A 72,089-nucleotide genomic window follows, 5' to 3' on the forward strand; every position below is an offset into this window, starting at 1 on the left:
TTCCACAATCAACGCCCATGGAAGCAGCAGTCAAGAAATCAAACGATATTATTGCATTAGACAGATCTACTGCAAAAGACCTCTTTAAAGGGTTAAAAAGTGAAGATGTCATTTTGAGGACTAAAGTGTGCCAAGTCATGCATGGTATTTTCAACTGCCTCATATGCATGTGAAAGCTGGACAACAAATAAGGAAGACTGAAGAAGAATTGATGCATTTGAATCATGGTATTGGCACAGAATATTGAATATATTGTGGACTACCAGAAGAACGAACAAATATGTTTTGGAGGAAATACAGCCAGAATGCTCCTTATAAGTGAGGATGGCAAGACTTCATCTCACATACTTGGGACATGTTATCAGAGGGATCAGTCCCTGGAGAAGGACATCAAGCTTGGTAAAGTACAGGGTTATCAAAAGAGAGGAAGGCCCTCAACGAGAAGGATTGGCACGGTGGCTTCAATGATGGGCTCATGCATAGCAACAATTGTGAGGATTGTGAGGAGCGGGCAGTGTTTCGTTTTGTTGTACATAGGATTGCTATGAGTTGGAACCTAACAACAACAACGTTTCATAACGAGGGCTGATCTTGTTAACAGAAACGTCCTTTTGTGTGCTAAGGAACTTAATGTGTTTCTGGGCAAAGTTGTGATGATTTGAAAATACCTAAACTATTGAACATGATAGACAAACACACACACACACCCAAGGAAAAGAAAAATGGATATAAATTAAATGGAGAGAAACATTTATAGTAATGAAATTGTAGTGGAGAATGTGAGCTGTGTGCAATAGACAGAAACTCTTGGTGGCAAATGAATGAAAGTAATTTATGAACAGTTTATAATATATTATTTAATTTTCTTCTTTGCCAGAAGCAGTATGATGACTCCTTCTGGCCTCAAAATGATGTGTACCTTATTTCACAGACACTCATTTTTGTTATTTGTTGTATGGTTGTTTTGTCCTTCTTCTCCCCTCCCTCCCTTCCTCCTTCCCTCTCTCTCTCTCTTTTTTTCTCTTTTAGAATCATGAAGCAAGAATATATCTCCTGTTTTTTGACACATGACCCGGATAAATGAATGCCACCGAATGCAGAAAAATCTAGACAGCAGAAGAGAATATAAAAATATAATCTCACTAATACTCTTCTTGCTTTAAGATCCAAGATATCTTAGAAGCTGATTTGATAGCCACAGAAAAACTTAACATTGTCTCCAAAAGTATAGAGGCCTTAGGAACATCTAAGTTAAGCAATTATGGAATCGTACAGATGAATGTTAATTTAATCATGGTGTCGTCTACTCTCCATCAAAGAAGAGGGGATTGCTAGGCTCTGAGAAAGCGGTTCCTCTTTGCCATAAAATCAAAAAGTAATGAAAGAGTTAAGGCCAGAACATGTTTCCTTGACTCTAATACCTGTAGCTAGTTAATAATTTCGTGTTAAATCTCTTTGGGATAAAAATTCGGAGTTTTCTTTTATTGAAAATGTAAAGCTTAAGACAAATTCTAAACACCGTGGAGTAATTTTACTGAGTTTACTTCTTAAAGCAGCAGAAAACTCATGAAGCTCTGCCAAAGTCTGTCCATGTATGTAAATATTTCATAATAATTTAAAGAATGGATTTCTGATGTGATCATTAAAAAAAAATAATGGGAAGAAACAACAGTACTCTTTCTGTGATGTCACTTCCTGTCATATATTTCTATTCTTTCAAAATTTTCAATTATTTTCATTGGTTAAGTGGATTAAAAAATGTTTTAGAAAATACTTTTAAGATACAAAGAAAAATGATTTAAAAGAAGCCTACTTGCGTGTAGACAGAACAATAAAACAATGGCCCCCACAAAATGCCTACCACCATATTCTTGGAACCTGTATGTTACTTTACATGGTAGAAGGAACTTCGCAGTTTTGAGTAAATTGGGAATTTTGAGATGAGAAAATTATCCTTGATTTTCCAGGTGGGCTTAATGTAGTAATCACACAGTTTCTTATGAAAGGAAGGAAGCAAAGTCAAAGTGAGGAGAAGGCAATGTAACCATAGAAGTGGAGATTGGAGTGATGTGGCCATGAGCCAAGGAACGCCAGCAGGCTGTAGAAGCTGAAAGAGGCAAGGAACAAATTCTTCTCTGGAACCTCCAAAAGGAATCAGTAGTGTCTCTACCTTCATTCTAACCTTGTAAAACTAATTTCAGACTTCTGGCTTTCATAACTGTAAGAGAATACATTTTTGTTCCTTTACCCATTAAGTTTATGGTAATTGATTACAGCAATCAATTACAAGAAAATACAATGGTTGAATGTTCAAACTCAAGCCACAAATTTTGGCCAATTTCCCAGGAACCTTGGATATTTTCCTAGGGCTATTGTTTAGACTGCATAAAGTGTATGCCAGGTGTCCTGAGTAATGTCAGACCTGCTGTCATGGGTAAGGTCAGACCTGTCAAGAGATAACACACCCACAGACTTCGGAATGTACTAACTGGGACAGAAGAACCTGGTTTATATCAATATGACAATTAAAAGTCCTTCTGACCCTGTCAACCAAAGCCAAACAATCATAAAGAAACTAATATCCCATAGTAACCAATGAATTATCTTTCCCTACTTTTATAATCCCTCTCCAAAACTGTAGACATGTTGCTTAACCGATTACTCAGGGCTTCTTTGTTTTTTTTTTTCACAGTCTTTAAAACCATTTCCTTCCCTTTCCAAAAATGTGCTCTGTGCTGATTAGGTCTGAATGCTCTTCACCCAGTAGATTATTCACTCAATAAACCTTGCTTAAAGAACTTTGTCTTTGTTTTCTCTATTTGGCACAACTTACATGCATATTACCATTGCCTTTGATATTTTCCGTATGTCCCTGTCTTATATATACTCTTGTTTGGGAGAATTGTGTTTCTCCTCTTGTTTTGTTATTATTTTCTTTGCGCCTGTTATATCAACAACTGATGTTATTTAACTTATTCCATTTTCCCTTTAATTCATACATCATATAGATGGAATCATATCTCATGCAAGCACTTCTGAATTATCATTTTTGCTCATGTTTCTGGAATACATACAATATATTTTCTGTCACTGTAATTCTGTAGTATGCTGATTTGTATTCCATTTTTTTTTTATTCCATAGTAAAAATATACCATAGTTTATGTATCCATTCAACTAATGATGAACATTGGAATTGTATTTGGGTTTTGTTTCTTATAAATGATGCATAAATACAAGGAATTTACTAGAACTGTAATTCTTAGTTTATAGAGAATGAGCGTCTTTACACTAGATAATATAAAATTGGCTTCTCTGATAGTTGTAACAGCTCCTGTGTATAAGTCAGTTGCTTGATTTCCTTACCAACACGTGTAGTAAGACTTCCATATTTCACTAGTTCAACACATGTGAAGTGATAGTTCCTTGTGATTTTATTTTGCATTTCCCTCATTGAAGATTAGATTAAGCCTTTTTTTTTTTTTTTAGCATTTATTGATATTTTTATTTATTGGCCATTCAGATTTTCTTCTTTTGTAGAAATACTGGCTCTAGTCTTTGCCACTTTTCCACTGGGTATCTTATTGATTAATGTGATTATGTGTTTACATGTGTGTGTTCATTCTAAATACTAAGTAGCTATTATGTGTTACAAATAAATAATTATTTTCAGTTTTTGGCTTGTATTTTCACTTTCCTGTGATATCTTTTGATGAACAAGAACTTTTTGCCTTTTATATGTTTACTTTCAGTCCATATAGAACTGAATTGTGTATTCATAAAATATTCCATGCTTATTAATTTAATATTTCAAGCTATGTCATAAATCAAATTTTTATATGTGCATATGACTTTGTTTCTTGGATCTTTTTTGTCCCTTTCTCTGCTGTACTAATATATTGTTGTTGTTGTTGTTAGGTGCCAGTGAATTGGCTCCAACTCACAGCGACCCCAGGTATAAGAGAATGAACATTGCCCAGTTGTATGCCACCCCCACGATTGTTGTCGTGTTTGAACCCATTGATGCATCCACTTTGTCAATCCATCTCATTGAAGGTTTCTATTTTTTTTTTTTTTAACTGACCCCCTACTTTACCAAGCATGATGTCCTTTTCCAGTGATTGGTCTCTCCTGATGACATGTCTAAAGTAAGTGAGATAAAGTCTCACCATCCTTGCTTCTAAAGGGCATCCTAGCTATACCAAGAGAAAAACACATGAATACAGAGTGGAGAAAATGCGTAAAACAGAAAATACTCAATAGAGAATTCATAAACAGAGTTATTAGGTATGAATTTTAAATTACTGTATAAAATTTATTCAACGTATCAGGTAAAAAGAAAAAGAACTTTAGTGGAGAACTTGACATTTTAAAAATGAAATAGGAAATTTAGAATTCAAACATATAGTAAATCAAATAAGGAATTTAATAGATGGGTCTAAAGTCATATTAAGGAGCCCTGGTAGTGCAGTATTTAAGCACTTGGCTGTTAACCAAAAGGTTGGTGTCTTTGGAGGAAGATCTGACAATCTCTTCCTGTAACGATGAAAACTCATTGCTATTGAGTTGATTCTGACTCATGGTAACCCTATAGGACAGGGTAGAACAGCCCCATGGAGTTTCCAAGCTAGAGTCTTTATGGAAGCAAAATGACTCATCTTTCTCCTGCGGAGTGGCTGGTAGGCTCGGATGGCCAACTTTTTGGTTAGCAGCCGAGCAGTAACAGGACTTCTTCCCATAAAGGTTACAGTCTAGAAAACCGTATGGGGACAGTTCTACTCTGTCACATGTGGTTGCTATGAGTCAAAAATTCATTCGAGGGCACCTAATAACAACAATGAAGGCATATTAGAAAGAGCTGAAGAGAGAATTAGCACATAGTACAGTAAATTTTTTTTTAAAAACTTGAAGAAGTAGCACAGAATGAAAAGGAAGAAGTACACAAAAAGGAGTGTAAGACACACATGGTAAATAGCGGAAAAAATATAACACAGGCATATTTGGAGATTCAAGAAAAATAAAAGTCACTACTGAGAAGAACAGACTACATGGTGATGTTTCAGATGGAGAAATTTCTAGGATAATAATATCTATTTGTTGATACATAGGTGTATTGTACTTCTGGCATTTCTTCATGTTCTTCCTTTATGTTTGTATGCTTTTCTGTATGTATGTGTTAATTCAGTTAAAATATTTATTAAAACAAAACAAAAAATTCCCCAGTTCTTCCAATCAGATTTCCAATGTAATCTATATCTTTACTGTTGCTAAAATGCTCTATAAGTTCTGTGCCCTTTCAATCTCTTCGAACTCATCTCCTACTGCTCTTTCCTGTCTATTATATTCTAGCCACACTTAAAAAAAAAATTCTAAACTTCCTGATAGCAATGGAAGATTGTGAATTCTTTCAGAATAACTACAAAAACAAAAGGGAAAAACCTTATGAGCAGTCTGTTTTAGCTGCCAATGTTCTATGTTATAATAGTTTGCATTATTGCTTGTTTGTATTTGTGGTAGTTTTCATATTTACTCCCTGGCCCTTTATCAGTAATGGATGTCTCTTAACACAAATCTTTACATGTGTAGGGTCTAGGTTAAACTTTCATACAAAACAAATAGAATAACATTTCAATCCAATCGTACTTTTAAGCAGCTGTGGCACAGTGCTTAAGAGCTTAGCGCTTAAGAGCTTAGCTGCTAACAAAAGATCAGCAGTTTGAATCCACCAGCTGCTCCTTGGAAACCCTATGGGGCAGTTTTGCTCTGTCCTATGGGGTTGCCATAAGTCAGAACCGACTTGACACCAACCGGTATTTGTTCTTCAGGTAACGTACTGATGGTGATTAGGAACAGGGGACGTTATTTATTTTGCAGTGGTTGATACCATTAGGTTGAATGCTCATACATTTGGAGAAACCGAAAAAAAAAGTCCCTTCCCCTTAAACATCTCTTTAATCATGTGAACAGCAAGCTCTAAAAAACCCAAGATATAATCTTTATGCTTCACTAATACCTGCTTTAGGAAAAAGATAGGAATTGACATTTTTCTCCCACATACATGCTATTTTTACATAGTTATGCCTGTTGGATAGCTAGATACCATGGTGACAGGTACCATGGAAATATATAGAAGCATAAAAACTCAGTGGTAACAAATGCCTGCAATAAAAACAATTATATAGACTTAAAGGGCAAGCCAATTAACTTCACTTTAGCAAGCAATAAATGAAACCAATTCTAAATTATCTTTAATTCCAAGCTGTATTTTTTACCTATAAGAAAAGTGAGATTTTGTGAAATTATTTGATATGGCTAAGGTAATGGTACAAGACAGCAACATAGTTGGAAATAAAATTTATTCTTTCTGACCCACTAAGTAAATAATGGTTGCACGTTAGGTTCTATGCATCTTTATTTCAGAGACACAAACTTAAGCATCAGAATTTGGTTTTAGGACGTATGATTAATACATGAACGAGATATAAATTTTGCTTCAGTGGATAACATACAATATATTTTGTTTTACCAAATGTATTGAAAATCATGCAAGTGGCTATGCTGCATGATGTTAACACTTCAATATCCAGGTGATGACCCTTTCCATGAAGACTGATCTTGAACGCCCAGTCCCCAATCCCTTTACTTTATGAATTATTTTCAGCATCCCATCCCCAATGGTCCACCCAGGAGATCATAATTAGATGAACAAAATTTTTTTCTAAAATTCCTATCTCAAACATCCCATTATTAACTATATACTGTGTTCTTTTGATCCTTTTCTCTAGCAATCTCATTGATATAATTCTTTGATATTGTTAAAAATTTTAATCCATTGATGTTACTATTTTCTGTTTATTCACTAGCCTGTGTTTAATTACCTCTATAAACAAAGTATGTCCAATCATCCAAACATAAACCACTCTCTTGCGTATAATCTTAACATATTTGTTCTTTGATTCTCGCTCAGTCATAATTGCCTTCAATAGTCTGGGGTGAATGCAAATATCCACTGTCTCCCTCTTGGCAGAGGGAGTGCTAAAATGGTCCTGTAGAAACATCACAGAACTCAGCTAACTGGCTTTACTTTAAATTATAATCACTGTATGTATTAGCCCTGGAGGTACAATGGTTAAGAGCTTGGCTGCTAACCAAAGAGTCAGCAGTTCAAATCCACCAACCACTCCACTACCGTGTCCTACAAGATTGCTATGAGTCAGAATCTTGACTCAATGGGTTTGATTTGGTTTTTGGTAATTTTCTTGCAGCTGCTGTAACACATTACCACAAACGGGGTGCTGTAAAACAGGAACAATTTATTCTCTCACTGTTCTGGAGGCTAGAAATATGAAATCTAGCATGGCTGTGCTAACCCAGGAAGCTCTAGGGAGGAATCCACATTCTAATAGCTGTCAGCGTTCCTTGACTTGTAGCCACATCACTTCATTCTCTGCCTCCATGGTCACATTGCCTCTTTCACTCTTAGCTGCCTCAAATCTTTATTCCTTTCTCTTATAACAACACTTGTCATTGGATTTAGGGTCCACCAGAATAATCCAGGAGGCTTGCCTCATCTCAGATGCTTAATTACATCTGCAAAGGCCCTTCTTTCTATGGTAACATTTACAGGTTCCAGGGTTGAAGACATGGTCAGATTTTGGGGAGCCACCATTCAACACACTATAATCATTAGTCTCAAATTAATACTCATCTTCTCTGGTGGCCCCACTATCTTTTCCTAGAATATTCACTTTACCATTCTCTGAGATCTGATTTCATACTTTCTCCTATCTCTTTATATCTATCAAATTATAGCTCCCCTCAGATTAAAGGTCTCTAAAATTTCTACCATGATATCTAAAATCATTCCTTTACCTACACTTACCATCTTTATTCTTCCTCTTACACTGAAAGGAACATGCTCACTCTAATTGTACTTTGGAGGTCAAAAGATGGTGGGATAATATCTTTCAAGTGATAAGAAAAAATATCGGTATCAATTTGTGTACCCAGTAAAACTGTATTCCAAGAACAAGAGCAAAACAAAGATATTTTCAGAAAAAACAACACAAGAATCAACAAAACAGTTAATCACCTATTGACTTTCACCAAAGAAATTAGCAAAGCTTCCCCTCACTCAAATATATCTCCAAAAGGACTGTTTCAGATGGAGAAAAAGTTATAAAGAGGTAAATCTGTGTACATGTTAGTAAGCTAAATATTGATATGATTCAGTGATAATATTCTCCATATTATCAGGTGGGACCAGTCCCTGGAGAAGGACATCATGCTTGGTAAAGTAGAAGGTCAGTGAAAAAGAGGAAGACTCTCAATGAGATGGATTGACACAGTAGGTACAACAATGGGCTCAAGCATAACAACAACTGTGAGAATGGCACAGGATCAGGCAATGTTTCATTCTGTTGTGCATAGGGTAGCTGTGAGTTGGAACCAACTCAACTGCATCTAACAACAACAGTGTCTTGCAGAAGACCTAGGTTTGACTCCCAGTCAATGCACCTTATGGGTAGCCACCACCTGTCAGTGGAGATTTGATTTTACCTATGGTGTTGAATGGATTTCAGCTAAGCTTCCAGAATAAGATGGACTAGGAGGAAAGGCCTGGGAATCTACTTTTCAAAAATTTGTCAGTGAAAACTCTGTGGAACGTAATGGTCTGATTTGAAACCAATCATAGGGGCGGTGCAGTACTGTGTAGTATTTTATTCCATTGTGCATGGGGTTACCATGAGTCAGGGCAGGCTCAATGGCAACCAACAACAACATGCAAAAATATTCCATATGGTAAATTAAAGATACACCTAAAACGCTAGATTAAATGGAATGAAAGTAACAACTGTACAGAATTAACGTGGTCAAGGGCATTTTACAGTTTGTCAGAGAGTTGACTGCTGAGAATACACAATAACCTTTATGAACTATAAACCAATAAAATATGAGAGAAAAAATTAAACACATAATAAAAACAATCAAAGCCCATAGTGATAGGGAGAAAAAAAAGAAAAAAGTAAACATAAGAACTGAAATGAATTGAGAGGAAAAAAGGAAAACAATCATCACCTAATGGGGTCTGAGTACAAACTTACAAACTCACATTTTCAGCAAAGTGGATTAAAAAATCAAGCATAAAGAATATTAGATATCAATCACAAATACGGAGGCCCTGAGCGGTGCAAACGGTTAACGTGCTTGGTTGCTAACTGAAAGTTCAGAAGTTCGAATCCTTCCAGAGGCACCTCAGGAGAAAGACCTGGCAATCTACTAAAAAATTAAGCATTGAAAACCTTGTGAGGCACAGTTCTCTGACTCACACAAGGTCCCTAGGAGTCAGAGCTGACTCAATGGCAACTGCTTTTCATCACCAATATGATTCTTAATTATCAGGAAATGCTTATGATATATTTGTGTATATAAAAAAAAATATATATATATATATGTATATGCCTTTATTGTTGCCATGGTGCCCTGGATTCCAATAACTCTAATGTTAAAAAAAAAAAAAAATGTTAGATTTCTTAATTAATTTCCATATTTCTTTTTGGGCGTATTCAATTTTCTTTGTTCCTTTCTCTTGTTTTTCTTGAGACTTCATAATTTCAGTTATTTTGTTTTTTTCTAGCTCATTTATTCTATCTTCTGTCTGTTTGATTCTGTTGTTGAATATTTGTCTCGTTTTTTCTAATTCTGTTGCTTTATTAAGTTTCAGAATTTCTCTTTGTTTGGATTTTTTTTTTTATGTTTTCGATTTTCTTGAGTCTCTCAGTTTGTTCCTCCATTTGTTTCCTGATCTCTGCAAGTTCGTTTTATGTGTGCTTTTTGCTTTCTTTAAACATATTTAGCACCACAGTCTGAAAATTATCATTTCTTTACATTAGTCTGGCTGCTATAGGAGAAATTTCCCTTTCTTAATATTTGCTTTTGATTTGTCCTTCTTCTCTTGTGTTTTTGTATATTTTATTATTTTTTTGTTAAACTTGAGCCACTTTGTTATCTTTTTTTCTTTAACGTTTTTATTCTGTTTCATGGGGGAAACTTTTCTGACTGGGGACCCTGGCGGTGCAACAACCAAGGGCCTGGCTGCCAATCAAAAGAACTGCTCCCATCTGCAGCTCTGCAGGAGAAAGATTCAGTAGCCTGCCTCCACAAAGGCTCACAGTTCTGGAAACCCCACGGGGCAGCTCCACTCTACTCCACAGGGTTATTGTGAGTCAGAATTGACCCAGCAACAGTTGGCTTGGTATCTTCTCCTGAGAGCTACTAGAAGGCACACTTATCCACGGGCTTTTTAAGTGCTAATTCAATTCCGGATGCTTGATCTCTGGAATTCAATATGCGTGAATAGGAGGGAGGATTTAGTTGTTTATAAACTCTGATGTAAGCAGCATGACTTGACTTCCTTGTGGTGAAGGTGAGGGACTCTCTCTGTCTATCCCTCTCAGGTGCCCCTTCACAGGCTCTTTCATGATGTCCCACTGTGGGCAGGGAGCTAGTCATTTCCCTCTGTGTTGCTGTCTGCCAGAGGTATTCTCCTGGCTGTGCTGCTCTTGCAGTTCCTACTGGTCCTAGTGCTTGTCCATCCTGGGCCTCAACGAGATTCAACAGCACTGTCTCACAGTGTCACAGTCTCCCTTTGCCCCTTCCCAATTGTGCGGCCCATGAACTCCCAAGGCCAATCAGTTCCAACTTAAAAAATTGGGCTAAAGCTTCCTCAGATTATCTCCCTTTTCTATGTTCCCTGTTTGGAGTGTTTCTCATCCCTGTCCCAAAATGGCTGCAATGAGTGAGCATTCCCAATGTTAGTAGGCAGGTACTTCCAGTTTCTGTGCCACCTGTGCTCCTTTTCTTTCCGCCTCTGTCTTCTGGACTCACTCTGACTCTCCAGCACCTCAACTGTCATTTAGAGTTCTGAGATCTCAGTCTGTGTTTGTTTTTATTCATTGTTCAGTGAATCAGTTGCTGGAGGAGTAAATGGGATTGTCCACTCACTTTGCCTTCTTGCTCTGCCCCCCGCCCCAATATTTCTTGATCTTCCTGGGCTTATAGACAGATCCTTTCATGGTAGCTCCCTCTGTGTGTGTCCCTATGTCTGTTCTCTGCTTTTTATAAGACATCACTTAGAACAGATTAGGACCCACCCTACCCCAGCTTAATCTCACTAACTTCACTTACATAAAAGAAAAGCCTTATTTCTAAACAAGGTCACATTCATCTGGACAGGGATTAGAACTTCAACATATCTTTTTAGGGAGCCAACTCAATCCATATCATTTCCTAAACATGACTCAGTTGGAGGGATGAGAACCTTCTGGAGCTGAACAATATGCAGCTAAAAACTAAACATATAGAATAAGGGACATCTAAACTCAAGGATGAGAACATTTTATTGTAAGATAAGAATAGCCTATTGTGGCATTCTTTCTACCATAAATTCCTAGGATATTAAAACAAAGAAGGGATATTTCTTGTGACCTAGATACATAGGAAACACACATCAAAGAGAAGAAAAAGAATTAGCAACAATAACAAAATAAGTCCTCTATAATATTTGGACAGATAGAATAAAAATGTTTCAGGAACCATTTTTCTAGAATGTAAATTCCAAGAGAGCAGTGATTTCTGAATAGTTGAAAGAGTACTTCAGAAATACTGTGATTAAAGCATTGTAAATGATACTTAACTACTCAGACATATTGAATAGTCCCATGGCTTGTATTTTTCCTATTAAATTACAGTATAGATTTTTGAATAATAAGCTCATTTAAAACAACTCTTAACATGACATTACTAGTTTTTGATAAATTCTATGAGAAAAATTGAACTTTGCTCACAATGATACCTTTTTTAATATTGCATTTTTATTGATACATTATTGAGCAATTAGGTTGTTTAGGTGGCTGATAATATTATAATGATTACTATCTGAAGCTAATTAGTGTTCATTTCTCAATTAAGAATGTGTGAGGACATAAAATTAGGATAAGCTTGGGCAAGGGGCTTATAGACATGGTTCTTTAAATGAGTTCTTTGTACAATTACGTTCAAAGGTTACTTAGTCTCTTCCTGAGTTATTAAGTCAACATGTTAACTAAACACATGGGGACTTGTTTTGACCACTTTTCCTTTGCTTCATATCCTTTGTTGGCTGATTGTTTTGCTCACACTGAGGTTAAAATCCAGAAGACTGTCTTTGTAGGTGGAGTGAATCAAAGGAATATTGAAAACTTTATTAAAGAATTAAAGTACTTAGTGTCTGTAATCTTTGACATCGTTCACCCCTAAGGAAACTAACTTGGTCAGTTGGTAGCTGATAAAAGAAATTTAGAAGTTTATCTTTTCTAACAATTATGTATTTTAATTTGCATAAAACTGTGTGTGTAGCATTTGCTGCTACCAATATTATGTTTAATGTTCAAAGATGACTCAATAGTACCTTCTTTATAGTTAGAGATACATAGTTGCCATTGAGTCAACTCTGATTCATGGTGGCCTTCTGAACAACAGAACAAAATATTGCCCAGTCCTACTTCATCCTCCTGATCACCAACATATTTGAGTCCATCATTGTGGCTATTGTGCCAATCCATCCCATCAAGGGTCTCCTTTCGTGGTCTTCTACTTCTCCAAACATAATGTCATCCTCTAGTGATTGATTTGCTTTGATGAGATGTCTAAAGCAAGAGAGTCAGATGATGTTCTGTTGTGTTCCATAAAGTTTTCACTGGCTAATTTCCAGAAGTAGACTGCCAGGTCTTTCTTCCTAGCCTGTCCTAGCCTGGAAGATTTGCTGAAACTTTCCACCATGGATGGACCTGCTGGTATTTGAAATACCAGTGGCATACCTTCCAGAATCATAACAGGGTGCAAACCACCGCAGTATGCAAAGTGACAGACATACGGTGAATCTTCTTTAAAACTCAGAAAAACTCATTGCCATTGAGTTGATTACAACTCATAGTGACCCTGAGCCATGTGTACATATGATCTCAACACAAAAGAGAGGACCATCCCCTTATTCAACATGTACTGTGTTGAATATTCCACTCCTACATTCCCCCCAAAACACATTTAAACTCTGATTGCCATGGTTTAACTTGGCTCTTTAATTTACATTGCTTTTTAAGTAATTTGTTGAAATAAAATCTCAGTGAGGCCTTAATACATTTCTTTATTTTCATTATGGGAGATAATACATGAGAAAATTCTATGTAAATTCATTTGCAAATGGTAGGTAACATCATCACAATAAGAATATTATTTTATTTATCCTAAAAGCACAGGTAGTTCGGGGATAGAATTTTTGCCTTCTATGCAGGAGACCTGGGTTAGATTCCTGGCATTTTCATCACATACACAACTATCACCCATCTAACAGAAGAGGCTTGCTTGTTGCTCTGATGCTGAAGAGGTTTCAGTGTAGCTTCTAGACTAAAACAGGGAAGGAAGAAAAGCCTGGCAATCTACTTCCAAAAATGAGCCAGTGAAAATTCTATGGAGCACAAGGGTCTAGCCCACAACCAGTCATGAGGTTGGTGCAGGACCAGGCAGTATTTCGTTCTCTTGTACATGGGATCACCACGAGTCAGGAGCCAATTTGATGACAGGTAACAGCAATAAATTTACTGTGCTGATAATTGTCTATTTAATACAAATATCAGACAAAGTGCTCCTATTGTAAGATGTTCTGTCAGAAGACATTGGCATCTCACAGAATGCCAATATTCATCAAGCTGCCTAAATATGATATTAAAATGATCTCATGAAAGTGCTGCTCAACTGTGTCAACATTGGAGTCTAATAACTTTAGTTGTTTAATAAAGAGTGGTTACAAATATCATACTGATAATGACATTCTCATTTCAAATGTTTTTTATCAGACTTTTAGTCTCAAAAGTAATCTTGTACATCACGCATCTGTAGGCATTTTAACCTAACTATGCGTTGTTGAATTTTAATTTTTTTGGATCTATAAGCAGTAGATTTGGTTTGTTAAACTGAAACTACATATATATATATATATATAAAGAATAAATCATCTTTGGCTATAACTTCACCTAAAGAAGGGCAAAACTGGTCAAAAAAATGTTTTATGGATTACTAAAACTCATCTCTAACCTAATTATAACTTAATTACAGACTATGGCGAGGTTAAAATGTCACAGGAGTTGCTCTCCTGTCAATTCACACTCATGGTGACCCCAAGTGTGTCAGAGTAGTACTGTGCTCCATAATAAGGTTTTCAATGGCTGATTTTTTTGAGGCACCCCTGGGTAGACTCAAAATCCAACCTTTCAGTTAGCAGCCAATAGCGTTAACCATTTTGACCACCCAGGGACTCATAAAAGAGAGAACATAAGCATTAAAAAAAAAAAAAAAAGCATTAGGTGATTCTTATTAAGTAACAGAAAAGGAAAACTCTGAGGTAAGGGACTAAATAGTATTAGCTCTATTGCTGTTGTTAGGTGCTGTCGAGTTGGTCCTGACTCGTAGAGAACCCGACAGAATGAACTGCTCAGTTCTGCACCATTCTCACAATCATTCCTGTGTGTGAGCCCATGGTTGCAGCTATTGTGTCAATCCAACTCGTTGAGGGTCTCCTTCTTTTTGGTTGACCCTGTACTTTACCAGGCATGATGCCCTCCAGAGACTGATCCCTCCAGATAACATGTACAAAGTAGGTAAGAAAACATCTCACCACCCTCAGTTCTAAAAAGCATTCTGGCTGTACTTCTTCAGAGGCAGATTTGTTCATTCTTCTAGCAGTCCAGGTATAGTCGATATTCTTTGACATCATAATTCAAAAGCATCAATTTTCCTTTGGTTTCTCTTATTCATTGTCCAGCTTTCACATACATACGAAGCCGTTGAAAATAACGTAGCTTGGTTCAGGCACTCCTTAGTCCTCAAAGTGGCATCTTTTTTTTTTTTGACACTTTAAAGAGATCTTTTGCACCAGATTTGCTCAATGCAATATGTTGTTTGGTTTCTTGACTGCTTCTTCCATGGGCGTTGATTGTGTATCCAAGTAAAACAAAATCCTTGACAACTTCAATCTTTTCTCTGTTTATTGTGATGTTGCTTATTGGTCCAGTTGTGAAGATTTTTGTTTTCTTTATGTTGAGGTGTAATCCATACTGAAGGCTGTGGTCTTTGATCTTTATCAGTGCTTCAAGTCCTCTTTACTTTCAGCAAACAAAGTTTTCTCATCTGCATATCTCAGGTTGTTAATGAGTCTCCAATCCTGATGATGCATTCTTCTTCATAGAGTCCAGCTTCTCGGATTATTTGCTCAGCATACAGATTAAATATGCATGGTGAGAGGATACAACCCTGACACACACTTTTCCTGAGTTTAAACCATGCAGTGTACTCTTGTTCTATTAGTAGAAGCTAAATCTCAAATAAAAATGTTATTTAAACATAAATAGTGTGGAAAAATTTTCCAGTTACATAATTTCTTGTACAAGAATAATGGCTAGTGGCAGAAAGAGGATCTAATGTGTCATCATGGGATATCTGTAAATAGATTTTATGTCATGATATTTTAATTAAATTCATAATTAATCATTGATTTATACATCCATCAGCAGAGTTGTAAAGATTCACATTTTGTTTTTTGACACTAATGATTTATGCTCTAGGCACTAGTTAAAATACTTGAAAAGTAATGAAAACATGTTATATATTCAAGTTGATGATTTTTAAAAGTGATGCGATATTTTAACTGAAATTGGACAGGAGTTGGGAGAACACTTCAGGGAGTTCTCATCAGGGAGTTTCCAAACAGCGCTTGGGTGAAAATCATTATCTAGGAATTTAACACAGATATCTGAATCCCACTCTAGATCTACTGGTCCAGTGGAATAGGCTGGTATTCTGTGCTAAGAAAACAAACAAAAAAATAAATAAATGCATAACATCTCCCTAAGAGTGGTTTTAAAAGTAAGGATGTATTGACATCAACTACATTGTTAGGATACTTAAATACAGGGAAGAATTTCTACTCCTAAGGGGCAAAGGGTCGACCATTTTCTGGTAGTAACATTTATTGTAAAAAAATTACATTACTTTAATTTCTGATAATCTTATACCATGCTTTCTTATTCTTTGTTCTCATAGTCTTTCTTCCTGTTTCACATTACTTAAGAATGATGCACTAAAAGCTTAATTTTTAATTTAAATCAAGTCATTACTCAACTTGCTTGCTTGCTTATACAATTGCAACGTTCTGATGTCTGTAATTGCCTTATGGAACTCCCTAGTTTTCATTCAAAATTTCTGCATTTGAGAGCCTATCTCTATATTGTATTACTTCAAATTAGTCCATCACTCAGATTTTCTTTTGCAAACAAGTTCTACACACACCTATTTCTATGATTTTTAAAAAATTCTATCCCTAAATCTTTTTTTTTTTTTTCCTGGTAAATATATAGGCAACAAAACATTTGCTGTTTCAACAATCTCCAATGTACAGTTCAGTGACACTATGTTCATCATGTCGTTCAACCATCACACCAAACCGTTCTCAAATTATTCCATCACCCTTAACAGTAAAGCCCTAAGCTTTACTTTTCTTATTTTCTGTAATGAATTTTCTGTTCCTGTGTTTATGTCTAAATCCTACACATAACATACTACTTTAATCAGGATTTCTTCATGAAAATTATATTGGTGGCTTCTTTCAAAAGGTTTCTTTCCCACTTTGGTAAGTGGCATCTGGGGTCTTAAAAGCTAGCCAGTGGCCATCTAAGATGCATCAATTGGTCCCAACCCACCTGGAGCAAAGGGGATTGAAGAACACCAAAGACACAAGAGAGACAAAAAGAGCCACATAAATCAGAAACTCCATCAGCTTGAGACTGGAAGAACTAGATGGTGCCCACCTAACCACCAATGACTGCCCTGACAGGGAACACAACAGAGAGTCCCTGATGGAGCAGGAGAAAAGTGGAGTGCAGAACTCAAATTCACATGAAAAGACCAGGCTTAACGTTATGACTGAGAATAGAGGAACCCGAGAAGACATGGCCACTGGACTGTTAACCCAGAACTAAAACCATTCCCGAAGCCAACTCTTCAGACAAAGATTAGACTGGACTATAAGTTATAAAATGATACTCACGAAGAGTGTGCTTCTTAGTTTAAGTAGACACATGAGACTAAATGGGAAGTTCCTGTCCAGAGGTGAGATGAGAAGGCAGAAAGGGATAGGTGCTGTTTGAATGGACGTGGAAAATATGGGGTGGAAAGGGGGCGTGTGCTGTCACATTATAGAGATAGCAACTATGGTCACATGACAATGTGTGTATAAAGTTTCGTATGAGAAACTAACTTGAGCTGTAAACTTTCATCTAAAAAAAACCCACTGCCATCGAGTTAATTCCGACTCATAGCAACCCTGTAAGACAGAGTAGAGCTGTCCCATAGAGTTTCTAAGGAGCGCCTGGTAGATTCGAACTACTGACCTCTTGGTTAGCAGCTGTAGCACTTAACCACTGCACCACCAGGGTTTCCAAACTTTTATCTAAAGCACATTAAAAAAAAAAAAAAAGGTTTCTTTCTATTCTTTCTATCTCTGAAATTTAACAGCAACAGCATACTCAAATTATTTTATTTAATCTGCTAGTCTGTGTACAAGAGTTATTAATGGATCTATAGCTCCACCCAACCTGTAATACTTATTCATCTCTCCTTAAACCTCTCATGCTCCTCTCTTGGCAGACATAGGTTACGGATCAAGACATATAGAGTGTAGGATCCTGACAGTTAGTTTGCCGATCGATCCTATTATTGGCCTTATTGTACAGGTGAGGAAACTAAGATCCAGAGAGTGTCAATGATGTGACAAAGGTCATACAGCTATTTAGGAGAAGAGCCAGGGTTTCAACTTGCAAGTTGAACCCTTTCCCCCTTATACCACAGTAATAAATTCCAGAATATTTGAGTAGGAGTTATTCCTGATTAGAAAGAAATCTACATTTTCCAGTCTCTCTTGCAGCTATATGTAATTAGATTGCAATAATGAGATATATTGGAGCCCTGGTGGTGTAGTGTGTTTTGCTGTTTCTTCTCCCCTTTTCTCTAAGCTGAACAGAACTAGTTAGAATCCAATAATGGATCTTAAGGATGATGAGTTCTTTACTGGATCTTGGCATAGTACAACCAATGCTAAAATGCTAACAACCGTCTACTGCCTATATCCCCAATTTTCCATGGAAGATAGCTTCTATTTTGTTTAAGACACCGTTTTGTTTTAGTTCTCTATTTAATCAAAGATTAATTTAATCCTGGTTGATGAATTTCTTCAGGTTACATTGAAATATCATATACAAATTCAAGATAGATTTAAGACCGAAATGTGAAAACTAAAACCATAAAATGTGGAGGAAAGGCTGCCAGGCCTAGCTTTTAACATCGATTATGACTTGAATAGACATTTTGCCAAAAAGGACATTCAAATAGCCACCAAACAGATGAAGAGATGCACATTGTCTTTAGCCATTAGGGAGATAAAAATTAAAACCACAATGAGATACTATTGCACTGTCACTAGGATGGCTAAGATCAAAAAACAAAAACAGACAATAACAAATGTTGGTGAGGACGTGGGGAAAAATTAGAACCCTTATCCGTTGCTGTGGAAAAAGTGTGGTAGTTCCTTAAAAAACTGAAAATAGAACTACCGTATGACCCAGCAATTCTACTCCTAGGAAATACCAAAAGACTTGAAAGTAAAGACTCAAACAGATATCAATGTTCATTGCAGGACTATTCACAATAGCCAAAATGTAGAAGCAACCTAAAAGCCCATCAATAGATGAATGGATACACAAAATGTGGCATTCACATACAATGAAATACTGAGTCAGTAACAGAAATGAAGCCTTGATACATGCTACAACATGGATGGAGCCTGAGGACATTATGCTGAGTGAAATAGGTCAATCACCAAAGGACAAATATTGTATGACCTCGCTTATATAAAAAGACAAGAACAGGCAAAAGTATAGAGATCAAAGTTTTTTTAGTGGTTACCAGTGGCGGGAGGGAGGGGAGAGGAGGGATTAGGTTTACGATGATAGAAAAATCACATTAATTAAAGCAGGGTTGCACAGTAGACTAATACAGTTGTCAATAAGTTGTACACCTGGAAAAGTTGAATTGGCAAAAGTTGTGTGATACACATACTTATAACAATGACAAAAAGGAAAAAAAGAGAATAGCTGCTAAGGCTGCTTATGTTCAACCAAACACCTTAAGATCTAGTTTCTTGGTTTGAAGACCGTGGTCTCCTGGAACATCCCAGATAATTGGCCTAATGACATGTTCAGTGCTTCTGTTCTACCTCCTAGTTTGTTGCACGGTGCCTGGAGTCTCAAACATGTGGAAGTGGTCAATCAAGGTAAAACAACTGGTCTCTGTTCACCTGGAGAACAGAAGGAGAAGAGCCAGGAATAGGAGGAGGATATGAAATGTGTGGTTAATTGCCCTCATGAATGACTGCCTCCTTTGCCATGAGACCAGAACTGGGATGGCGCCCAGCTACAATACTGAACATTTGGATCAAAGATTCTATGGAAGAATCCTGATCAAAAGGGAAAAAATGCAGAAAAGAATTTCAAATTATCACTGACCCCAGACTTTATGGAGCCATAGAGGCTGTATGAACCCCTGAAACTATTGCTCTGAGGTAATATTTAAGCCTTAAACCAAAAATATCCCTTCTTAAAGCCAAAAAATAATTTAGCTTATTTAGTTAAGGATGTCTGCCTTAAGCACTGTGCTCTTCTAAAACCTATCTATATGGAATCTTATTGGTAATAGAAACTGAAAAGATTAAATAAGAACCTTAGGGGGCAGTGAGTTTATATTAATGTGGGAGGAACAACTTGAAAAATGAGAGAGAGAATCGTGGCACAACTTGATGGATGTAGTCAGAGCCAATGAACTGTACATGTATAAATTGTTGAATTGGTCTATGTTTTGCTGGATATATTCTCAACAGTAACAACAAAAATAAAATAAATTATAGAAAAAATTAATGTAACAGAAAACTGGGAATGTAGGTATTTGTATATATATGTGTGTACAATATTATATACATATATATACTGTAAAGAGCCTAGGTGATGCAATGGTTAAGCGCTCAGCTGGTAACCAAAGTGTTGGCAGTTTGAACCCACCAGCTGCTCCGTGAGAGAAAGAAAGATGTGGCAGTCTACTTCCCTAAAGATTACAGCCTTGAATATCCGATGGGGCAGTTCTACTCTATCCTTATATGGTCCCGATCTGCCAGAATAGACTTGATGGCAGTGAGTTTGGTTTTTGGTTTATATATACTGTGTTAAAATTTAAGTAGAAATTGTAAAATAATTGTACTAACCCTCTATAAACCCACACATAGTAAATGTAACATTAGTAACATGTTTTAATGAAGAACAACTGTATTCTCCCAAATAAAGAATTAATGAGAAAAGTGGCATTTTTAGCCCTGCTTATTTATTTTTTTTAGCAGAAGACAGATGGATTCTAATAGCTGCTTCTAAAGTTAGTCTGTTGCCATATGTTTTATTTGTTGAAGTATGTGAACAGGTGAAGTATTTCCATATTTATACACAGAATAATAAAAACACATGGATTCAAGAGTCAAGATTTAATGAACAAGTTATACCCCGGTGGTATAGTGGTTAAGAGCTACGGCTGCTAACCGAAGGGTTGGTAGTTGGAATCCACCAGGTGCTCCTTGGAAACTCTATGGGGCAGTTCTACTCTGTCCTATAGGGTTGCTATGAGTAGGAATTGACTTGATGACAGCAGGTTTGGTTTTTTTTTTTTTTTTTTTTTTTGGTTTACTGCTTCATCAGGTACCTCCTTAAGGGAAACTGGCTTTAAAAAAAACAAAAACAAAATAAAAAACAAGTCTGAGTGTGTGGCATGAAGAATGACTATTCATAAAGTTTAATGCCACTGTCGTGATTTGTGCCAAGTCATCATTAGTTTTACTCACCGTTGCTCTTTTTGCACCATGAGTGCAGATCTGAACAATTCCATTACAGAATGAACTGTGAGATTCAAAACAGTCAAAAGTCGCTGGAATATTTTGTCACCACTTGTGTTTATTTCCCATCATTTTCATAAAAGAAGATCTTATTTGGTGATTTGTTGATGCTGACTTTGGACAAATAAATAGGAAACAGCAAGAGCAGTCAAATCTGTAGATTCATCCATTTATAAGGCAAATATAAAATTCTGCAGATGAAATATTAACTCAGGCTCTAAATTTTCAGCTCAATCTTGAATTCAAAAAGTTATATATTGCTGGAAAGTGGCAGCGCCATGATTTCATTTACTGATTCCTCATCCAATGTATTAAACACTGCCTAGTTTTGTGTGGGTACCGTGAAAGAGGCTAGTGTGTGTGCTTTTCTCCAGCTAGTGTAATATGACAAATTACCCCATAAGATACTTCAGTGGGTTCTTCATTTCACACTTAAAAAAAAAGAAAAATTGAGGGTTTTAAGTGTCTCATCACATCTATGTTTGAAATAATCCCTTTTTCTCTAGACTCCAAATAATCAGTCACAAAATGGCGGTTCAATGGTACCATAAAACTGTCAAAAATATTATGTTGTATAAGATACACTAAGATACATTTTTAGCTTCTAAGAAGCTGAGAGATAGATTTCTTTGTATTTTCATTGCTTGTTTACAGGTTTACCAGTTGCTTAGTAGTAGTTTTCTCAATTTTATGACTCAGAGAACTCCCTCATATGCCAGTTTCATCTTTTTGAGCATTTTTATTGTTAATCTTTTGGATTTTATTGTGGTCTCTCTATGGATTCTAATAGCCTGTTAAATTTGTCATTTGTGATTTCTCTCTTGTATAAAAAAAAAAAAGCTTTCCTAAATTCCTCTATTGCTTTGTCTGTGTGTTCCTTGGCTTGGTCTGAGTTTTGCCAGATCTCCTTCCTAATCTCTTGAAAAGCTCTGGATATTAATCCTTTGAATTCTACCTTGGGTAATTCCAAGACCTTGTCTTTCTCTGGGAGGTTTCCTGGTTTTTTGCTTTGGTTGCTTGCTAGAGCCATCATGGTCTGTCTCTTTATGTGAAGTGATGTCGACTATTATCTCCAAGCCAACAATAAATTACTATGCTTATTTATTGTATGTGTGTTTACTGTTTCCTAGCATCTTATTTTGTTTTGATACATCCAAATATGCTGGGTGTGTGAGCTACTTTGGAAACCCTGGTGGCGTAGTGGTTAAGCACTACAGCTGCTAACCAAGAGGCTGGCAGTTCAAATCTGCCGGGTGCTCCTTGGAAGCTCTATGGGGCAGTTCTACTCTGTCCTATAGGGTAGCTATGAGTCGGAATCGACTCGATGGCAGTGGGTTTTTTTGGGTGGTTTGTGAGCTACTTTGATGATTAGTGTCTTCGAAGCTCTCACATCCTGTTGCCAGGTAGTTAGAGCTGCTACTAGGTATGTGAATCCTGTATCCATTTAATTTTCTTGTCTGGATTCAGCTCAGGTGTCCAAATCATTGGTCACACAGTGTGCTGCAGGCTCTCACCTACAGTCCTAGATGGGCAGGGCCACATAGGGGTGACTGGAGCAGGCACAGGTATCTGGCTGCAGTAGGGGGTTATGTGCTGAGCAAGGTAGGGGGCTGACAGCCGCCCCTGAAATCCTGGGTGGAAGGGATGTCTCTGCCCCCTAAATTGTATAGGTCTGTGGGTTTTGCAGCCAGGCTTTGGGCTCCCAGTACTCTTGGCTGTAAGGACTGAGAGACACCACTTATTCTCAGACCCCTGCTAGACCCCTGTCATGGGTAGCTAGCTGTAGTGGGTGAAGACACCAATCCTCAGGGCCCAAATGTGAGTAGGTGAGGACCCCGCTTAATGGGCAGGGTGTTGTCAAATGTCAAGAATCTGCCACTCCTAGTTGGCTGTTGCAGTTGAAAATAGGCTTCAGGTATATACCCTGTTGTAATATACTAATAAGGTCCTACACTGTTGAATGGGCCCACACAGGTCTAAGCAGAGGTGAAAGGCATTCAAATCCATGCATCCCTTATGCCCATGCCCAGGCTTTAGTGGGTTTAGGCAAATAGGCAGGGCCTGCCCTAAGTTCCTGGCTTAGGGAAGCTGGTGCTTTCTTTTTTCGTGTTTGTTTGTCCCCTCCCCAAAGCTGGGAGACTGGTTTGGGAACATGGTAGGTCCCAACTCCAGCCTAGAGGGCACAGCAACCCTGAAGGCTGCTGAACTGGCACTGGAGCAGAGCGGGAAGGGGGTGGGTGAGGGGAAGGGAGGCACTTCACAGAGGGGGAAAGGTCATTTTGCTCCCATGTGGTAGGTTAGATGCTTGCACTTAAATTTCACAGATCCAGCACCACTTTCCCTTGGCTCCAGAGGCTTGTGCAGACTCTGCTGATCGGTTTCCGCCAACGTGGAAAACACATCCTGAGTGTTACTGCTTGTCTCAGCCCGCATGCGCCAAATGTCCCAGCTTGCAGAGTGCTGGCCAGGTCAGGTCTGGCACTTCCTCACTGCTTCTGAACTGTCTCTCCCTCCTGCTACTGCTTAGTTCAACTCTTCAACGTTGTCTTTGATGTTCAGAGCTCCTAGATAGTCATATATAATTGTTTCACTTGTTTTTTTCAGGTCTTGTTTTAAGAAGGACCACAGGAAGCATCTGACTTCTCTGCCTTCTGTTTGAGCATCTTTAGACATAAATGGTGCAACTCTGGGTGGAGAATGTGAGCCTTATAAATTCCTTATATAAACCAACAAATAACAAATCAACCAATCAAGAAATGGATTAAATATAATATAGCTATAAATATTAAAATATTTCATTTGGGAAACAATGCTAAATTTCAAGAATTCAAACATTTATAAGAGTTTTGAACTAAATGAAACACACTTGCAAAACAAGTAATGTACTTAATGATGGTGTACTTTTACATGGGCCCAAGAAAATTTTGGGTTTTCAAAATTACTATTTATTTGAGGATAATGAGGTTATATAGATTGTAGCAGGTAAAACTAACAATCTATAATAAGACCACAGTAGAAGTACTGAGGACAAACTGATCTAATCTCTGAAAATGCACCTAATATACCTTCAGTGGAAACCTTGGTGCATGGTGGTTAAGAGCTATGGCTGCTAACCAAAAGGTCAGCAGTTTGAACCCACCAGGCGCTCCTTGGAAACTCTACAGGGCAGTTCTACTCTGTCCCGTAGGGTCGCTGTGAGTCGGAATCGACTCGAAGGCAGTGGGTTTGGTTTTTTTTTTTATGTACTTATACACATGTATGTATCTTATGTATCTATACCATGCATATATATATACACCCACATATATAATCTTTTAAAATCATTTTTCTTTGCATATTAAATCTGAAAATTATAATCTACCAAGAAAATACGACCTATAACTTATGAATCTCAAAAATTTATTGTTCTAATATTCATTTCATGAAATCATTACTTCTGCCCAACTAAGTTATTAAATTGTACAACATAGAAAAGGCAGAAATAACGTATCTAAACCCTAATGTGTTCCACTAATAGACTAATTCAAGTGGAATTAACATGGGGAGTAATGGTTTCGAATCATTTAAATTTATAGCCTTAAGAGATTCTTTTATGATAACTTTTCTTGGTAATGATTTCTGTTTTATTCAACTTAATGGAAATTGAAATACTGTGAGAAAAGTTGGAATTCATTACATTAAATTGTTGCTCACCGATATTATAACTGGAGCAATTCGATGCTCTAGGGATCTAGTTTAAACTCTAGGCAAGAAAATCTGCTTATTTATTAAAGCTGTTTTTTTACAACAGTTTGGATACCTACCATTAACATGTAGGTCAAGATTCTATTAGAACATGAGTGTCAACTTTGTACCGTACTAAGATTTTCTTATATCAAGTATCGCTCTATTAGATTTCAAGTTTTATAATACGACAGGATACAGCACGTAATTTATCTTTAAAAATAGAAATTATGTTGTATTGCACACTAATTTTGTTTTATTTTTTGATATTAAGCTTCACATATCTAGAGCTTTAAAATACTACATAAGGATCCCTGGTGGTACAGTGGTTAAGCACTTGGCTGCTAGCTGGATGGTCAGCAGTTTGAACCCACCAGCCACTTCATGGGAGAAAACACCTGGTGATCTTCTCCCATAAAATTTGCAGCCTTGGAAACCCTATGGGGAAGTTCTCGTCTGTCCTTTAGGGTCACAATGGATTGGAATTGACTTGACAGCAACAGGCTTATGATGCTACATATGTAAAGCCAGCTCCCTGCTCTATAAACCCATTGCCATCAAGTGGATTCCCACTCATAGCGACTCTGCACTATAGTCACCTATGTGTATAGAGGTCATTCAGTTTATTTACACAATATACAGATGTCAGTGGAAATTTATCTAGTGTTATCTGTCTAGCTCTCATATTAAGAAAAAAATTGATGCTACTTTATTAATCCCTGCATTACTTTTGGAAACCCTGGTGGCATAGTGGTTAAGAGCTATGGCTGCTAACCAAAAGGTCAGCAGTTCAATCCACCAGAAGCTTCTTGGAAACCCTATGGGGCAGTTCTCCTCTATCTTATAGGGTCGCTATGAGTTGGAATCAACTAAATGGCAACAGGTGTGTGTGTGTGTGTATGTGTGTGTGTAAAAAATAGAAGTAAAAAATGTAGAGCTTTCTAAGTTGGAAATCCAGACTACTATGTATGCAATGAAAGTCATCACTTTGTGAGCATACCTAACCCTTTCTTTCTATTTTTGGGTTCTTTTAGAAGGTCAAACAGTAGTGCTAACCGTCTATAAACCCACACGTAACTAAAACTAAGTGAGAGAATTGAGCTTACTATTTGAAAGACAACTTTTAAACATGTGCTGCAAGGCTATAACTACAACGACTCAAACTTACATTTCGATCGTTTTAAAACACTAAGAATTATATTTATTTTAAAATGATTTCCTTTCTCAGGCCCAGCCTTTTATGTGTCAGCACAGTTGCCATGGGCAGAATGTGTAGAAGGGAATTAGGGAGCATTGCTCTAAACCTTATTTCCATTCACTCTTTCAACAGGTATTAAAATCGAGTTCCTAATATATTCCAGATGAAACTCCAGTATGAGGATACAAAAGTGGTTTTAAAAGTGACTAAATATTCCTGGAGCACAACACATGCTCAATAAATATTAGTTCTTATCGTTCTTATATCCTTCTTATCTATAATCATAAAATATTTTTTGTGACTTTATATGTCTATACCGGAAATTTAGAGACCTGGGATATTATCTACAATAATATGTGAAATTTTGGAAAAGCCTGGTCTTCGATGTCATTTTTTCAAGCTAGTATATTGCATTATATTTTCTGTGGTTTTATTTCATGTGTTTTTTTTTTTTTTAATTGTGAATTTAGGCAAAAAATTATACTGAAAATTAGTTTGTCATTCAAAAATTTAGACACAAATTGTTTTGTGACATTCCTTGCAATCCCCACAATGTGGCAGCACACTCTCTTTTTCCCTTTCCACAGGTTCCCCGTGTCCATTTGTCCAGTTTTCCTGTCCCTTCTTGTCTTCTTTGCTTTTGGGCAGGTGTTGCCCATTCGCTGCTGTACGCTTGATTGAACTAAGAAGTAGGTTCCTCACTTGTGTAATTGTTGGTTATAATTCTGTCTAATCTTTGGCTGAACTGCAGACTTTGGGAGTGGCTTCAGATCTAAGTTAGCGGGATGCCCAGGGGCCATAGTCTCTGGGATTCCACCAGTCTCTGACAGTGCAGTAAGTCTGGTCTTTTATTGTGAATTTGAATTTTGCTCTACATTTTTCTCAAATTCTGTCTGGGACTCTCTATCGTGATCCCTGACAGAGCTGTCAGTGGCAGTAGCCAGGAAGCATCTAGTTTTTCTGGGCTCAAGCTGGTGGAACCTATGGTTCATGTGGTCCATTAGTCCTTTGGACTAATATTTTCCCTGTGTCTTTGGTTTTCTTCATTCTCCTTTGTTTTATACGGGATGGGACAAGTAGGCATATCTTAGATGGCTGCTTGAAAGCTTTTAAGACCCCAGATGCTACTTACCAAAGTAGGATGTAGAACATTTTCTTTTAAGGGCTGTGGTTTGCCAATTGACCTACATGTCCCTCAAGACCATGGTGCCCCAAACTCAGCCCCGATAACTTGAACCTTCAAGGTGTTTTGATGTGTCTAGGAAGGTTCTATGACTTTGCCCTGGTCAAGTTATGCTGACTTCCCCTATATCGAGTGTTGTCTTTCCCTTCAACAAAGTTATACTTGTCTACTATCTAGTTGGTGATTTCCCCTCTCCACCCCTTCTGCCCCCATAACCAACAAAGATTGTTTTTTCTGTGTGTAAACTTTTTCTTAGGTTTTTATGATAGTGGTCTCATACAGTATGTGTCCTTTTATGATCAGCTTATTTCACTCAGCATAATGGTCTCCAGTTTCATCCACGTTGTGAGATGTTTCTCTGATTTATCATTGTTCTTTATTGTTGCTTAGTATTCCATTATGTGTATGTAGCATAATTTGTTTACCCATTCATCTGTTGATGGGTACTTAGATTGTTTGCATCTTTTTGCTATTGTGAATAATGCTGCAATGAACATGGGTGTGCATATGTCTGTCTATTCATGTAATGGCTCTTATTTCTCTAGGATGTATTCCTAGGAGTGGGATTGCTAGATCTATTTCTAGCTTTTTAAAGTGGTGCCATATTATTTTCCATAGTGATTCTACCATTTTACATTTCCACCAGCAGTGCATAAGAGTTCCAGTCTCCCCACAGCCTCTCCAACATTGGGTATTTTCTGTTTTTTTGATTAGTGCCATTAATGTCAGGGTGAGATAGTAGTATTATAGCATTGATCTGCATGTCTCTAATGACTAATGATCTCAAGCATTTCCTCATGTGTCTGTTAGCTGCCTGAATGTCTTCTTTGATGAAGTGTCTGTTAACATCCTTAGCCCATTTTTTAAATTGGATTATTCATCTTTCTGTTGTTGAGGAGTTGAAGTATTCTACAGATTTTAGAGATTAGACCCTTGTTGGATATGTCCTAGCCGCAATTTTTTTTCCCAGCCTCTAGGTTCTATTTTTACTCTTTTGGTAAAATCTTTCAATGAGCCTAAGTGTTTAATTTTTAGGAGCTCCAGTTATCCAGTTTATCTTCTGGTGTTTGTGCATTGTTAGTTATGGTTTGTGTTCTATTTATGCCATGTATTAGGGCCTCTAGCATTGTCCCTATTTTTTCTCCTATGATCTTTACCATTTTAGGTTTTATATTTAGGTCTCTGATCCATTTTAAGTTAGTTTTTGTGTTATTGTGTGAGGTATGGGTCCTGTTTCATTTTTTCACAGATGGACATCCATTTGCTGACACCATTTGTTAAAAACGCTGTCTTTTCCCCGTTTAATGGATCTTAGTCCTTTGCCAAAGATCAGCTGACCATACTTGTATGGATTTACATCTGGGCTCTTGATTCTGTTCCATTGGTCTATATGTCGGTTGTACCAGTACCAGACCGTTTTGGCTACCTTGGCCTTATACTAGGTTATGAGATCAAGTAGTGTGAGGCCTCCTACTTTGTTCTTTTTCTTCAATACCACTTTGCTTATCTGGGGTCTCTTTCCTTTTCATATAAAGTTGGTGATTAGCTTTTTCATCTCATTAAAGAATGCTGTTGGTATTTGGATCAGGATTGCATTATATCTGTAGATTGCTTTGAGCAGAATTGACATTTTCGCAATGTCCAGTCTTCCTATCCATGAGCGTGGTATGTTTTTCCATTTATGTAATTCTGTTTTGTTTTCTTCCAGTAGTGTTTTGTAATTTTCTTTGTATAGCTCTTTTACATCCCTGTTTAGAATTATTCTCAAGTTTTTTGTTTTTTTTTTTTTAGGGACTATTATAAATGGTATTGTTTTCCTGATTTCTTTTCGAAGTTCTCTTTGTTGGTGTATAGGGATCCAACTGATTTTTGTATGTTGTTCTTGTATCCTACTACTCTGCAGAATATTTCTATTAGTTCTAGTAGTTTTCTTGTAGAATCTTTTGGGGTCTCTATGTACAGTATTGGAAACCCTGGTGGCGTAGTGGTTAAGTGCATAGTATCATATCATCTGCAAATAGGGATAATTTCACTTCTTCCTTTCCAATTTGGATGCCCTTAATTTTTTTTCTTTCTTGACTTATTGCTCTAGCTAGGACTTCCAGCACAATGTTGAATAGGAATGGTGATAAAAATCATCCTTGTCTTATTCCTCTTCTCAAGAAGAATGCTTTCAGCTTCTCTCCATTGAGAATGATGTTGACAGTGGTTTTGTGAAAATGCCCTTTATCACAACAGAGAACCTCTGAGGGAGCAGGAGAACAGTGGGATGCAGACCTCAAATTCTCACAAAAAGACCAGACTTAATGGTCTCGCTGAGACAAGAAGGACCCTGGTGGTCATGGTCCTCAGACCTTCTGTTGGCCAAGGACAGGAAACATTCCCAAAGCCAACTTTGGGATTGGACTGGACAATCGGTTGGAGAGGGATGCTGGTGAGGAGTGAGCTGCTTGAATCAGGGGGACAGTTGAGACTATGTTGGCATCTCCTCCCTAGAGGGGAGATGAGTTGTAGAGGGGGTTAGAAGCTGGCAAAATGGACACAAAAAGAGAGAGTGGAGGGAGGGAGCAGACAGTCTCATTAGGGGGAGAGCAATTGGGAGTATGTAGCAAGGTGTATATAAGTTTTTGTGTGAGAGACTGACTTGATTTGTAAACTTTCACTTAAAGCACAATAAATTTTTTTTTTAAATGGCCTTTATTATGTCGAGGAATTTCGCTTCTATTCCTATTTTATTGAGAGTTTTTATCAGGCATATGTGTTGGACTTTATCAACTGCCTTTTCTGCATTGACTGAAAAGGTTATGTGATTCTTTTCTTTCATTCTATTTATGTGGTGGATTACGTTGATTGATTTTCTGATTTTGAATCATCCTTGCATACCTGTATGAATCCTGCTTGGTTGTGGTGTACTTTTTTTTTTTTAATACTGGTGAATACTATTGGCTAGACTTTTGTTAAGTGTTTTTGCATTTATCTTCATGAGAGATATATTGGTGTGTAATTTTTTGTGTGTGTGTGATACCTTTGCCTGGCTTTGGTATCAGAATTATGCTGACTTCACAGAATGACTTTGGAATTTTTTTTTCCTTTTCTATGCTCTGAAATAGTTTGAATATTACAGGTGTGAGCTCTTCTCAGAAGGTTTGGTAGAATTCTTCAGTGAAGCCCTCAGGCCAAGGATTTTTGTTGTTGTTGTTGGGAGTTTTTTTTTTTTTTTTTTTTTTTTAATTACCTCTTCAGCCTCTTCTCTTGTTATGGGTCTGTTCAGATTTTCTGTCTCAGCTTGTGTTAGTTTAGGTAGGCACTGTGTTTCTAGCAATTTGTCCATTTCCTCTGGGTTCTCAAATTTGTTGGGATACAATTTTTGATAGAATTCTGTTATGGTCTTTTTTACTTCTGTTGGATCTGTTGTAATATCCCCTATCTCATTTCTTTTTTGGATTATTTGCTTTCTCTCCTGTTTTCCTTTTGTCTGTTTGGCCAGTGGTTTGTCAATCGTGTTGATATTTTTAAAGAAACAACTTTTGGTCTTGTTGATTCTTTTGTTTTCTGTTTCTTATTTCATTTATTTCTTCTCTAGTCCTTATTATTAACTTTGTTTTGGTTGCTGTGGGCTTCTTTTTTTTCTTTTTTTTCCTGTTCTATTTCTATTTATTTCAGTTGTAGGGCTAACATTTTGGTTTTGATCTGTTCTTTTTTTGATATGTGCGTTTATTACTATAAATTGACTTCTGAGCACTCCCTTTTCTGTGTCCCAGGAGTTTTGGAACAATGTGTTTTCATTCTCATTTGATTCTAGGAATTTTTTTTAATGTCTCCTTGTTTTTGTTTTTGTCTTTTTTTTTGTATTACCCAGTTGTTTTTAAGCAAGGTATTATTTGGCTTCTATGTCTTGTTTTGTTTTATTTTCCTTGCTTTTCCTGTTATTGATTTCTGCATTTATGGCATTTGATTGGAGAGAATGCCTTGTTTTATTTCAGTGTTTCAGATTTTATTGAGGGTTGTTTTGTGGCCTATAGTGTGGTCTATTCTGGAGAATGTTCCATGTGGGTTGATAAAGAATGTATAATTTGCTGCTGTTGAGTGTTCTACTTGCTGTTTTTGTATGATTTCTAAGTATTTATTTTGACGGGTTTTTCTTATATTATTTTCCCAAAGTCTTCTATTGCTTTGCTTGTGTTTTCCAAGATTTTGTCTTTTTTTCCCTTGGTTTTGTCTGTGTTTTCCTTGATCTCTTTCCTAATGTCTTGGAGTGCCCTAAATATTTGTCTTTTGAATTCAATATCAGGTAATTTCACTGCCTGTTCTTCTATCAGAAGGCTGTCTGATTTTTTACTTTGGTCACTTGTTGGAACCATCCTGTACTGCTTTTTAATATGACTTGATATTGTCTGCTGTCTCTGTGACATTAAGGTATCATTTTATTTATTGAGTATATGTTTATTTGTTTCATCCTGCTTTTTTATTTTGTTTTGATATGTCAGGGCAGGTGGGCAGGGTGTGCTTTGCTGCTTGTTTATCTGTAAAAAAAAAAAAAAAATTTTTTTTTTTTTTTTTTTTATCTGTAAGCATGATAGCTCTCACTACCTTGTCCAGGTGGGCAAGGCAGCAGCGGGCAGGGCGATCCAACTTCTCTGTACACTGGTTTGATGTTGTGGCTGAGGGCAAACCGGGCAGGCACTGTTGGCCTTCTGATGTCCAGCAGTGTGGGAGTGTTTTCAGCCCCTAGCCAGAGAGGCAGGGTTGTTGGATGCAGAGTGGTATGGGCTAGCACCATTCAATACATGGTTGAATGGTAGAAGGGGAGGTGGTGTGGGCCTGGAGTAGCAGCTGACATGAGCACTAAGTATGATGTGGCCATGACAGTGCAGCAGGTTCTAGGTATTGGGGAGAAACAAAAGGAAGTGTAAGAAAGAAAGAAAAAAGGTAGCTGGCAGGTGGGAGTGGGGCAAACCTGGGGTCTGGCCATGAGTAGGGGGTAGGTGGCATACAGGGCTAGGTAGGAGGTAGAAAGAAAGAAAAAGAAAAAATATGTGGCAGTGGGTCTGGAGGGTGGGGGCGAGATCTGCTTGGGTCGGGGCCAGTGAGTGGGGGATGGGACAGACTCAGAGCTTGTGGGAAGGGAGCCGGTGGCTTATGTGGCTGTGTTGGAGGGGGAAAGTAAAAAGAAAAAATGAGGGAATGGCTGGGGTTGGTGGGTAAGGTGGAGTAGACCCAGGGTGGTGGCGGGTTGGTGGCTCTCTAGCTGCAGCAGTGTGGCAGAAGCCAGCAGGAAGGGGAGGTGGTGGTGTACTGGGCTAGATGGGAGGCCAAAATACAAGAAAGAAAAAGAAAAGAAAAACAAAAAAAAAGTACTGTAGTGGTGGCCGGCAAGTGGGGTGGAGCAGACTCAGAGGCTGGTAGGAAGCGAGGTGAGGTAGCATACTGGGATAGGTGGGAAGGAGAAAGAAAAGGAAGAAAGAAAAATAAATAATAAAGACTGAAAAAGAACAGGCAGCACAGTTGTGGTGGACAAATGGGGGCAGGATGGGCCCAAGGGCTGTTAGTAAGAGAGGGGAGGTAATGTACAGGGCTAGGTGGGAGGGAGAAAGAAAAGAATGAAAAGAAAAAAAAGGCAGTATGGTAGGAGCCAGGGGGTGGGCCCAGGGCAGGGGTGGGCCAGTGGCTCTCTAGCTATTGCAGGTGTGGCAAAGTCTGGTGGGAAGAGGGAGAGGTGGCGAACAAGGCTAGGTGGGAGGAGAAAGAATAGGAAGAAGGAGAAAAAATAATTAAACAAAACCCACGCTTTTTTTTTTTAAACTGATGGTATTGTGAGGGCCAGCAAGCGTGGGCAGTGCAGACCTGAGGGAAAGTGAGAAGGGAGGGAGAGGTGATATATGGAGCTAGGTGGAAGGAAGAAATAAGAGAAAGTAGTAAAAGAAAAAAAAAATTGTAACATGACAGGAGCTAGCAGGTAGAAGCAGGGCAGATCCGAGGCAGTGGCAGCCCATGGCTCTCTAGCTGCAGCAGTGCAGCAGGGCTGGCAGGATGGGGGAGGTGGCACACTGGAAAATGTGGGAGGGAGAAAGGAAAGAAAAAAGGGAAAAATAAGTAATTAGTAAACATAAAAAAAAAAAAACTGGCAGCTCAATTGGGGCTGACAAGTGGGGGTGGGAAGGGAAGGGAGGTGATGTATAGGGCTAGGTGGAAAAAAGAAAGAAAAAAAGCAAAGACAAAATGGTACAGCAGGAGGGGGTGCAGTCCAGGGGCAGGGGCTGGCCAATGGCTCTCTAGCCACTGCAGCGTGGTGGGGTTTGGTGGGATGGGGAGGAGGCGATATATGGGGCAGAAGGCTGAGGGGTTGGAGAATGTGTTTCTCTTGTTACTGGGTAATCTTTCTCCTGTTGGAAGCTCCGTGAAGTTGCCTTCCTCTACTCCCTGTCCTGGGTTGTTTCTGGCTGTGGTCCAAGATGGCAATGCTGAGCTGTGTTAGTTGGCAGGGGACCTCCAGCCCGTATCACTCCTCATTCCCAGTTTTCCATTAGCTTCTTTTTCCATTAGGTGTTTAATCTAGTTCTTTATCCCTTCATTTGATGCTTAGAGTTCCAGGATTAATGTTTGTATCTGTTTTATTATTTTGGGGGTCTTTGCTGCAGAGGGACAGCATGTTGCATCTGTTTAGGGCCCATGTTGGCTCCCTCACTTAATGTGGGATCTTGCTCTTTATAGACAGCTAGAAGGCATGTTTTCAGCTGTTATGAATTTGATGTCTAGAAATGATCATTGTACATAACTCTTAAATCGTATTTGAATTTGGAAGCAATTGAACGTAGACAATTCATTCCCTCCGGTGGAATTTTTGTATCCATTTTATTGCTCGATTAGAAAATAAAATTCCTTAATGCCCCCTCCTGCATGCTCTGAAATGACCCGCTACGGGGAAGGTTGGGGTCTGCAGAACTGACACACCTAGAACCGGGCTGAGACAGGGAAAAAAGGAGAAAGACCGACCTAGGCATTCTGCGGCCCCCCAGAAGTCAGGTCGGGCCTGGCCATTGTGTCTGAATGACATAAAGCAGGGCAAACCCAAAAAGCATGGATCGCAGGAGAGAGTGGGCCCAAAATGGGAAAAGACCTTAGCCGTATATATATGGTTAAATCCATTTTCTGTCTCATTACTTAATATCTGACTCCTTGTCTCTTGCAGATGAGTAAGCAATATACTACTTTCCAATAATTTGTTTTTCAAATTCTCTTTTTTTTTCTGATTGATCAAAATACACAGTATATAGAATTGGGAAGACCTCCTTAAATTTGAGTATGATTTCATAATTTCAAAGCCTGCATTTTTTCCATTATTAATAATTGCAAATAGTGCCATGTTTATTACATGGGGCTTTAGGGAAAAGGGCAAAGCAGGACTAATCACATAAATTAACATTTGCTCAAACTGTTGATCACATGTTTAAGTACTTAGGGTGCAAATGGAATTTTTACATTACTCGGAAAAGAGATGTGACTAAAACATCGAGTTAACATAAGGATCTCTTAAGTATTTCAAAGTCAAAAGAATTTGTACTTTAGTGGGTATTAGTCAGGAAAACATCAATTGTTGCATCAAAATCATTGCTAATTTTAATCATTGTTTAGGCTTATAATTCATTATTAAACTAATTTGATTTTAGAATCTTACAAGACTTGTAAATAAAAGGAATTAAAAGAGTTTAATGATAGTGCTTGCTTTTTTCTTATCCTTTCCAAGGGTTTTATATATAACCTCTGTAAGAAATGCTAATCTGAAATGCAATAATTTCATGCACAATAGCTTATTTGCTGGATGAAGTTGACTTTTCATTTCAGATAAAGAAATGTTAACGTAGAATTGTAAAGCTTAAATCAAATGTAAGACCAACCGAACACTTGCTATAAGAAAATCACTCCACTATGCAGGTTGTGCATCAATGCCAGCAAGATATCCAGTCTATCATTTTGGTATAAGCATTCTACTGGATGAAATGGGCATGTGAAAAGTAAAATGTAAAATATTTTATATTAATTTCACTTATTCATTGAATACATGAAGAATATATGCCTACCACATTGCTTAATTGAAAAACAACAACAAAAAGAGTTATCAAACATACATCTGCCATGTTTTGTAACTGAGAGACAAAATTTACCTGAGTCATTTTGGGGGATTTTGAGCTTTTTTATATTGGGATAAGATTTAGATAGCCATAACCCATGTTTGGTCTATCTAAATCTTTTCCCATTAATATTTGGATTAGCTATTTGATATAAATATAAAAATTGGAGGGTTATTGTAGAACGCCCCAGAGCTGTAGTGACCTGGATTTTAAGGCTCTAAAAGATATATTATAGCCTAAGAAAATATTATGTAAGAAACATACACCACAAAACACTCAGTGAGCCAAGAAATTTCTTTGGTTTCCAGTAAGAAATGGGTTTATATAAGGAAATTTTAATAGGTGGTTTTCATTAGAAAATAATACTCTGCAAGAATTTAGTGTTTTAACAACTGAAACTTGTGTTTTTTCCTCTAATGTATACGGCATCAATTCACATGAAAATCACCAACTTTAATGAGTTTAGCAAGTCAATTGACAACAAACAAATGGCAAGCATTTTGATTTTTAGTTTTCCAGCCTAGAGACATTTCTTTTCTAGTAAGAACTACAGAGCAATCCTTGTCAACTCATAAGCTATTTTTCTCTTTTAATCTCCATATCTCTATAGGAAAACACAGTCTTTCATATGCTTATGTGTTAGAAATATATCAAACTATAAGAATGCTATGGTTAAAAATTTGTAGTAAAACACAACATTTCTTAATATGTGTGTGTATGTGTGGTATATATTTATTTGTATAAATATTATCACTTGATTATAAAATATTTTAAGAAGTAGTTGTTCATTTTAGGGGGTTATCACTTTCTTTTCCTGGAGGAGGTTGTTATTGTGAGATACTAGAATGTCAGAAGAATGAAAAAGGCCATCTGAGTATGAATGGATGATGAATTCTATCAAACCATGCATTTTTAGAAACTATATATTTCATAATAAATAGGTTTAGTATAATAAATTATTATAATTTTTAGGAAAAGTTACATAAACTACAGTAGGTAAGGCATAAAACAAACAAACAAAAAACCTCTGTTACTGTTAAGTCTGTTCTGACTCACATCAAACCTATAGGACAGAGTAGAATTTCCACGTCGGGTTTCCGAGGCTGTGTTTACGGAAGCAGGCTGCCACATCTTTCACCTGCAGAGCAGCTAGTGGGCTTCAACCACTGACTTTTCAGGTGGGAGCTGAGCATTTAGCCTCTTATACCACCAGTGTTTCTCGGGATAAGACGTAGTTCCCCATTAAAACCTTGCCTTATTTCAGGGAACATATCACGCTTCCCTCAGAGTAGGGAAGGAAAGAAAAGAACGTTGTTCTTCTTTTGACTTGTCTGCTAGCTGAGTAATTTAAAATTGGAGTTACTAGTAAATCAAATTTATCAGTATAAAGTCTCACCTTTTAAATGCTTTTTTTGTAGATATCAAGAGGGAGAAATTGAAGCATTTTCTTTTCACAGATATAGCTTGGCAACTAAAAAATTTTTTTAATTACCTTTTTTTTTTTTGTAACATATGTATCGTGTTCCTTATGTCCACCAAAGAAATGAATAATTTTATTTTTTCTTTTTCATGTCACATATTTAAGACTAGTATACTTCAGAAAAATTTTAAAAACAGACTTTTTTCCATTTTTAATAATCCTTTATGACCATTAAGGTAAACAGAAACACACTCATTGATTATAACTCATTAAAAAATTGAATATCTACAAAAGTCCAGATTGTTTGCTAAATGCTGAAGAAACAAACAAAAGCAATCAAAATAAGCAGTGTATAGATATATATGTTATCTTTCTACAGATATAGATGACATAGACATAGAAATAGACATAAATTTAGATATAGATGGAGATAGATATGAATAAACACATATACATACATCAAAGTATGTTCAAGGTAAAATGAAAGTAGCAGTGGATTAGGTAATTAAAATGTCTTAGTTGACTCACAGAAGAATGAGTGGTTAAAATTTTAAGGATGAATATGGCAAATAGACAGATTTGCATGTATAAATGGTGAGAATTTGAGAGAGCCTGATGTTCCTGGGGATCATGTTTATGTCCTATCCCTGAAGCTTAAGGTGTGTTTGTGAGAATGATAAGCTATGAGGTTGAAAAAGGAATATCAGTCATATCCTGAAGTGCCAATTAACACGGATCGATTCCAAAATAATGGGAAGCCATTAAAGGATCATGAAGCATTAAGCAAAATCATCACTTGGCATCTTAGAAAGATCGTTGTTGTACATAGGATGGATTGAAAAAGAAAAAGCTGGTGCTCATGAATTTATTGTGGTGTTTTAGGTGAGAGATGTATATCAGTATGGAAATGGAGCAAAGAAATAAGTGACAGCCCTTGATGTGATGACTAATAGCAATAGTGCTATTGGTTGCAAGTGTAAAATGAGTTTAAAAGAGAATGATAATTACCATTTTCTAGTGGATACGTAGAAGAATTTGTGCTTCACTAAAATTTGAAGGATAAATATTGAAAACAGATGAGCATATGTTGAGAAATAATAAACATACAAATTAATTTATTAGAAAAATAAAAGAAATGGATTCCATAAGCCCAAGATCTTTTAGAAAAGAAAATAAGATCCATAAATCTTGATCAAATAAAACAAACAAACAAAAATAACAAAACCAAAGGTGGGGAGTGAAATAGGATAAAGGCTAAAAACAAATAGTAAAAAGATTTAAATTCATACTCAAATTAATAAGATAAACCCATACAAAATTATATGCTAATAAATTAAACATATCAGGAAAATAATGAAAAACACTGAATGAAAACAAAATTAGCTGAAAATAAAAAAAGCATGAAAAAACCAACAACCTTAAGAAGTAATTGGCATAGATTTCAAAGGATTACCTGCAAAAAATGTTCCCAGAATTTACATGATTACTAAATGTGGTGATCTCTTTCATGTTAACACTAAGAAATGAAATTTAATCCTATCAGTTTTATAAAATTGACATTTACATTGTGCTTGGGAAAAGGAACATGAGTGTAAACTATAAACTGATAAAATTTCTGACAGCAGTGAAAAACATATCAGCTCACATTCCACAGAAGAATGCAATGTTAATAATGCAGGGATTCTAGCAAATTTATTACACTTCTCACTTATTGACTATCTTGCTATCCAACATTTTGCAATTATGACAATAGTAAAAAATCTACTAACCAACTATTTTGCACATTAACAACACAGGTCTGGCAGTAACAAATACAAAACAAGAGTAATGCTGGATCTGATGATTAAGGTTCTGTGTCATCTTGTCTAGGTCATGATTATCAGTGGTTTGGCAGTTATGTAATAATGTCATTTGGCAGTTATGTAATGACTGTTTTGTGATCTGATGTGGTCATCCTTCGTTTTTGATTGTTTAACTTCAATTTTGAATTAAAAACATGGTCTTTGGAACCTAAAACAGGTCATTAAGTGAGAAGAGGGTGTAATATAAATAAAAGAGTAAACAAGTTCTCATGGAAAAAAACATATCTAATCATCTCAATGAGAACCAAAAGAGAACTACATATCATTGTAAATTCTCACTTTGCACATCCATTTACAGCAAGCTTGAAGTTTTGAGACTTGTTCTCTCACCCAGAATCCTGGGCTGATATCCTTCTTACCATCTTACCAAGCCAGAGTACAGTCTGTACAGTTCACAGTATGCAGACTCCTGATTTATTAAAAATTATTGGTTACAGTATCCTGCTTTAAAAGACCCAATGACACATTTGCTATCCTCAAATAGATGCAAAACTCAGTGATTAAGTTCAATATTCACCCAGGACCGATGAATGAATGAGGTGACAAATTCTCTGACCATGAGTTCACTGATTGACACTTGAGATTATCATATTTTCTTTCAAAAATCCACCAGGATAGTTACATTTTTGTTATATTTTATTTATCGTATATATGCTTTTGTAGTGGGTGAGTTAGTTCAGTCAACTATATTTTCAAGACTAAATGTTCCTCAAATGTCTTTATCTAGAGTTTGAAATATGGTTCATTTTCTTAAAGTGAAACACATGTGAGGATCCTATGCACTAGTTGACTGTGTGGATCATAACAATTTTGGATAAGATTGCCAAGAATAGGAATTCCAGAACACTTAATTGTGCCTATGAGAAACTGTACATAGACTAAGAGACAGTCATTTGAACAGAACAAAGGAATATTGAGTTGATTAAAATCAGGAAATGTGTGTGTCAGGATTGTATCATTACACCATATTTATTCAACCTGTATGCTAAGCAAATAATCAGAGAAGCTGGACTACTTGAAGAAGAAGAACACAGCATCAAGATCAGAGAAACACTCATCAACTATATGCATTATGCAGATAACACAACCTAGCTAGCTGAAAGTGAGGAAGACTTGAAGCACTTACTGATGAAGATCAAAGACTTTAATATGGATTAAACCGCAACATCAAGAGAACAAAATTTCTCACAACTGGAACTACCAGCAACATCATGTTAAACGGAGAAAAGATTGAAGTTGTCAAGGATTTCGTTTTACTTGGAGCCATAATCAATTCCTATGGAAGGAGCAGTCAAGAAATCGAATGATGTATTTCACTGGGCAAATCTGCTGCAACAGATCTCCTTAAAATGTAAAAAGCAAAGATGTTGATTTGAGGGCTGAGGTGCATCTGACCCAAGCCACGATACATTCGATGGCCTAATATGCATGTGAAAGCTGGACAATGAATAAGGAAGACAGAGGAAGAACGGATGCCTTTAAATTATGGCTTTGGTGAAGACTATTGAATATACCATGGGCTTCCTGCAGAATAAACAGATCTGTTTTGGAAGAAGTACAGCCAGAATGCTCCTTAAAAGCAAGGGTGGTGAGACTTCATCTCATGCACTTTGAACATGTTGTTAGGAGGGACCAGTCCCTGGGGAAGGACGTCATGCTTGGTAAAGTAGAGAATCAGTGAAAAAGAGGAAAACCCTCAATAAGATGGATTTACCCAATGACAGCAACGATGGGCTCGAACACAGCAACAATTGTGAAGACGGCACAACGGACAGTGTTTTGTTGTGTTGAACATAGGGTTGCTATGAGTCAGAATCAACTGGGTGGCACCTAACAGCAGCATCATGCACTAGCCCAGGCAAGACACGCGTTTGGCTTGTGTTAGGGTAGTAGTAGTGGGCGTTTGAAAAAATGGAGAGAGAAACAGGAAATAAAATGGGCATGACTTTGCTTGTGAGGGATGAACTGGACACACACGTGTGGTGAGTGGAAGTGTTAGCAACTTCTCCTAGGATTCTGACAGTGCAAGTAAATGAGTATTTTCATTTTAGTGGTTAGACAACCAGTTTGGGGTGATGGTGGGTGATTATGTCACTGAGATTGAGTTGTCTTTGGGGAATCTAATTAAAGAAATTGAATAAGAAGTTGTTTGTACCGGTCTTGATCTCTGGGAAATAGTCTGAGATAGGTCTACTGGCTCTTCGTGTCACGGTAGAAAAAATAGCCCAGCAGCCACAAACAGAATACCCTCATATAACCACATTCAGAACAAAGAGGAAAGAAAGAATATATATATATATCAGTACCCCTAGCAGACGTCCCCTTACATCTCATTGACTATAACAAGTAATTCTTAGATGAATAACTAGCAAAAAAGGAATAGATTAGAAAATCAAGATAAGCTTCTTGTGGTGGGAACACTGTGAATCCCAAACCCTACATAACAGAGTTTGTGAGGAAGGAGAAAAGTGGAGGGTGTAACCTGTAAGTCTGTCATTGTAACACACACACACACACACACACACACAAAGAAGGTGAAAATAATACGGATATATTGACCTCGATAGCAATAAACACCAATAGTTACAGACACATACATATTTAATTACATGTGTTGTATGTGTTTACGTATCATTATGGTCTTGCATTAACTTACTCAATGCTTTACAAATATTTTGATTTCAAATGTATGGTTTGAATTGTAATTGCTATGAGATTCATGTAATATATAAAAACTTTGAACTTTACATATACTTTTCCCACATGATTCTCCAATGATACTAAAAGAAAATTTTTATTATCCTGTTATACATTCAGAACGAAATTCGGTAGGAGCTATTACTCCAAGGTTGCATAGGGAGAAAGCAACAAGACTAGAACAAGACCCTCATGAGAATTTGAAGATGTTTTGCCTCCTAAAAGTAACAGCTGAAGACGTGTATTTTAAAGAAAATGAAAATTATTATAAAATATAAAAGTATTAGATCTCTATTGCTGCCACAGTATCACAAATTTAGCGGTGTAAAACAATGCCAATTTGTTACCTTAAGCTTCTTTACATCAGAAGTCTGAAATTTTATCACTGGGCTAAAATCAAGGTGTCAGCAGTGTTGTGTCCCCTTCTGGAGGCTCTAAGGGAGAACCTGGTGCTTTGTCTTTTCTAGCTTCTACAGGCTGCTTACATTTCTTGGTTCATGGTCTCTGCGTCCATTTTCAAAGCCAATTTTCAAATCTCTTTCTGATCACAGACCAGAAAGGTCTTCCAATTTTAAAGACCAGATTCATCCAGGTTAATATCCCCATCTGAGATCCTTAATTTAAACACATCTGCACAGCCCTTTTGCCGTGTAAGGTGTGACATTCACATGTTCCAAGGTTAGGATATGGACATTTCTGGGAGTCATTATTCTGCCTATCACAATGGTAATAAATCATATAACTTCTTTTTTTTCTTTTTATCATTTCTTTACTTTGTTTTATTAGAACATTACAAAATAAAACGAATGCATTAAGGGAGCTAATAGAGTATGCATGTGTAGCCTTAGGACCAAAGAAAGTCATCAGAAACAGTCTCTGCACAACGTAAAAAAGTCTGTAGGCTTCGTATTTGGCTATATTTTCCTCCTCAATTAACACCAATCAGGACTTATGACGGCAGTTGTCACAAAAATGGATTGCGTTCTATGTCTTGTTGAATTTTATGTGTTACTTTGTGTGTGTGTCTACATCTGTGGCGTGCTTGTTTTATGTCATAGGAGTAGTTCGACCTATTTGAAGTTAAATCAAACGCAGAGATATTGAACTTGCCTTTGTTGCTCTTTGTGACTATATAATTTAAATGTCAAGCTTTACAAAGATTCATCATCTGCTAGTAAGAAGCAAGATACACAACAAGCTATGAAGAACAGTTGCTGTTGTTTGTGCCATCAAGTAGATTCTGACTCACAGCGACCGTGCGTGACAGAGTGGAGCAGCCCCATGGGGTTTCTAGGCTGTAATATTTATGGGAACAGATCACCAGGTCTGTCTGCTGCTGAGGCACTGCCAACCTTTCGGTTAGCAGCCGAGCACCACAAGGACTCCTGCCAAACACAGTAGGAGAAATTAATTGATTTCTAAGACAAAATCCAACCTTAAAATTTTGGAAATAAGATATTTTTAAAAATTCTCTTCTTTGTGTAACTCTAAAATATTTTCTTTTTAGTGCACTAATTAAATCTTTGTAGAATGAAAGGAAAAATGGTAACACTTTTTATAACTGCTAAAGGCAAAATCCCTGGCAATCCAAGCTCCCAGTGTAGCCGGCCCTGAACCCCCGCCACACGAACTGTGCCACTTTCTTTTTCAGTAGAAAATGTAACTCTAAGTTCCATCACCCAGAAAGACTGAAACATTGTGCCTTCCTTTTCTCTCATGTCCAATGAAAAGAATACAATAATTTCCTGCTGGTTAAAAGCACTAAAAACAAATGAACTCACTAACAGGTCAAAATAAATATACCCAAGCATCGTATCTTCTCAAACCCAAAGTAACATTTATGTTCCATATAAAGCGATTTACTCACTGATAAATGGGCCTGTCCTTTAAGAAAGCATTTCTGAATTTAGTTGTGAAATGGATGCATATATAGGCATTACTACTTCTTCTCTTTGAAGTTATTCAAAAGTAACCAAGAAAATTACAATAGAATGTAAACTCCATTTTTGGTGACACTAAAAAACAAATGCGATTTTCACTCTTTGGTTTGCAAGGGTTTTCTAAAACCACTGAGCTCGCACAGAAATTATATGGAAGAAGTTAGAAACAAGAAGACTTGTAGCAAAATGTCAACTGTGAGTAGAAGCATATTTTAACAAATATTAAGACAAACTTTCTGAAGGTGTGGAGAACAGTGGGTACTGAAATGGGTGAGTTGTGGTGACAAAGGCCCTTTGCACCTGATCGGGTTCAGTGGAGTATTCCCTGTTGTTGTTAGTTGCCATTGAGTTGCCTCCAAGTCATGGCAGCCTTATGTACAACAGAATGAAAGTTGCCTGATCCTGCTTCACAATCAAGGGAGAAGCTCTGTTTGGAGGACAAGTCTCTTCTGCAGGAGCAGAGAAAAAGGGAATCCTTGGCATTGTCAAAACCAGCAAGACTTGACCACTTCTCCAAGATCATTTTCCCTCCCACACAAAAATTCAGCAATGAGGTCAAATAGTGCAACAGCTCAAAAGAGAAATCATTCAAAAGTTAGAAATTAATAGAAAAAAAAAAAAAAAGCAAGCCTCATTACAAAGAACTATATACAAGGGCAAAAAAAAAAAAAAAAAAAAATGCAAATCTTATTAAAAGTCATTGATGAAGAAATCACCTTGATAAGGATATTTACAAAATAGAAGTGAAATATACATGGAAGAGATGAACGTGAAGAAAAGGAGGTAAAATGTCAGAAATAAAAGAAAAAAATTTGGAGATAAAAGAAGATGAAATTGGAGGAAGCATAGCAGTGAACAAACAGACCCAGCAAGTGGCATGCAAGAAAAAGGTCAAAAGAAACTAAAATAAAAAAAAATAATGAAAACTACTTAAAAGAAAAGGTAGGCATAGAAAATAGGTAAATGAGATGCAAGACACACATGCCTTAATCTCTGAAGAATAAAATCAAAATAATGAAACAAATCAAGGTTTAAAAGTATAACTCCAAAATTCATTTCTGAAATAAAAATAGATTTAAATGCCATAGAATTTATATTGAAACCTAATCTATTATAATAAATGGACTTTCTATATAAAGAAACCTTGCAGCAAGCAAAAAGAAAACATTCAAATTACTTTCAAGAAGAAAACTATCGTGTTGACATTTCTCCACAGGTATATTATAGATTATATACCAAATGAACAAATCTGTCTTGGAAAAAGTACAGCCAAAATACTCCTTAAAAGCAAGGTGGCTAGACTTCATCTCACGTACTTTGTACACATCAGGAGGGGCCAGTCTCTGTAGAAGGACATCATGCTTGATAAAGTAGAGAGTCAGTGAAAAAGAGAACGATGCTTAATGAGATGGATTGATATAGTGGCTACAATAATGGGCTCAAACACGGCAACAATTGTGAGGATGGTGGAGGACTGGGCAGTGTTTTGCTCTGTTGCACATAGGCTTGCTATGAGTAAGAACTGACTCAAAGGCACCTAGGAACAACTATGACATATTACAGATGATACATATGTATAAGAGTAGAGGAACAAAATGTAAACATTGATTTTATTCTGTTTCGTTTTCATTTTCCAGACATCTTGGCCTTCAAGTAAAATGTTAAGATTAAATGTTTTGAATATGCAAGAACTCAGGGAATCTTCTCATTTTTTTTTTTGAGAAAATTTCAGCCAACTGCAGAAATCTGTTACAAAAATATAAAAGTGAACACTGAACATACTGAACTGTATATCAAAAGAAAAATATGAGTGCACATAATGTAAATGGTAAATGCATTTTCACTATAAAATATGACAAGTAATACTGTTCGGGAAACCCTGGTGGCGTCGTGGTTAACAGCTACTGCTGCTAACCAAAAGGCCAGCAGTTCCAATCCACCAGGCACTCCATGGAAACTCTGTGGGGCAGTTCTACTCTGTCCTCCAGGGTCGCTATGAGTTGGAATCGACTTGACAGCAATAGGACTTTTTTAATACTGATTGGGAAGAATAGAGGGCATTAGTTAAGGTACAGAACACTGACTCTTTTCCTTATCTGTCATAACCGACTTATTAAACATCACAAAAACACATACTGAAAGCCTAGGCATCTTTGATGGTAAAATTTCATGTTCACAAAAATATTATCACTGGATAAATTCAGGTAGTAGAAGAGAGATGTGAGTGGAAAGAATGAGGTGACAAAATATTGCTGCTAATTTTAGGAAGCTAAAGGTTATACCAGAAATATTTACCTGTGCTTTATCTACTACATGAAGGTATTCAACTGTGTGGGTCATAACAAATTATGGATATCATTACTATGAATGGGATTTCTAGAACACTTAATTAGGCTCATGAGGAACCTGTATATAGATCAAGGGGCAATCATTCTCTCATCAAGAGGCGGGGGATACTGTGTGGTTCAGAATTGACAAAGATGGACAGAGAAGTTGTATCCTTTCACCTTGCTTGTTCAACCTGTATGCTGAATTCTGTAAGAAAGAAGAGTTCGTCATCATCATTGGAGAAGGACTCATTTACAACACGCAATATGCAGGTGATACAACCTTGCTCGCTGAATATGAATATGACATGAAGCACTTAGTGATGAAGGTCAAAGACTACAGCCTTTAACGTGGATTGCATCTGAATGTGAAGGAAACAAAAATCCTTACAACTGGATCAATAAATGGTATCAGAATAAATGGAGAAGAAATTGAGCTTGTCAATGCTTTCATTCTGCTTGGGTCAACACATCAGCAGAGGCAGTGGTCAAGAAAGCAAATGATGAACTGCATTGAGCAAATTGCTGCAAAAGACCTCTTTAAGGTTTTCAAAAGTAAAGATGTCACTTTGATGACTAATGTGCACCCGGCCCGAGCCATGGTTTTCAATTACCTTATATGCATGTGAAAGCTAAACAGTAAAAACACAGAAGAAGCATTGATGCTTTTGAACTGAAGTGTTGGCAAAGAATATTGATTATGCTGTGGACTGCCAGAAGGACAAGCGAATCAGTCTCAGAAGAAATACAACCAGAATGCTCCTTAGAAGCGAGGATGGTAAGGCTTCGGCTGGCTTACTTTGTACACGTCATTAGGAAAGATGTAAAGATTTTGTAAAGTAGAGGGTCAGGGAAATGAAGGAAACTCTCAGTGAGATGGATCAACACAACAGCGAAAAATGGACTCAAACATACCAATGATCATGAAGATAGCACAGGATTGGACAATGTTTAGTTCTGTTATTACATAAAGTCATCAAAAAAAAAAAAAAAAAAAAACCATCATAAATCAGGTCAATTCAAAGGCACCTAACAACCACCACAATAAAACATATTCTAATGAAAGTGAAGGCTAAAATATTATATAAATTTATAAATAAAGTCACTAAAACAAAGCTGTTCTAACATCAGCAAAACTATACACACCCATACACATACCACAAGCAAACAAGCCACATAATAGAATAAAAAATATATATGTTGCTGTTGTCACCTGCTGTGGATTCAGCCACCGACTCGTGCTGACCCCATGTGTTGCAGAGTAGAAACGCTCCATGGGGTTTCCCGGCTATAATGTTTACTGAAGCAGCTCTCCAGGTCTTCTGTGGAGCCACTGGGTGGGTTCGAAACACCAACCTTTAGGTTAGCAGTAGATCACAAACTGCTTGCACCACCCAGGCTCCTTGAGAAAATAAATAGAAACAGAAATCTAAAGTTATAATAGAAATAATATAAAGCACACTTGCCAAGTAAATGTAAATGAGCTAAGTTCAATTTTAATAAAAACAACATGAGGTTGCATCAGAAAGTGAATACCAACTCAAATAGTATTTATAAGCAACATACCTAAAACAAAATGGATGAAAAAAATTGAACTTAAAAAAACTGAAAAAATGCCAATGCAAACATGAGAAAGCATGGGTTGCACGTAAAAGACAAGGAAAGCATTAAAGAAGACAACAGAGAGCAAGGGAAGTTTGACCCTTATCTCTTGTTAATGAAAAAATATAGAAAGGTTTTAGAAAGATGATTTATTTGAAAACCTGTGATCAGTCTATTGAGGACACAAACATGGATGGGGATGTCCCTCCAAAAGGCAGGTGACAACTTGGTTATCATTTGCAGGAATCCAAGTAGATATTAAGGGAGATCTGATCCAAAGAATAATGTCAACAAATAGCCGGAGAGCTTAACCCTGAAAACAGAACAATCTCAAAGAAAGCTAGACCTTTTAGTATGGCCACACCCCAGAGCTTTAACAGGCTTGTAATAAAGTTTACTGATCTGGGCATGAGTATCACTAAAATTGATTCCAAAATGTAGCTGAATAGAGTGATACAGTCTGACAAATTTAGAGTCTGAAACTCAGCATTTTATCTGAGAACCTTCTACAGACAAGAATCAAAATTGTTTTCTACCAAAATTTCAATATTCTTTCTTCTACTGTTTGAAAAATTCCAACTTTATATTTACTAACAGTTTTTCTTTAGTATATGAAACTTTATATTGAAATAGTTTAAAACTGTTCAATATATTCATTATTGAAATAGTTTATATTGAAATAGTTTAAAACTGTTCAATATATTCATTACCATGAAAAAAAAAGTTAGCTATAAAAAAAAGATAGATTATATTAGGTGGAATTTATGCTACCTGTACTTCAAGTTTCAGGACCACAAAAATAGCGGAACTCATGGTATACGTTGAGGAAATAATTATTTTCTTCAAAACCCAAAAGTTACTTGCCTTTGCCCTTATTTAAAAAAAAAAAACGCCTAATTTCAGGTGTATCATATGTTTACTTTGGAGAGAACCAACTGGAAGGTAATAGAAACATGGATTATTTACATTTATAATTGTTTTTAAAACTAGGATCTGAGAAAGATATAAAACTCTTTGCCTCAAAATATTTCTAGGAAGTCTGCATACTTAAATGTATTAGATAAAAATATTGAACTATGTTACAAAACCGGCATAAAAACTAAGAATTATAGTTATGTGATTAGGAAAAAATTTGGTACAGTGTTCTAAGGAAGAATGTACACATTTTCAAAATATTTGCAGAGGGTGTTCACTTTTAGCATGCATAATAAGTAACAACAAAAAGAGAAATACCACTTACGGTCATTTAACATCAACTCTGGTTATTGCCACTAGCCTCACAGACTCCTAGCTGTATGTGGAAATTAGTGAGCAAATAAACAAACAAAACCTGTAATAAGCATGTTCATGAATATTTAGATTTGAAGGTTTCCACTTTATTTTACATTCCTTTATTCCCATTCTTTCAGTCTTTTGTGAGAGGTTGCATTCCTGAGCTAGAAATGCCCCTAATTTACAGCGAGTGTAGCTACTGACACTTAAGTAGTTGTGACAAGTTGTGCTAAAGACTCCTAGAAGCAACACATACACGTTGAAACAGTTTTGTTCTTACTACTATAGAAACGATGTAGCAACTGTCTTATTTTCCTGACACTTAATTCCCTAGTAACCATACTGGCTATTTTTAATCGGGTAGCTGTAAATGCAATCTGCAGGCTTTGCTTACATAACACCTCCTTGATTTCATGAACACCACATCGGCTGACAATAGCAGTTTTCACTAAGTCTCTTCAAACTCACTCGAGAAAGAGTTTTTTTTCTGAATATCGGGTTAACTGGCATTATGAGAATTTAGTAGTTCACTACTGATTTAATATTCAAAATTTTAAAGTATCTGTTAAATTAAAAAAAAAAAAACTTGGTAGGCTTTCTAAAGTACAGAGCTATTTCATGAACTTTTAGAATTATGTAATATAAAAGAGATTCTATTATGACTACTCAGGAGTGGGCAATGTTTAGTTCTGTTATTGCACAGGCCATCATAAGTCAGAGCCAGTTCAAAGGTACATAACCAGCACCACAACAAAATATATTCTAATGAAAAGGAACCTAGAAGTATCATATAAATTTATAACTAAAACAAAACCATAATCCACTCAAACTATAAAATTGTTATTGTACAGTTTTAAAATTGTGCTGACTTCCAGCATCATTTCTTTAAGTCATGAATTATGTAGGGGTGGGAGGCAATTCTCCATGACATTTCTACACGTCTTGTGGTCAGACTATCAGTCATCTCAAGGATGTTTTAATAGCAAACCTCCCTGGAAGCTGGAGACACTGCTCTTGGTGAAAGGGCAGATTTGTTCATTGTCACATATAATGAGTCCACGGGTGGTGCAAGTGTTTCACACACACTACTACTAACCGAAACATTGGAGGCACCCAGCCAGAGATGCCTCAGAAGAAAGCCTGACAATCTTAAAAATCAGCCATTGAAACCCCTATAGAGCACAGTTCCACTTTGACACATATGGGGTCACCATGAATCAGAATCGACTTGTCAGCAACTGTTGTTACAGTATAATGACAAAAATATATCCCTTTGGGGCACAATTTGGAGGGCTGATGGCACAGTGGTTAAGCATTTGGCTGCTAACCAAATGGTTGGCAGTTCAAATCCACCAGCTGCTCCTTGGAGACCCTATGAGGTAGTTCTACTCTGTCCTACAGGGTCATTATGAAGTAGAATCAACTCAACAGCAGTGGGTTTGGCTTTGGTTTGGGGCACAGGTTGAAGAGGTTTTCTTGAAGTCCCCTTATAAGACTGGGGATTTCCTAACCTCTGTGGGCCTCAGCCGTGTCACAGACCCATTGTGTGTGCAACACCAAATTTTGTTACTCCTCATCGCCCCCATGGAACTAGAGGGCAAGGAAAACTAAGGAGAGTGCAAAGCTCATGCTACCGTGTTGTGCCATAAGAAATAAACAGTCTAAATCCATCTGGGCTCCTTGTCTCCTTTCTGAATGAACATGGGGAAGTGTACCACATCAGCCTAGCACTGACACTGTGCTTCAGTTTAGGAACTACTTGACTGCTTGATATATCAAAATGTATTTTGATTTTGTATGCACAAGGGAGTCTTTTCTTTTTTCTTTTTAATACTTTTTATCTCATTGTGTTATGGTCAGAAAATATATTTTTCAAATTTGCTGAAATGTGTTTTGAGGCCTAGTAATATTTCAATTTTGACAAATAATCTTGAGTGGTTGAAGATAATGTATATCCATAAATTGCAGAATTTACAATTTTATGTCTTTATATGTTGTGTGTGTTCTTGTAAACTGAATTTAGCTGGATTTCTTAATGTCTAAATATTTTGTCTTTTAGCCCACTATTTGGACTGTTTATATTTATTACAATTATGGATTCATTTGGAATCATTTCTGTCATTCTATTTTGTGCTTTCTCTTTAACCCACTTTTCCATCTATGTAAATATATGATCTTTCTTGCCTTCCTGTGATTGCATTGCTGTCTTTTTGCCTTCCCTTCTTTTATTTTTCCTAAAAAGTTTGGAAATCATAAATGCTATTACTCTTTTCAGTGGTTACTCAGAAATTTAACTACATATTTAATTTTAAAAACTAAATTTAATCAGTGTCATTACTCATCTTTCAAACAATAAAAGATATCTAGAAAGCTTCAATTTTTATTACCTTCTCTAAACTAGCACATTTTTGTTAACCTCAATTTTATAAGATATTTTGAAGTTATCTTACCCACTGCCGTCGAGTTGATTCCAACTCATAGCGACCCTATAGGACAGAGTAGAACTGCCCCATAGAGTTTCCAAGGAGCGCCTGGTGGATTTGAACTGCTGACCTCTTGGTTAGCAGCTGTAGCACTTAACCACTATGCCACCAGGGTTTCCTTGAAGTTATCTTAGAGAGTGAATGATTGCTTATATTTGTACGAGTTGTCTATTTCTGTGTAATACATTAGCCCCAAAACAACAAACTTTTACTATCTCACCCAACCCAAACCCTTATCTCACAGCAGGTCAATAATTTGGAGTGGTGTAACCAGTCCTTCTGGGTCAGGGTCTATCACATCGCATCAATCAAGGTATCAGCAGGAGCTGCAGTCATCTCATGCTTGACCGGGGAAGCATTCACTTCAGGTCCCAGTGTATTAACTTACTTGTCATGCCTAGAAAACCCACGTGACTCCTGGCAGGCTTCAGTTCCTCGCTGAAAACATTAGTTCCTTGCCACGTGGACTTCTTTATAGGGCTCCTCATAACACAGTAGTTTGGCTCACTTGGACTAAGAACTCCAAGGAGAGAGAGTGCTTGTGCCCAAAGAAGCCACAGTTTCTTTGCAACCTAAGCTCAACTGTGACATCTCTAAGCTTATCTCATATTCTATAGTTTAGTAGTGAGTCACTCTGTCTAGCCCACATTCAAGGGGAAGGAATTATAAAGGGATATAAACATCAGGATGCAGGAATCATTGGGAGCCATTTTAGAAACTGCTACAATAATTGTGTACACTCATAAATGTCTTTGTTTACCATGCCTTCTTGAACACACAACCTCCTTTCTGAGGTTAGTTTTCCTCTTCTTGGAATACATTCTTTAAAATTTCCTTTCGTGAGGCAGGGTATTTGGTAGTGAACTTAAAATATATACGTATATATATTATATATTTTTTTTTTCCCTCATTCTTGAAAGACATTTTGGAAATTTTGCAATTCTTTTTTTTTAGGTCACCATTTACTTTTTGGAAGATATTCCACTGGTTTTTAGATGACTTTTAAGTCTTCAGAAGCTGTTGTCAAACTAAGCATCATTCTGTATAACTTATCTGTATTTTCTGCCTGGCATCTTCGAAAATATTCTCTTTACTTTCTTTTTTTTTTTTTTTTTATAATAACTTTTATTAAGCTTCAAGTGAACGTTTACAAATCCAATCAGTCTGTCACATATAAGTTTACATACATCACACTCCCTACTCCCACTTACTCTCCCCGTCTTGAGTCAGCCCTTTCAGTCTCTCCTTTCTTGACAATTTTGCCGGCTTCCCTCTCTCTCTATCCTCCCATCCCCCCTCCAGACAAGAGTTGCCAACACAGTCTCAAGTGTCCACCTGATATAATTAGCTCACTCTTCATCAGCATCTCTCTCCCACCCGCTGACCAGTCCCTTTCATTTCTGATGAGTTGTCTTCGGGGATGGTTCCTGTCCTGTGTCAACTGAAGGTCTGGGGAGCATGGCCACCGGGATTCCTCCAGTCTCAGTCAGACCATTAAGTTTGGTCTTTTTATGAGAATTTGGGGTCTGCATCCCACTGATCTCCTGCTCCCTCAGGGGTCCTCTGCTGAGCTCCCTGTCAGGGCAGTCATCAATTGTGGCCGGGCACCAACTAGTTCTTCTGGTCTCAGGATGATGTAGGTCTCTGGTTCATGTGGCCCTTTCTGTCTCTTGGGCTCTTAGTTGTCATGTGGGCTTGGTGTTCTTCATTTTTCTTTGCTCCAGGTGGGTTGAGACCAATTGCTGCATCTTAGATGGCTGCTTGTTAGCATTTAAGACCCCAGACGCCACATTTCAAAGTGGGATGCAGAATGATTTCATAATAGAATTATTTTGCCAATTGACTTAGAAGTCCCCGCAAACCATGCTCCCCAGACTCCCGCGCTTGCTCCGCTGACCTTTGAAGCATTCATTTTATCCCGGAAACTTCTTTGCTTTTGGTCCAGTCCAATTGAGCTGACCTTCCATGTATTGAGTGTTGTCTTTCCTTTCACCTAAAGCAGTTCTTATCTACTGATTAATCAATAAAAAAAACCCTCTCCCACCCTCCCTCCCTCCCCCCCTCGTAACCACAAAAGTATGTGTTCTTCTCAGGTTTACTGTTTCTCAAGATCTTATAATAGTGGTCTTATACAATATTTGTCCTTTTGCCTCTGACTAATTTCGCTCAGCATAATGCCTTCCAGGTTCCTCCATGTTATGAAATGTTTCAGAGATTCGTCACTGTTCTTTATCGATGCGTAGTATTCCATTGTGTGAATATACCACAATTTATTTAACCATTCATCCGTTGATGGACACCTTGGTTGCTTCCAACTTTTTGCTATTGTAAACAGAGCTGCAATAAACATGGGTGTGCATATATCTGTTTGTATGAAGGCTCTTGTATCTCTAGGGTATATTCCTAGGAGTGGGATTTCTGGGTTGTATGGTAGTTCTATTTCTAACTGTTTAAGATAACGCCAGATAGATTTCCAAAGTGGTTGTACCATTTTACATTCCCACCAGCAGTGTATGAGAGTTCCAATCTCTCCGCAGCCTCTCCAACATTTATTATTTTGTGTTTTTTGGATTAATGCCAGCCTTGCTGGTGTGAGATGGAATCTCATCGTAGTTTTAATTTGCATTTCTCTAATGGCTAATGATCGAGAGCATTTTCTCATGTATCTGTTGGCTGCCTGAATATCTTCTTTAGAGAAGTGTGTGTTCATATCCTTTGCCCACTTCTTGATTGGGTTGTTTGTCTTTTTGTGGTTGAGTTTTGACAGAATCATGTAGATTTTAGAGATCAGGCGCTGGTCGGAGATGTCATAGCTGAAAATTCTTTCCCAATCTGTAGGTGGTCTTTTTACTCTTTTGGTGAAGTCTTTAGATGAGCATAGGTGTTTGATTTTTAGGAGCTCCCAGTTATCAGGTTTCTCTTCATCATTTTTGGTAATGTTTTGTATTCTGTTTATACCTTGTATTAGGGCTCCTAGGGTTGTCCCAATTTTTTCTTCCATGATCTTTATCGTTTTAGTCTTTATGTTTAGGTCTTTGATCCACTTGGAGTTAGTTTTTGTGCATGGTGTGAGGTATGGGTCCTGTTTCATTTTTTTGCAAATGGATATCCAGTTATGCCAGCACCATTTGTTAAAAAGGCTGTCTTTTCCCCAGTTAATTGACACTGGTCCTTTGTCAAATATCAGCTGCTCATGCATGGATGGATCTATGTCTGGGTTCTCAATTCTGTTCCATTGGTCTATGTGTCTGTTGTTGTACCAATACCAGGCTGTTTTGACTACTGTGGCTGTATAATAGGTTCTGAAGTCAGGTAAGGTGAGGCCTCCCACTTTCTTCTTCTTTTTCAGTAGTGCTTTGCTTATCCGGGGCTTCTTTCCCTTCCATATGAAATTGGTGATTTGTTTCTCTATCCCCTTAAAATATGACATTGGAATTTGGATCGGAAGTGCGTTAAATGTATAGATGGCTTTTGGTAGAATAGACATTTTTACTATGTTAAGTCTTCCTATCCATGAGCAAGGTATGTTTTTCCACTTAAGTATGTCTTTTTGAATTTCTTGTAGTAGAGCTTTGTAGTTTTCTTTGTATAGGTCTTTTACATCCTTGGTAAGATTTATTCCTAAGTATCTTATCTTCTTGGGGGCTACTGTGAATGGTATTGATTTGGTTATTTCCTCTTCGGTGTTCTTTTTGTTGATGTAGAGGAATCCAAGTGATTTTTGTATGTTTATTTTATAACCTGAGACTCTGCCAAACTCTTCTATTAGTTTCAGTAGTTTTCTGGAGGATTCCTTAGGGTTTTCTGTGTATATAATCATGTCATCTGCAAATAGTGATAACTTTACTTCTTCCTTGCCAATCCGGATACCTTTTATTTCTTTGTCTAGCCTGATTGCCCTGGCTAAGACTTCCAACACGATGTTGAATAAGAGTGGTGATAAAGGGCATCCTTGTCTGGTTCCCGTTCTCAAGGGAAATGCTTTCAGGTTCTCTCCATTTAGAGTGATATTGGCCGTTGGCTTTGCATAGATGCCCTTTATTATGTTGAGGAATTTTCCTTCAATTCCTATTTTGGTAAGAGTTTTTATCATGAATGGGTGTTGGACTTTGTCAAATGCCTTTTCTGCATCAATTGATAAGATCATGTGGTTTTTGTCTTTTGTTTTATTTATGTGATGGATTACATTAATGGTTTTTCTGATATTAAACCAGCCTTGCATACCTGGTATAAATCCCACTTGATCAGGGTGAATTATTTTTTTGATGTGTCGTTGGATTCTATTGGCTAGAATTTTGTTGAGGATTTTTGCATCAATGTTCATGAGGGATATAGGTCTATAATTTTCTTTTTTTGTAATGTCTTTACCTGGTTTTGGTATCAGGGAGATGGTGGCTTCATAGAATGAGTTGGGTAGTATTCCGTCATTTTCTATGCTTTGGAATACCTTTAGTAGTAGTGGTGTTAACTCTTCTCTGAAAATTTGGTAGAACTCTGCAGTGAAGCCGTCCGGGCCAGGACTTTTTTTTGTTGGGAGTTTTTTGATTACCGTTTCAATCTCTTTTTTTGTTATGGGTCTATTTAGTTGTTCTACTTCTGAATGTGTTAGTTTAGGTAGGTAGTGTTTTTCCAGGAATTCATCCATTTCTTCTAGGTTTTCAAATTTGTTAGAGTACAATTTTTCATAATAATCTGAAATGATTCTTTTAATTTCATTTGGTTCTGTTGTGATGTGGTCCTTCTCATTTCTTATTCGGGTTATTTGTTTCCTTTCCTGTATTTCTTTAGTCAGTCTAGCCAATGGTTTATCAATTTTGTTAATTTTTTCAAAGAACCAGCTTTTGGCTTTGTTAATTCTTTCGATTGTTTTTCTGTTCTCTAATTCATTTAGTTCAGTTCTAATTTTTATTATTTGTTTTCTTCTGGAGCCTGATGGATTCTTTTGTTGCTCACTTTCTATTTGTTCAAGTTGTAGGGACAGTTCTCTGATTTTGGCTCTTTCTTCTTTTTGTATGTGTGCATTTATTGATATAAATTGGCCTCTGAGCACTGCTTTTGCTGTGTCCCAGAGGTTTTGATGGGAAGTATTTTCATTCTCGTTGCTTTCTATGAATTTCCTTATTCCCTCCTTGATGTCTTGTATAACCCAGTCTTTTTTCAGGAGGGTATTGTTCATTTTCCAAGTATTTGATTTCTTTTCCCTCGTTTTTCTGTTATTGATCTCTAGTTTTATTGCCTTGTGGTCTGAGAAGATGCTTTGTAATATTTCGATGTTTTGGACTCTGCAAAGGTTTGTTTTATGACCTAATATGTGGTCTATTCTAGAGAATGTCCCATGTGCGCTAGAAAAAAAAGTATATTTTGCAGCAGTTGGGTGGAGAGTTCTGTATAAGTCAAGGAGGTCAAGTTGGTTGATTGTTGTAATTAGATCTTCCGTGTCTCTGTTGAGCTTCTTACTGGATGTCCTGTCCTTCTCCGAAAGTGGTGTGTTGAAGTCTCCTACTATAATTGTGGAGGTATCTATCTCGCTTTTCAGTTCTGTTAAAATTTGATTTATGTATCTTGCAGCCCTGTCATTGGGTGCGTAAATATTTAATATGGTTATGTCTTCCTGATCAATTGTCCCTTTTATCATTATATAGTGTCCTTCTTTATCCTTTGTGGTGGATTTAAGTCTAAAGTCTATTTTGTCAGAAATTAATATTGCTACTCCTCTTCTTTTTTGCTTATTGTTTGCTTGATATACTTTTTTCCATCCTTTGAGTTTTAGTTTGTTTGTGTCTCTAAGTCTAAGGTGTGTCTCTTGTAGGCAGCATATAGATGGATCGTGTTTCTTTATCCAGTCTGTGATTCTCTGTCTCTTTATTGGTGCATTTAGTCCATTTACATTCAGGGTAATTATAGATAAATAAGTTTTTAGTGCTGTCATTTTGATGCCTTTTTATGTGTGTTGTTGACAATTTCATTTTTCCACACACTTTTTTGTGCTGAGGCATTTTTCTTAGTAAATTGTGAGATCCTCATTTTCATAGTGTTTGACTTTATGTTAGTTGAGTCGTTACGTTTTTCTTGGTTTTTGTCTTGAGTTATAGAGTTGTTATGCCTTTTTGTGGTTACCTCATTATATACCCCTATTTTTCTAAGTAAAAACCTAACTTGTATTGTTCTATATCGCCTTGTATCACTCTCCATATGGCAGTTCAATGCCTCCTGTATTTAGTCCCTCTTTTTGATTATTGTGATCTTTTACCTATTGACTTCCATAATTCCCTGTTATGTGTATTTTTTTTTTTAATTAATCTTAATTTGTTTGTTTTTGTGATTTCCCTATTTGAGTTGATATCAGGACGTTCTGTTTTGTGACCTTGTGTTGTGCTGATATCTGATATTATTGGTTCTGTGACCAAACAATATCCTTTAGTATTTCTTGTAGCTTTGGTTTGGTTTTTGCAAATTCTCTAAACTTGTGTTTGTCTGTAAATATCTTAATTTCGCCTTCATATTTCAGAGAGAGTTTTGCTGGATATATGATCCTTGGTTGGCAGTTTTTCTCCTTCAGTGTTCTGTATATGTCGTCCCATTCCCTTCTTGCCTGCATGGTTTCTGCTGAGTAGTCAGAACATATTCTTATTGATTCTCCCTTGAAGGAAACCTTTCTTTTCTCCCTGGCTGCTTTTAAAATTTTCTGTTTATCTTTGGTTTTGGTGAGTTTGATGATAATATGTCTTGGTGTTTTTCTTTTTGTATCAATCTTAAATGGGGTTCGATGAGCATCTTGGATAGATATCCTTTCGTCTTTCATGATGTCAGGGAAGTTTTCTGTCAGAAGTTCTTCAACTATTTTCTCTGTGTTTTCTGTCCCCCCTCCCTGTTCTGGGACTCCAATCACCCGCAGGTTATCCTTCTTGATAGAGTCCCACATAATTCTTAGGGTTTCTTCATTTTTTTTAATTCTTTTATCTGATTTTTTTTCAGCTATGTTGGTGTTGATTCCCTGGTCCTCCAGATGTCCCAGTCTGCATTCTAATTGCTCGAGTCTGCTCCTCTGACTTCCTAGTGTGTTGTCTAATTCTGTTATTTTATTGTTAATGTTTTGGATTTCTACATGTTGTCTCTCTATGGATTCTTGCAACTTATTAATTTTTCCAGTATGTTCTTGAATAATCTTTTTGAGTTCTTCAACAGTTTTATCAGTGTGTTCCTTGGCTTTTTCTGCAGATATCCTAATTTCATTTGTGATATCATTAAGCATTCTGTAAATTAGTTTTTTATATTCTGTATCTGATAATTCCAAAATTGTATCTTCATTTGGGAAAGATTTTGATTCTTTTGTTTGGGGGGTTGGAGAAGCTGTCACGGTCTGCTTCTTTAAGCGGTTTGATATGGATTGTTGTCTCCGAGCCATCACTGGGAAACTAGTTTTTCCAGAAAATCCGCGAAAAAAAAACTGCAGTCAGATCCCTATCAGAGTTCTCCCTCTGGCTCAGGCTATTCAGATGTTAATGAAGCCGCCTGGGGAGGGTGGGGGAGGGAACAGAGAGATAGGAGAGTAGCACCTCAGAATATAGCCAGAGTGGCTTGTCTTGCTTGGAATGACTGTTATATCTGAGATTCCCGTGGGCGCGTCGCCTATGTGTGCTGGCTGTGTGGAGATTGCCCCCAGGGGGTCTGGCCCGCTGGAGTCACGGTCACATCCTCCGCTTCCAGCCCCAAGCCCAGCGTCAAGGCTCCCCTACTGGGACGGTGCACTCTCAACTCCAAAATCAGTCGCTGCCTCCCGGGGACTTCTCGTCCCTCCAGCCGCGTGGCCGTGCCGCCCTCGTGAACCAGGTGGGCCCCCTCCCGGGGTTAGTTCAGATGGGTGGAGTAGCTCCCCGTGCTTGTGCCGCGACCAAGTGTCCCGGCTGGAACGCTGTTCTCCCCACTCCAATACCAGTCGCTGCCTCCCGGGGACTTCTCCTACCGGCTGCGTCCCACGCCGCCCGCGCGACCCGGCTGGTCCCCTTACCGGGGTTAGTTCAGGGGGTGGAGCAACTCTCCGTGTTTATGGCGTACCTGCGAGCAGTCCAAATCCCTGCGGGACGGTTCCCCGGCTCGGATGCTGCTCTTTCTGGTCCAAGATCAGTCACTGCCTCCCGGGGACTTCTCCTACCGGCTGCGTCCCACGCCGCCCGTGGAACCGGCTGGTCCCCCTCCCGGGGTTAGTTCAGGGGGGCAGAGCAGGTCTCTGTGCTTGTGCCGTACCTGACTGGTACGCTGGCTCCAGGCTCTGGAAACTATCGCTGCTTCCCCGTATTAGTTCGTTCTCCGTCTCTAAATCCGTGTTTGTTGTTCAGGGTTCGTAGATTGTTATGTATGTGATCGATTCACTTGTTTTTCCGTGTCTTTGTTGTAAGAGGGATCCGAGGTAACGTCTGCCTAGTCCGCCATCTTGGCTCCGCCTCTCTTTACTTTCAGTGGCCTCACTTTTACTACATTAGTCAAAGTGGTCACTTATTTGTACTTACTTCCCTAACTCTCAGTTACAGAAAAGTTGCATATACTTTGCCAAAATTCTCTCCTTCTGGAATTCTCTTATGATGCGTCATAGAACATCTCATTCTATTGCCCATATCTCCTTTTCACGATATTTTCCATCATCTTGCCTGTCTATGCTACACTGTAGACAAATTAATCATATCTACTTCTGATTCATTAATACGCTCTTTTGATTTAAAAGAAACTTCCTGGCCCACGCACCTCGTGTGCAGCCACCAACCGTCTGTCAGTGGAGGCTTGCGGGTCACCATGATACTAACCGGGTTTCAGTGAAGCTTACAGACTAAGACGGACTGAGAAGAAAGCCTGGTGATCTATTTCCGAAGATCAGCCTGTGAAAACCTTTTAGATCACAATGGTCTTTACCCACCCGATCATGAGGACGGGCAGTGTTCTCTTCCATTGTGCGTGGGGTCGTCAGGGGTGATGCTGGGGGGAGGACGAAGCCGCAGCAGCTAATGACAACTGTATCTTTAACGTGCCCATAATTTTTTTTTTTAATTTAAATAATTAAATTTTACTCTGAAAAGTTCTGGTAAATTGTTTATTTTCACATCAGTTTGATGAATTTTGGCAGTGTGTTTTTGCTTCATCTTATAATTTTTTATTTATTTAAACACATTGGCTGACTAGAATTATACTATATTCTTGATCTAGCAAGTCCCACATCCACAGTCTTTCTGCTCCTAATACTCCGTTTCTGGATCCTGGCGATTTGCATATTACCTTCTTATTTAGTTAGCGACCACTGGTTGCTAAATTACTCTCTTTGTCATTTGCTTTGAGACTGCTTTGAAGCCTGTGTTTAAATGTTTTTCTTCATTGAGGACTTGCTTTTGCTTATCTCAAGCACTTTTGGACACTTCCACTTCAGGTTTACAGAAATTAAATATCGTCTAAGTTAGATGTCCTCCCCTCACTGCACAAGTACTAGGAATTTGAATCCAAAATCAGTGTATACACAAGCTTGTAGTAGGAAATTCAGAAGGTAGGATGAGTGGGTAATCCACCAAGTCAATGCTAAATAAATCAGACAATTCTCCTTCTAATGATTTGGCATTTTCCAATTCATCCGTTTAGAAAATCAAAGTACTTGACATAAAGTCTCGGTATCTTCTCTTCCAAGGAGCACCTTGCTGTATTTATTCCAAGACAAGACTTGTTCACTCTTCTAGCAGTCCATGGTATATCCAATATTCTTCGCCAACACTGTAATTCAAAGACATCAGTTCTTCTTTGGTCTTCCTTTTTCATTGCCCAGCTTTCACCTGCGTATGAGGCAATTGAAAATATCATGGGTTAGGTCAGGTGCACCTTAGTCCTCAAAGTGTTGTCTTTGCTTTTTAATAATTTAAACAGGTATTCTGCAGAAGATTTGCCCAATGAATATGTCATTTGATTTCTTGAGTGCTGCTTCCATGGGCTTTAATTGTGGATACAAGTAAAATGAAATCCTTGACAACTTCAATCTTTCATTCTTAACTGAAATGGAAAAACTAATGACAAACTTCATATGGAAAGGAAAGAAATCTGAACAGCCAAGAAAATATTAAAAAAAAAGAACAAAGCAGGAGGTCTCCTACTACCTAATATCAAAACATACTATGCAGTCACTGTAATCAAAACAGCTTGATATTGGTTCAATGAGCAACACATAGACCAGTGGAATAGAATCGAGAACTCAGAACTACAACCAACATCTATGGGCAACTGATTTTCTCAAGGGGCAAAGTCCATTCAGTGGGGAAGAAACATCTCAAATAAATGGTACTGGCAAAATTGGATATCCACCTGCAGAAAAATGAAACAGGACCCATACCTCACACAATAAATAAAAACTAACTCAAAATGGATCAAAGACCAAAACGTTAAACCTAAAACCATGAAATTCCTGGGAGAAAACTATGGAATCTAATCTTTTCTAAAAATAGGATAACAAATATTACAAAAAAGACAATAATAGAAGGAGACAAAATAGGTAAGTGAGACCTCATAAAAATTAAAGACCTATTCTCATCAAAAGATTTTATTAAAAGAGTAAATAGACAGCATACAGACTGGGGAAAAATCTTTAGAAACGTCTTATCTGATAAAGATCTGATCTGCAATAATTATGTAAAACTGCAACAACTCAACAACACAAAGACAAACAACCCAATCACAAAATGGGCAAAGGACATGAACAGAACCTTCACCACAGAGGACATTCAAGAAGCCAACAAAAATACTAAAAGATGTTTTGCAATCATTAGCTTGGCTAATGACCATTAGTAATTGTGAATCCAAGTATAACGAAACCCTTGACAAAGTTCAATCTTTTCTCCTGTTATCATGACGTTGCTTATTGGTCCATTAGTGAGAGTTTTTGTTTTCTTTATGTTTATCGCCAATGTCTTCAGTGCAGCTCGGACTTCTTCCTTCAGTACCATCGGCTGGTTCTTGATCATATGCTACCTCCTGAAATGGTTGAACATTGACCAATTATTTTTGCTACAGTGATTCTGTGTATTTCTCCCATCTCCTTTTGATACTTCTTGCATCATTCAGTATTTTGCCCACAGAAGCCTTTCATATTGCAACTTGAGGTTTGAATTTCTTCTTCAGTTCTTTCAGCTTGAGAAATGCTGAGGGTGTTCTTTCCTTTTGGTTTTCTAGCTCAAGGTCTTTGCACGTTTCAATATAACACCTTAATGAACCAACAGTGGCTCACAATAGTGGACACGATTGTTGTTGTTGTTGTTAGGTGCTATCAAGTCAGTGGAGCAAATGAATATCCTGGACTAACATAGTCATGATCCACTCTTATTCATTTATTAAATAAAAATTGAGTAAACATAGAATATTAGAGTTCAAAATTCAAAATAAACACAGTTGCTATGTACTGTTTACTTATGTTATGACTATGTTTAACTGGGTTTAAAACGCTGAACAAGATATGCAGTGCCTGCTCTCACAGACTTTGGGTCTAGTAATTATGAGATGCATAGGTTTTGGTGTAATAAATCCTGTATCACTATATCTGGGGTGTGTGTGTGTATGTGTGTGTGTGTATAAAGATAGCTAGGAGACCCAGATTTTTCTAGTACGAGACTTCTGAGTATTCTGGAGAAAGTTATTGTTCCTCTTTGCCCTTAATGGTTTCCTGCATAAAATGAGAAAGTGAACCAGTTGATCATATATGTTTCTTCTAGCTGTAAAACTATATAATTCTAATTTAACTTTTTTTGAAGTCTCATCATAATGATGTGACATTCTTCCAAATTCTGAAAATGAATAAGAAACATCCAGGAAAGCATCATTTAAATTAAGTGTGAAAGTAGGTTTCACATTAGCAAGTTTTGATTAAAAAAAATTTTATTGAATGTGATTTTGAGATCAACAACTAGGTAACAAGAGCATCAAAATGAAGTCACGTTAAAATGCTCTCATCTTCTTGATTTTGTTTTATAACCCAAGTGGAAAATTGTACATTATTCTTTACTGATGTGTGTGTGAGTGTGTCAATGTGGTTGCATGCATACTTATTCGGGCTCATTTACAGGCAGGACAATACCTTGTTCATACTTGTATCATCAGTGTTTAAAACAGTGTTTGATATATGGTAGCTACTTGGCATATATTTGATAAACTACCTTCATACCTCTTGTTTTGTCATCAACATGTAGAGTTACATTCACTCCGTAGCCTCACCTTGCTCGTCACCATTTTTTATGAGATGCTATTTTGTGTTGTTTCTTCTGCATGGAATGGCTGCTACTCCTTTTTTCTTGATACTTTTTTTTTTTTCATTCCTCAGTCTAGTTCAATGCTACCATATCTTTTAAGTCACAACTCATATCTTGCTTTCCCTGAAAAGAAAGGTCTTTCTCAACCCCTGTATGCTTCTGAGATACCTTTACGTATTTCTAGAATTACAATTGTATCACTGTATGTTAGAAGTTTTGTTTTGTTTGTTTAGTTTTGTTTTAGTGTGTCTTTCTTCTAAATCCTGAGCCTCTGCAAGAATAAAGCAGATTTTTATTTATTTGAATCGGAAGGTCTATTTTTACAACCATAACTTGCCATAACTAGTTAATAACTTTTCCAGTTCTGAACTCAATTTTCTAACCTACATAACTTTAGGAAACCATGATAGCATAGTTGTTAAGGGCTATTTTTTTTTTATGATTGCTAACCAAAAGGTCAGCAGTTCAAATCTGCCAGGCACTCCTTGGAAGCCCTATGGGTCAGTTAATGTTGGAATTGCTAATAGTTGTGATCTTCTCAAATCTAAAAGACTTCACGAGAATGTTCTTCAATCAAAACTAGAAATAAGAAAAATCTGATAAAAAATATTTGAAAAAATATCCAAACTCCTAACTTCTTCAAGGCAATAAAACTATCATATGTAGTTGATTGTTTGTGATCCTTTTTAGAAACGATACTCTAAATGGTTGAGATAATTTCTCTTCCATACCTGAAGAAATGGAAGTAATGTTTACAAATGATTTTCTGAAACTTTTAGATAAGAAAGGTTATTTTATAGGAGCAAAGAGAACAGTACTGAAAATAATTGGAACTGATCATTTGATATAAAGGAATACTTTTATTTATGACTCATTTTTCTAAATGTGTGCCTTTGAAGCTCTTACTTCCCAAGAGGCCTCCTTTAAATTACCATCACAGGCTAATAATGCCCATTCAGAATTATATTCTAAATAAGACTTAGAATAAAGAGATTTTACAAAGCACTTTTTTTCAGCTATCATTTGTCCAGAGATGCCTAAAGATTTAGGAAAAAAAAAAAAATCCATTCAAGTTCTTCTTACCAAGCCTGCTCTGAGACAATTAATCACATTCTCTGGCATATTTTTTTTCTGGCAGTAATTGTTAGAGACTGAAAGCATTTATCAGCAGATTCTAACAAACCACGAAATGATAGAATAATCTTATAATTATATTCTGTCATCATAATTACTTTTAAAAGCGCACTCCTTGCTTTGTTAGTGATTTTAAAATCAATTTTATGGTAAGGTCTCTTTTAGAGTCTGTTTACTGCAAGCACATGAATTATTTATACTTGATATACCAATATTTATTGAGGTTTTTGTATTTGTGAAGTTCTTTGAGGGTACTTAAATGTTTTCATTTGGAATATGTTCTTGAGGAACCAGAGGGGAAATAAACAAGTACCATATTCTTATGCAAATAGTGTATACCTTCTGCATTTTTTTGCCAACCTGTTTTTTCCCCCATGAGAGATTTTCTTAAGTGCACAATGCTAATTTTTAAAAATTTTAGGAAAGTACCTCTCACTGGGGGAGGGTGTGGTAGGAAAACAGATGTAGAAGGCATGCATTATTTGCGTAAACATTCAGTATATACTTAAGTACAAAACAAGGTAAAAACTTACAAGTGTCATGAAAGAAAAGTACTTACCTCTTAGGATTTTTGTGCTGTACTTATCAATTTATAGGCTCTCTTTATGAATTAAACGTAAACTTGTTTTTTCCTTTCCAGGCTCTGTTTAATTTTTACCTTTTTGAGATGATTTGTGGTATTTTAAATTTTTAAGTAGTCAAGGTTTGAATATGTCTTAGTTGTTTGTTTCGTTACTTTTATACATAGAACATTTTTGATAGTACAGTTCATAGTTATTATAGTTAGGTAATTATTTTTCAATCTCTAGCATATATATTTATAATGAACAAAATTCTTGTGAAATAATACTTTAAGTTATTTATATTTACATTCACTTTTTTACTATTTATAATTCCCCTTTGGGTTTTTTTTTTTTGCGCCATCAAGTTGATTCCTACTCATAGCCACCCTACAGGACAGAGTAGAGCTACCTCATGGGGTTTCCAAGGCTGTAAGTCTTTACAGAAGGAGGCTGCCACATCTTCTTCCTGCAGGGCAGCTGGTAAGTTTGAACTGTCCACGTTTTGGTTAGCAGCTGAGCACTTAACCACTGTGCCACCCGGGCTCCTCAGTATTTATAACTAGGAGTTCTTTTATGATATAAACAAATCATTATAAAAGATAACAAGCTAAAAAAGAGCGTTAACAGAAAATCTGTATTTTCATAGAAAGATTTCAGTTGATGTTTAAAGTACAAATTGAAACAAGTGATTATATAACAGTTCAAATGAAAAATAATTTTTTCATCTTCAGAAATAACCATGGAGTTACTTTGTCATCTGTTTAAATTTCATGAAATATTTCCTGAACTAAATGATGAACTAATGCAAATGGACAACTACGTCAGGACTTTCTTTTCTACAAGTAGGAAGGTCATTCATTTGTAGTCCTCTTGTTCTCTCCTTTGCTGAATTGCATGAGTTCAAGGAATGTAAACAATTATAATAGGGTCGTTTCTAATTCTAGGAATGAGCCTGACTTCTCAGGTTTAGAAGGCCATTTTACTGCTTAAAAAAAAAAAAAAAAAAAAAAAAGCTGTTTTCACTAATTAACCAATTTTCTTACTTATCTAACATTCAAAGTTGTCCCCTGTCAGTCATTGGTACCCTGTCCTTACCATCATTTTTTTTTAATTTCTCATAAAATAGGTTGTCACTCATATTTGATTACGTAGTTAAACAGATACCATTTTGACTTCTACAAAAACAAACCTGTTGCCTTCAAGGCAATTCTGACTCACAGTGACCCTACAGGACAGAGGAGAATTTCCCCACAGGGTGTCCAAGGAGTGGCTGGTGGGTTCCAACAGCTGACCTTTTGTTTAGTAGCTGTAGCTCTCTGTAACTCTTAACTACTTAGCCAACAGGGCTCCAGCTTCTACAAGGAAGTTTAAAAAAGCACAAATAATTATTCCTATCTCCAGTAACCTGGTGATGTTGCTGAAAAGAAAAAGAATAAACTAAAAGAGTACTTAATTGTAAATCTAATATTTAGGAACATAACTGTAATTCTAATATTTAGGAACAAATTATGTTGATTAAAAAAATAGGGGTGGTTAACAAAGGTTAAATAAATAGCTATTAAGTATAGTATGACTGTGCAATTTTAAATAACAGATTTAAATTTACATTAAAAAACAATTGGTATAGTACTAAGGATAAAAATAAATGATAAAGTAGTACCTTAGTGTTTCAGACGTACAAATTTTGACATATACTCCCTGAACTGGTAAAGTGTTATCCAGTATAAAGTTTAAATTTATCTCATTTTTTGTTTCTTCTGTTTTATTCTTGATGTTATAATTATCTTAACATTAACCAAAAACCAAACCAAACCCATTGCCATTGGGTAGACTCCAACCCTTAACGGCCCTATAGTACAGAGTAGAAATGCCCCCAGGGGGTTTCCAAGGCTGAAAACCTTTACAGAAGCAGACTACTACATCTTTCTCCTGCAGAGTGGCTGGTGGGTTCAAACAGCCATCCTTTGTGAGAGCAGACAAGTGCTGTAACCATTGTACAACTGGAACTCCTTGTCTTCCCATATTAAAAAAAAAAAAAACCATTGCTATCAAGTTGATTCTGACTCATAGCAACACCATCCTCATTAATTAGATATTAGATTTCAGTGGTCATTGATGTCGGCACAGGTAACCAGCTTTGGAGAGTTCGACTGTTTGAATAGTAAACACATAAATGAAACTCAGAATTTCTGGGTTGAATTACTTGAGAGCAATGCTCGGTCTTGGGTTTTAAAACGTTACTTAGCACAGGGCACAACCAGAAAAGTAAGAACTGGATACATGTTTCCTGAATTATCTTTATGTGTACAAATATATAGTGTTTATTTTTCAAATATCTGTGGAACTCAAAAGGCCATATTGGAAAATTATAAAATAATATGTTCCAAAAACTACCTCTTTTTTAAAGTCCTTTGGCCATACATGTGGATGTACTCAATTTCCTTTAATTCTCATCTACCGGTTCTCACATCTTTTACTATTTTTTCTCTACAGCTTAGCAACCCTTTATCTGACATTCTACTTCCTCTTTTAGTCAAACTTTATTGCTATATACAATTATCAGAGATATTTCATTCCTCTTTATGTTGTCACTGCCAGTAAAATATTTTTGAAGAATACTTTAGAGGAATAAAAATATGCTGTCTACTAGCATAAGGGAACTTTAAAATAAACTGAACCTTCATTTAAACTGTTAGGCTCTTGGCTGATAACTGAAAGGTTGGTGGTTCGAATTCATCAGTGGCTTTGTAACAGAAATAAATATGTGCAATCGGCTTCCGTAATGATTAGAGCCTTGGAAAGCCTATAGGGCCATTTACGCTGTCCTAGAGGGTTGTTATGAGTTAGAATTCAACTCGACAGCAATAGCTTTACATTTAAACTTATTTTGTGGCTGTCTCTGAGCCTCACAACCCTAGTAATGTCTACGACTATTTCAAACTCAATGAAGAGAATAGCTTTCTCTCAGCAAAAATGGGGGTGCCTCAAAAACTAAATCCAAATAGATCAAAGACCTAAACATAAAGACTAAAATGATAAAGATCATGGAAGAAAAAATAGGGACAACGTTAGGAGCCCTAATACAGGGCATAAACAGAATACAAAACATTACCAACAATGAAACCAGATAACTGAGAGCTCCTAAAAATCGAACACCTATGCTCATCTAAACACTTCAGCAAAAGAGTAAAAAGACCACCTACAGATTGGATAAAAATTTTCAGCTACGACATCTCCAAACAGCATCTGATCTCTAAAATCTATATGATTCTGTTAAAGCTCAAGCACGAAAAGACAAACAACCCAATTAAAAATTGGGCAAAGCAGATGAACACGCACTTCACTAAAGAAGATATTCAGGCAGCTAACGGATACATGAGGAAATGCTCTCTATCATTAGCCATTAGAGAAATGCAGATTAAAACTATGATGAGATTCCATCTCACTCCAACAAGGCTGGCATTAATGCAAAATACAGAAAATAATAAATATTTGAGAGGCTGTGGAGAGATTGGAACACTTATACACTGCTGGTGGGAATGTAAAATGGTACAACCACTTCGGAAATCTATCTGGCGTTTCCTTAAAAAGCTAGAAATAGAACTACCATCAATAGAACTACCATACGACCCAGAAACCCCACTCCTCGGGATATATCCTAGAGAAATAAGAGCCTTTACACAAACAGATATATGCACACCCATGTTTATTGCAGCACCGTTTACAATAGCAAAAAGCTGGAAGCAATCAAGGTGCCCATCAACAGACAAATGGATAAATAAATTATGGTATATTCACACAATGGAATACTACACATTGATAAAGAACAATGACGAATCTGTGAAACATTTCATAATATGGAGGAAACTGGAAGGCATTAAGCTAAGTGAAATTAGACACAAAAGGACAAATATTGTATAAGACCTCTATTATAAGATCTTGAGAAATAGTATAAACTGAGAAGAGCACATTCTTTTGTGGTTATGAGAGGAGGGAGAGAGGGTGGGAGAGGGTTATTTACTGATTAGATAGTAGATAAGAACTACTTTAGGTGAAGGGAAGGGAAACACTCAATACAGGGGAGGTCAGCACAACTGGACTGGACCAAAAGCAAAGAAGTTTCCTGAATAAACTGAATACTTCGAAGGTCAGCAGAGCAAGAGGGTGGGGGTTTGGGGACTACGGCTTAAGGAGACTTCTAAGTCAATTGGCAAAATAAATTCTGTTAAGAAAACATTCTGCATCCCACTTTGAAGTCTGGCATCTGAGGTCTTAAAAGCTAATAAGCAGCCATCTAAGATGCATCAATTGGTTTCAACCCACCTGGATCAAAGGAGAATGAAGAACACCAAGGTCACACGATAACTATGAGCCCAAGAGACAGAAAGGGCCACATGAACTAGAGACTACATCATCCTGAAACAAGAAGAACTAGATGGTGCCCGGCCACAACAGATGACTGCCCTGACAGGGAGCACAACAGAGAATCCCTGAGGGAGCAGGAGAACAGTGGGATGCAGACCCCAAATTCTCATAAAAAGACCAGACTTAATGGTCTGACTAAGACTAAAAGAATCCTGACTGTCGTGGTCCTCAAACCTTCTGTTGACCCAGGACAGGAACTATTTCCGAAGCCAACTCAGCAGACATGGATTGGACTGGACAATGGGTTGAAGAGAGATGCTGATGAAGAGTGAGCTACTTGTATCAGGTGGACACTTGAGACTGTGTTGGCATCTCCTGTCTGGAGGGGAGATGGGAGGGTAGAGAGGGTTAGAAACTGACAAAATTGTCACGAAAGGAGAGACTGGAAGGAGGGAGCAGGCTGACTCATTAGGGGGAGAGTAAGTGGGAGTATGTAGTAAGGTGTACATAAGCTTATATGTGAGAGACTGACTTGATTTGTAAACTTTCACTGAAAGCAAAATAAAAATTATTTAAAAAAAGGGGGTGCCTTATTTTTTTCATTTCATAAGTTAAAATATTTAGTAGCATATTTCCAGAATAATGAAAATTCTTATCTTGATGACACAGATACTAATGGATAGGAATGAATAAGGCCAAGAGGAAAAACAGAATAGAATTGGCTTCTATGTATAAAATTAGGCCAAAAATATTTGAGCATAAAAGAAAAAAATAGGTATACTGTTTCAATTGTTCCTTTTGTGTTTTTTTTTTTTTCTTTTCCTTTTTGGCTCAGCAAGGACAGAAAAGGGATACTTTGCTCCATCTGTGCAAGCAAAATCTCTTATAAAAAGGGTGAAATTTTTCTGTAAAATAATTGCCAATTAATTCCAAGCACTATAGGAACTCAAGGAAAATAGTTATATTTTGTTAAACACCTAGTTAGACCTATTTTTTTTTATACAGGGGGACTAGGTATTTTTATTTTTGATATTTTTACTATCGGGTCCACCTTTTGAAACAATAAAAACATGAAAACTTTTTTTATCTTTTTGAATTCTGAATAAAATGTAAATTGTTTTCCTTGGCTGTTTTTTTTAATAACAAGAGAACTCCTATAAATCAATGAAAGTCACATTGAAAATACGTGTCTTATCACCACCACCCTTTAACGTTATGCTGGAGGTCTAGCAAATGCAACTGCACAAGATAAATAATAAAGAATGTTAAAATTTTCAGAAAGGAAGAAGTAAAATTACCATTATTTGAAAATGATATGCCACATTCAGGTAAATTCAACTGAAAAACAATTGCAAACAATGTAATAATTTAGTATGGTGGCTGTATGCAAAGCTCATGCTTAAATCAAAACTAATAAAAAAATTTTTTTTATTATGTTTATTATGTTGAAGCCTGCAGACTTCATCTATACAAATAAAATGAATCAGAAGATATAAAGGAAATACAAGTTTAAAATAATAAAAAATGATGAATATGAAAAAATAAATTTTAAATAAATGATATTTATGCGTATTAAAAAAACCCAAAGCGAGCCTGTTGCTGAGGTAGTTCCAACTCATACGACCCTGTAGGACAGAACAGAACTGCCCTGTAGTGTTTCCAAGGAGCGGCTAGTGGATTCGACCTGCCAACCTTTTTGGTTAGCAGCCATAACATGCTGTAGCTCTTAACCACCATGCCATCAGGGCTCCATTTATGTGTATATGTGTGTATACTTGCCATAAATATAACTCTGATGTGCTTAAGTTTTTTAAAAAAATAATTAGGGGAGAGCCGGGGCCAAGATGGCGGACTAGGTGGATGCTACCGCGGATCCCTCTTGCAACAAAGACTCGGAAAAACAAGGGAATCGATCACATACATAACAATCTATGAACTCTGAACAACAAGCACAGACTTAGAGACGGAAAACTAACAAATACGGGCAGACAGCGACTGTTTCAAGAACTAGGAGCCAGCGCACCAGGCAGGTGACCTTCGGAGCCCAATCTGGGGCAGAGCCCAGGGGGGCAGACGGCACAGAAAGGGGGCCCACCCCTTCCCCCCCGAACCCATCCCGGGAGGAAGTTTAGCAGGTTGGCGCGGGCGGCGTAGGGGCGCAGCCGGAGGGAGAAGCACCCGGGAGGCAGTGACTGATCTGGGAGGGGGGAGAACAGCGTCCCAGCTGGGGTGCCATCCCGCCGGGAGTTAGGCGAGAAGCCGATGGGGCGCGAGCGGTGGGGGGGTCAACTATATTTCCCTAAAGTGACCCCAGGGCGGGGTCCACACGTTCGTGCAGGAGAACGCACACCCAGTCCACGCGTGTGGCGCGGCACACACCAGAGGGAGAAATCCCTGGAAGTGTCTGATCTCAAAGCAGGGAAAGCAGCATCGCAGACGGGGAGCCATTCCGCTGGGATCTGGGCGCGCGCGCGCGCGGGCAGGGCATGAGCGCGGGGTCCATTTTCATTACCCTGAATTGACCCAGGGGGCGGGCCCACCTGGTCGTGCGAGTGACGCCCTTCCAGTTTGCGCGAGAGGTGTGGCACACCGGAAGGAGAAGTCCCTGGGAGGAAGTAATTGGTCCCGAAGCGCGGAAAGTAGCGTCCCAGACAGGGTGCTGTCCTGCTGGGACTTGGGCGCACGCACGAGTGGGGCATGAGCGCGGGGTCCATTTTTATTACCCTGAATTGACCCAGGGGGCGGGCCCACCTGGCCGTGCAGGTGACGCCAAACCAGTTCGCGCGAGAGGTGTGGCGCTCCGGAAGGAGAAGTCCCCGGGAGGAAGTGACTGGTTCCGGAACGGGGAAAGCAGCGT

The sequence above is a fragment of the Loxodonta africana genome, chromosome 21 (assembly GCF_030014295.1).
Source record: "Loxodonta africana isolate mLoxAfr1 chromosome 21, mLoxAfr1.hap2, whole genome shotgun sequence".
Lineage (NCBI taxonomy): Eukaryota > Metazoa > Chordata > Mammalia > Proboscidea > Elephantidae > Loxodonta > Loxodonta africana.